At 43.2% G+C, this 72089-nt stretch overlaps 1 protein-coding gene across 9 annotated transcripts; it reads left to right on the top strand.

The window, feature by feature from the left end:
* The first annotated feature begins 30625 nt into the window (after positions 1-30625).
* Positions 30626-60850, top strand: LOC142843130 (lethal(3)malignant brain tumor-like protein 2). Of its 9 annotated transcripts, XR_012909564.1 has the most exons (6): positions 30626-30734; positions 33412-33649; positions 34925-35058; positions 40153-40235; positions 53378-53444; positions 54800-55050. XR_012909564.1 is itself a non-coding variant. In XM_075960025.1 (5 exons), exons 1-4 carry the CDS (start codon positions 30711-30713, stop codon positions 40231-40233), a joined length of 477 nt encoding a protein of 158 aa, XP_075816140.1. In that variant the 5' UTR covers positions 30626-30710; the 3' UTR covers positions 40234-40235; positions 58879-60850. The 9 variants fall into 9 exon arrangements, 7 of the variants coding, with proteins under 7 accessions (XP_075816140.1, XP_075816138.1, XP_075816141.1 ...); XR_012909563.1 differs by lacking the exons at positions 53378-53444; positions 54800-55050 and adding an exon at positions 47432-48194 and having other exon boundaries at positions 40153-40289; XM_075960025.1 differs by lacking the exons at positions 53378-53444; positions 54800-55050 and adding an exon at positions 58879-60850.
* Positions 60851-72089: the final 11239 nt, after the last annotated feature.

The following is a 72089-nucleotide window of genomic DNA, read 5'->3' as shown; positions in this document are numbered from 1 at the left end:
TCTTCAAGACCCTACCAAGCAAAACCTTCTTTTCTCCTGATTCATTTCCAGGTTAGCGCCTCAGGACAGACACTAGCCCTCTCTCTGCAGGTCCTCTCACTTCCTCTTTATCCTCTCCACTTCCCTTTCTCCTGGTCCTCCCCCATTATCTCCTCTTCCCCCACTGTTTTTATGCTTCCTGCAGTTCTTCCTAAAGACAGTCAGAAAGCAGTTTCAGGGTGATGGAGAGATCACAAAGGACTGAAGCCTGAATCCTGTGTGCAAGCCTGTCCTATCGACAGAGGCCGGCTATTAGATGCTGGAGAAGCCTGGTCCGACAGGATCCATGAGACAAGGGAGGGAGGCCTTCAGTGTTGATGCTGCATGTGACTACGCAGAGATGCCCAACAACAGTGCAGGGCAGCAGGGAGGTGGAACTGAGACTCTATAGCGGGAAGATGGACACCAGAACCTGTAGCCATGACATATCATCACAGGACACAGCATCTGACCTGATCCTTCAGTTACACACCAAGACAGTGTTTCAAACAGGTCATCGCACTCCCTCTCAAAAAAAAAAAACCCAAGGGAATAATCAAAGTCCCTCTCTAGTGACTTTGACAGAGAGGAGATTCTCAGCACTAAGGAAGATGGAAATCCACTGACCAATAGGCCTCCCTTTTCTCCTGCCACACCCTAGATCAGTAGAAAAGATCAGACTGAAATTTCCAAGGCAGCATCCTACTTGTGTGCCTTGACAATGCTGGAAACCTCAGAGAAGGCCCTCTGATGCTCATTGCTGGCTGTTCCCTATATGCTCTTCAGGGGAGGTTTCTTCCTGCTCTAGCTTGTCCAGGGTCCCTGTCACAGGTCAGCACACCCAGCTCTTTCATGTCATTTGTTGATAGAAGTTCCTCAGGACAGACTGTATTCCTTACTCTACACCACCTCTCATTTCCCCTTTTCCTGTCTCCATCCTGTCTCCCAATTCATCCCCTTTATCTCCTTTCACCCATCTCCCTCCTCCCCAGACTCACACAGGTCTCGCTGTTCTTTCCAGAACACAGTCACAGATTAAGGTGGAGAGGTTAGAGTTATCGAGATGAGAGCAGCCCAGATTGGTATAAAGGCATGCCTGGTTATAGAGTCAGCTGTTTTACATGCAATGTGAGTGGCCTCACAAGCACAACCAAAGCTAGGGAGGTAGAGGGTCATCGGGAAGCTGTGCCTATGACCAGCTCTTTGTACAGCAGCAGTGCTGGAGCTGGAAGAAGCTGAAGGAGAAGCAAAATCACAGTTGATTCCCAGTAGCTGGAGGATGGATGCAGGAGTCTGTGGCCCTGGGTTGGAGGGACTGGCACTCTGGAGATCTGTCCTGACTTCCTTCATTAGCAGTCACTCCTCACCAGGGCTGGAATTCTATTAGGCCATTTCAATTTCCACACTGCAAAGCAGTAAGAGACAAGAAAGCACCCCTGTTAGTAACTGTGACAGAGAAATGTTGGGTGCCATAGTTCCCCTTCCAATTCCTCCATTCTGAAGCTTTGTCCTCTTTACCCAAAATCCCCTCCCTTCCTTCCCACCCTGTGGTCCACATGCTATGCTATCTGCTTCTGGATCAGCATTGTGGGTATTTACATGAACAGGAAGACATCTTAATCTCTATGCCTTCTATGTGGGTTCAACTTGTCATTTATAAATGATATTGAAACAACACTGTGAAAATACAAGGGAGGAATCCTTCTGGGTGACCAAACCACCTGCACTCCACATAGGTCTCCACTGACCTCTCTTTTCTGTGAAGCCCCTGACACAAGGATCCAGGACTCACCGTGGTGTGGTCAGGCAGCAGCAGCAGCAGCAGCACAGTGCTCTCAGTGCCTTGGAAATTCTCTTCCTCACCAGTTTCCAGCCCCGGAATGGCCTGGATCCAGATGTTGTGGGTGCCGCCTGGGACTGGTCACTGGGGATGCCTTGCCCCGTGGATGGTTCCTCTGTGAAGCCCATGTTCACAAACCCAGTGAATGTTCCATCCAGAGTTGATTCTGGGTAGCAGAGATTGCCAGGCTGACTGTCAGCTGAATTCCTGTTGACTGCAGTGTTCTCTGGAGTAGAGTTGATGACATCAGCCATAAAGGCATCTTTTTCTAGGTCTGCATTACCTGAAGACGTCTTCACCTCAGGGCTGCAGGATTCCTTGAGCATGGTACAGCTTCTGCACCTCCTGACACTTTCTCCCAAACCCTCTTTGTGCAACTGCCTCTCCCCAGCAGAAAGAGCTGGTTCACTAGCTCTCCTCTTCAAGGCGGCTGGGAGGCTAAGGGGAGCTGCATGGGTCACATTTAACCAGGTCTTATCCAGCATATGGCTATCTCCACCTGGTTCAGTAGCTCTCCTCTTCAAGGCGGCTGGGAGGGTAAGGCGAGCTGCATGGGTCACATTTAACCAGGTCTTATTCAGCATATGGCTATCTCCACCTGGTTCAGTAGCTCTCCTCTTCAAGGCGGCTGGGAGGCTAAGGGGAGCTGCATGGGTCACATTTAACCAGGTCTTATTCAGCATATGGCTATCTCCACCTGGTTCAGTAGCTCTCCTCATCAAGGCGGCTGGGAGGCTAAGGGGAGCTGCATGGGTCACATTTAACCAGGTCTTATTCAGCATATGGCTATCTCCACCTGGTTCAGTAGCTCTCCTCATCATGGCGGCTGGGAGGCTAAGGGGAGCTCCATGGGTCACATTTAACCAGGTCTTATTCAGCATATGGCTATCTCCACAGCTCAGTTGGTATTTGATGATATTCATGGTGGCTATTACATTATTTGGCTCCCTGTGCTTTAGGGAAGAAACAATCTCTTCACAGGTATAGCCGATAGTACACATAGTCTCCACGACCCTGGGAAGGAGTTCCTTAGTGCCAGGTGGTACATGCTCTTGAATGGGGCCCAGCCATGGTCGTTCCACAAGCTGGCATATTGTTATTCTACACAAGGTGGGGACCATGAGTAATCTCGCAATTATAATATGGCAGGGTTTTGATAAATGGTAAGGAATGGGACACATTGTGGTGGTGATGAGCCTGTGCATAGCTTCCATGGTGGTTTCTACGTATGGAAAATGCCCTGTGACCAGGGTGTATAGGACGATGCCCAGGCTCCACATGTCACCTGCCAGTCCATCGTACGGTTTCCTTGCCAAGATCTCTGGGGCCCAATAGTGCAAGGAGCCACAGATCTCCTCCAACATCTGCCCCTCTGTGACTTCAATTGCCATACCAAAGTCACAGAGCTTTGCATTTCCTGCTGCATCGACTAGGATGTTTTCTAATTTAATGTCTCGATGTGCGATGCGTCTCTGGTGGAGGAAGTGCACTGCTGACACAACCTGCCGGAAAATCGCTCTAGCCTCCTCCTCCTTTAGACAGCCCAGCGCCCTGAGGCAGCTTGTCAGATCTTCTCCTGCCACATACTCCATGATCAGGTAAGTGGTTGTCAGTGTGTCGATCATGTGGAAAAATCGAACAATGTTCCTGTGTTCTACAGACTGAAGGATGTTCACTTCAGTGCTGATGTCAGCCACACTGTTGGTGTTTTTCTCGAGGACCTTGACAGCCACTCGTGTTTGAGTGGGCAGGTGGCAGGCCAGCTTCACCTCCCCGAACGCACCACAACCTAGGGATAGTAAGATCTTGAAATCCTCTTCAAGAGTGTCCTCTTCCATGTTGGTGGCCATGGTGTTTTGACCAATTTCAACCACTTTTTCTTGTGGGAAATTTCAGAGTCACACAATGCTATAAACAAACAAATAAACAAACAAACAAAATAATCCATTCAGTTTTAGGATGGATGTTTATAACTTTCAGTTCTCTCTTGTGAAATCTAGATATTCTAAGCCACCTAGTGATGCTATTTAGTGATATAAACATACGAGGAGCTCAAACCCAAAGCAGTAGATGAAGAATCAATGGAAAGTTCAGAGTTGGAATCAGTGAAGTGGGCACAGGAAAATCCTGAGATTGCTGAAGGAATGAGCTGGTTGTTTTCAAAACTGTGCCACAATGCAAACCCCTCACAACAACTGATCAGGAGAGAGCAGATACAAATTACATTAAAAAAAATCGATGTTGTAAGTGATAGAACTATAGTCCAGAGGGCCTTTCAGTGATTTTACCGTTTTATACACCTGGAATTTAGAACATATGTAAGGAAATTTTAGACGTGTGAATATTGAATTAAGATACCATGAAAGCTCGTAAACACATCAGGCATAATGAACAGGTTTGGAGTGTCAGCAAAACAGCTCCAAACACAGCAGAGACCAATCTCTTGGAATCCCTGAATCATTCAGAACTTTTCAGAAGAATGAAGACCACGGTTATAGAATATACTTCCAGAAAGTGAAAGCAAAGGAAGACATGGAACTCACCCCATGCCAGTGTTACCCTGATTCTACAATCAAATAAACTCAATGAACAGAGCAAGTGGAGGCTCCTCTCCTTGATGAACACAGATCTGGACTGTTTTTTAAAAAATATTTATTTATTTATTATGTGTACAATGTTCTGTCTGTGTGTATCCCTGCAGGCCAGAATAGGACACCAGACCTCATTACAGATGGTTGTGAGCCACCATGTGGTTGCTGGGAATTGAACTCAGGACCTTTGGAAGAGCAGGCAATGCTCTTAACCGCTGAGCCCTCTCTCCAGCCCAGATGTGGACTCTTTAATGAGATTCCTTGATACTGCACATCCATCTCAGCAACACACTAAAGGGTCAGAATGGCCTCACCCAGGAGCTGAAGTAACATTTGTAACAAACTAATTGATCAACACCACAGCATAGACGGAAACTCTGGGGTCCACACTCAGCACAGGGAATAGTGAACGGTTGTGTTATAAGCAAAGAGCTAACGCTAGGTATAGTTTTCCCTGAAACAAAGCTGGTCCACAAACAGATGTAGGATCTCCTTTGTCTCTTCGATCTCTTCTGGGTCATGAGGAAGGTAGGGGTTGAGCTTTTGTAAAGTCATAGTGTATGTCATAAAGATGTAATGGGGAAACCAAAATAGTGCAGGGAAATATGATCAAAGTACAGGTAGGCATGTGTGGAATCTGAATCATTCAATTGCTCATTTGTAAGATATATAAATTATATATATTAGTGAAATATATATTATACTTATTATATAATTGTGATTATAATAAGGTATAATAAATTCTTTAAACTAGTACACTTATATATTATAATATAATTAACATATATTATTATAGACAGTGTTTATGAGTATTATAATATATAGCACATATATTACACCTAACATTGTATACTATATATCATATAATTACAGTACCATAATTATATATTAAATATTATATAACATGTAGCATGCCATATAATTTATGTATATATCATGTAGTATGCAATATGTAGTATATAATTATTCTTTCAAATAAATAGTAAAATGTGTTTTACACAAGAAAAAATAAACCAGAGGGAAATAAAAGACTGACTTTTCAAAAATCAAATTGGGTAATAGTGAATGATGAAAGAGATAATATAAGAATAAAATACCCCTGGAAAAAAGCAAAAAAAAAATAATATAATCTTAATGTTTCTTGTTGTGCCATGTTCAGTTGTTATCCCTAGGGAGCCTGTTCTTTTCTTAAGGGAAACTGAGGAACAGTGAATCAGGCAGAGAAAGAGGGTTGGGGACAACTGGGAGGAGTGAAGAGAGACGATGATACAGTCAGAATGTACTGTAGGAAGGAAGAATAAATGAAATGCAAAAGGGAAAAGCATAAATATAAAGCAACAAACCTAATCCCAGTATATAAATAAACAAACTGGAAATCATCTTCTACAATCTCAACAACAGCAGTGCGCCACATGTGGTTCCATAGTCCAGAAAACCAAGGAAGGGACATTTTCAAACTCTTTTCACATGGAAGGATTATTCTAATTCTCAATCCATATAAGATATTTGAAAAATATTCTAGTATCAGGCAATGTCCTTGACTGACAGTCTGGAAAATCCTAAATGAGAGTAATAGATAGCTCACATCAGTTCAACACCATATTAATAAGTCCGTACTTCATGATCAAGATGTCTTTAATCAGGAACACTAAGGATCAGTCCACAGGTACAAATTGTCAAAGAGCATAGCACACTAAGTCCTGTAATCAGACATCAATAGAATGAAATGCCTAGTTGAGGAAAAAGCTTGGAACTAGAGAAAGTTATTAGAAATATATCAATTCCACAAACAAGTCAATTCTACAAACAAAAGTTTCCCGTAGGTTTTGTTTCCCACAAAACATGAGCAGGAAGGAAAGGAGCCTTTGTATAATGGGAAGTACTTGTCAAATTCAGTGGGTGGGGAAGTGAAATATAGCAGATAAACATGATTAAAATAGAGCACAGACAGATATCAAAATCATTATCAAATTCCTCATCCTATAGAGTTAATGTATATCACTAAATTTATAAAAAAAAACAGAAGAACGTAGACAAAAATGACCAAGAAAAGAAGTTGACAAAAGGAAAATATGTTGAAATGAAGAAAAAGGACTTATAGAAAAAAATTAAAATCCAAACCAATAATGTAAATATATAATTAAATGCCAAATACCAAAAGCCTAAACTGAAAATTGGGAGACAAACTCACTATGTCCAGTTACAACAGGTTGGGGAAAAGACCAAGTATATGAGAACAAATGGAGTCCTACTGCTCTCCCACCAACCAACTGATTCTCTGAAGTACAAACAAAACCAGTACAGGAAGTGCCTTTTATTGGCTAATATCAAGAACTCCTTGTGATGTCACATGCAATAGACCAATCAAAGCTCAGTTAAAAAAAAAACACAGTTGTTTTTAAAAAAGTATTTCAGTTTACATTCTTGCCCCGAAGGACAAATGCCCTTAGCAGAGATGGCTGCTATCCATCCCCAACCCACCCGTTACTCTCCCAGGAGTCAAGATAGAGTCATTGCTGTCACAGTCACACATTGACCATATTGCTCTCACCCACCCCTGAATAAAATCAATGAGCTTTTCAAGTAGCCTAAATTCCAGATCCCATTCTCTGACATATAGCTTAGGTCTCATATTAACCAAGTCTGTTTCCTGATATTGCAGCAACTCCCTTTCTCATAGAAACCTTGAAATTCATGGAGACATACTTTGTTGGGTTGGAAAAGAACTTCAGATACCCACTGAGTGTCAATCATTACAACGTTTTGTCTCAAGGGAAGATATGCCCTAGCTACACTGTCTTTCTATAACCTCTGGCCATTTTCTCTCTGACCTGCTGAAAACAGAAAATACATCCAGAAAGGAGTGAAATAATAAATCAAAACAAAAATAAGTCTAGGAAATAAAGCTAGACAAAACACTATGAAATAATTGAGCATTATGAAAGACTTTTCAGTGACCAAGACAATTCACTGGTGGATTCTATAATCTTAACTTAAATAGCAATGTTCTCCAAATATTTCAGTAGCCTATCAACATGAGGGAAGGAATATTTTCAAATTTTTTCATAAAAGATGCATTACCCTTATTTTCAAACCAAGTAAATAAAACTTAAAAAGAGCACAGTATCATAATGTAATTGAATAACACAGATTAGAAAATACTTAATGAGAGATAATTCTTAATGAGAATTAAGAATTATCTCTCATTATCACACCAAGTTTAATACCACATTAAGAAGACCATACTTTATGTTCAAGATGTCTTCACACACACCTGACACATGGTATAGAATACATACAACATTATAGGTAATTCCAATAATCAGACATCAAATGAATGAAATGCCTTTTGAGGGAAAACTTGGGACTAGAGAAAGTGTTACCTCAAATATTCCAGTTCTACAAACACAAGGGTCACATTTTGTTTCCTAGGGGTTATGAAGAAGCAGGGGGAACAACCTTTCTCCATTTGGAAGTTCTTGTCACACTCAAAGGGTGGGTAAGTGAAATAGAGCAGGTAAATATGATCAAAATGCAATACAGGCAGATACAGGAAGTCATGGTCAAATTCCTCATCAAAACCAGTTAATATGTACACTAAATATGTAAATCACACAAAACATGAGGAAAATGATAAAGAAAAGACGTTAATAAAGAGAAAATTGGGTGAAATGAGAAAAAAAGAACTTCAAGTAAAACCAAAGCGAAAACCATTGAGGTAAATAAATGAATAAATAGATACCAAATGAATGAATCCTGGGAGATAGTCTCACTACGTTGAGATCCTCCAGGTTTTGAAAAGTCCAAATCTAGGAGAAACAACTGAATCCAACTGCTCACCCCGCAGACCCAACTGCTTCTCTGAAGAACAGGGACAAATCCCAATCTTAGGTGGTGCCCTTCTATTGGCTGATGTCTAACTTACCTCACATAGAATCCATGTGATGTCACATGCAGCGTCCAATCAGGGCTTGGCAAAAGTCCAAAGTGACTTTTAAATATTTTATCTCATATATTCATGTCTCCAGCCACGACATTGTGAGTTTGAGGCCAGACTGGTCTACAAGAGGGAGTTCCAGGACAGGTTCTAAAACTACAGCGAAACCCTGTCTTGAAAAATCAAAAAACAACAAAAAAAGGAGGTAGAGATTATGTAACCTCAGATTTATAGAAACGTGTGTCAACGTAATGAGAGCACTAATGGCCTGGACATGAGCAGGGAAGTACAGTTAGTTCTATGGCGTTGTCATCTCAATGTCCTCCTGACATGTCCTTGCCTCTCCAAGGAGCATCAGTGCAATCTTAAGCGTGTTTCTATAGTTAGCCAGTGTCCACTCACATTTTAGGGGACAGAGAGAGGTAAAAAGTGGTTCAACCTAGTTCCACAACCCAAGCCCATCTCAATCCATAACAATTTTGTTGTGAGTTCTCTGTGGATTTCAGCATGAAAGACCTGACATGACAGATTGTGGGAACTTCCATAGATCACCCTCTAAATGACCCTGCCCTGTCCAATTACTCTCTCCAGCAGAACATTTCCTCCTCCTCTTCCTCCATGTCTGCACAGCCCTCATCCTGGAGTCTGTATATGCAGACAGCCGTGCTGCTGCATTCACCAAGTCTGGCATCTGGGTATCTACCTGCATGGGTTTCTTATGCCTCCAGCTCCTGTGATGCAACCTAGAACCATCATTATTGCTTTCTCTCAGAAGCACCAGCATTCTCCACAGCAGACTCCCCTGTTCTCTTCTTGGCTTCCACAGTACTTGGGGTCAAAGTCCACTGCCTGGACAAATCTCTTGTCTCTAAGCCCAATGACTGTCGAATAGTTCTCCTTTTCTCCTAACAGAAAGAACAGCAAGCAAGGCTGGACTCCAGGGACCAACTGACCATAACATCCAGATTGGCACCATCCCACATGTATGTCTTTGGCACTTGATGGCATCCCTGTTACATGCCGCAACATTATACAATAGCTAAGTGCTCAGCCATCGTTCTCGAGTGACTTATCAGAACCAAGGGCTCTGATAAAGGTTAAACCAAAAGGCAAGGCCTTTTATTGTTATTGCTGTGTGAATAAAGTGGCTGTCTTCTTCTGTAGATTTTCTCTGTACCTGACTCCTTTTCTGTTATATATTTGGGAATTAATTCCCATGATTCAGAACTGTTTCATGAAAACAGTTTCCCACTGCCAGGTCTTCATTCCTCTCTCCTAGGTAAACGCGGATCTGCCTTCCTACAGTTATCTTTATCAGCAGGCACTTGGTCAGTGCTTAGGGTTCAGGAGAGCATTCCATTTAAGATATCCACACATCTCCAACAAAACAGAATCACTGCCTGTCCAAGCTGCTGCTCTTCTTTTTCACCACTCAAAAGATTCCTAACTCTTGATGCTCACTTTCACCTCAGATTACTGGTGATTTTAATTCATGAAATTTACTGCTTTAAGTGTTTTACTCTTAAGCCCAATTCATAATTTTACTGAAAAATAAAACTTTTAGCTCTTTACTAACCACTTAAAAATATCCTTCCCTGATGGAGGAAGGTCATTGGTTAATTAATAAAGAAACTGCTTGGCTTGATAGGTTAGAATATAGGTCAGAATGCTGGGAGGAAGAGGAAGTGAGCTCAGATGCCATGCCGCTGCTCTCCATGGCAGACACAATGAAGCTCAGACCCAGGATGGATGTAGGCTAGAATCTTCCTGGTAAGCGCACCTCGTGGTGCTACACACATTAATAGAAATGGGCCAAGCAGTGTTTATATGAATACAGTTTGTGTGTCATTATTTTGGGGCATAAGCTTGCCAGGTGGACGTGAGCTGGGTGGCAGGAACGCAGCCTGCAGCTCCTTCTACACTTCCCCTCTAGAATTCCCTGATGATTTAATTCCTTTCTAACTAACATTCTCCATTTCTAACTAACATGTCCAAGTTCACTGGACATATACTAGCCACTCCCACCTTTGAGCTGCCAGCCACAGATCTATCTCTCTCCCTCTGTCTCTCTCTGTCTCTCTGTGTATATGTGTGTGTGTGTATGTGTGTGCGTGTGTTTGTGTGTCTGTGTGAGAGAAAACTCTTCTCTGATTTTTATGGGCAACAGAATTCCAGTCCTGGAGCCTGATAAGCCTGAGAAATTGTTTTTTTATAAGGGTACATGTGACTGGGAATGTTTGTAACGATTAGAACAAGGAGGAAGAGGGATGAAAAAAGAAAAGAATAAAAAAACATGGACAGACATCCTATTGTAAGTAAATTTCTTACCCTTTATAATTCTAGACACCTTTTAGCTTATTGTGGTATCTTTATTGAACCCTCAGAGGTATCCCAGGAGCTGGACTTGTAGGGACCCCATTACATCCCAATCCACAGTCCCACAGAAGGACACCAGGTGACACTAGATCTTCATACTACTGTGGAAACTCGAAAATCCTATACTTATGGAATTTTAGAATCATTTCTGAACATCTAAATATCTCAGTGTCTTATCAAATGGCAATGGGGGCAGCTGTGATGTTTTTCCTGGAAGGAACAGGTGTGTTGGGAGGTAAAGGCTTTCACACTACAGTCAGGGACTAGTTAAGACTCAAGACAAAGTTCACATCCAGAGAGGTGACACTTGGGAGCACACTTTCCTTTTCAAAGTTATTTTTTCTGTAGCCTTTCCTTTCTCATTCTTCCCTCTTTCATCTGTATGACTCTACTCAACAGTCAGAGGACACCACAGTGAGATACAGAACCATGAAAATGTCCACGAAAGCTGTGGGCAGCCATGATGGAGACCCACTGATCAGGGCCCAGAGAGAACTGGAGCATTAATACACAACTGAACAGAGTCAGGGTGGGGCCACAGAACCCGGCTGCAGGTTCAGCTGAAAGAGACAAAAAGGGTTTCAACCCCCAGCTATATAAGCAGAGCCCATCCTGAAGATTAACTAAAGAATGACTCAGTTGACCATTGACATGGCAAGAAATGTTGCCCAGGAAGGCTGCCACATAAGGGATTGGGATGTTGAAAAGACTTTTGGTTCAGAGACAATTGCACCTGAGGGTGTTGTGATTATTATTATTATTAATCACCTTATTTTTCATAGATGTAAACTGTCTATGTGTTGTACGATGTTTTACAGTCTTGGCTTTTTGAGGGGTCTACCACCCGGTCCCCAAATAAACCATACACTGTGGCTTATTCTTACTAATGACTGCCCGACCTTAGCTTGACTTGTTTCTTGTCAACTTTTCTTTGAAACAATGAAGAAAACAATCTTTTTTTCACTATACATAGCAATCCAAGTTTCCACTCCCTCACTTTCTCTCATTCCCTTCTCTTACTCTCTGACCTCATCCCCCATCCACTCATCAGAAGTCACATTGCTTTGGGGAAGGTCCAAGTCCCTCCCTACCATATCGAGGCTGAGAAAGGTATCCATCCAAAGAGAATAGGTTCCCAAAATGCCAGTACAAGCAGTAGGGATAAATCCTGGTGCCACTGCCAGTTGCCCCTCAGTCTGCCCCAGCCATGCAACTGTCAAGAACATTCAGAGGGATTAGTTTGTCCTATGCTTGTCCTTTCCCATCCAGCTGGTGTTGGTGAGCTGCCATTAGCTCAGGTAGACTGTTTCAGTGGGTGAACCCGTCATGGTCTTGACATCTTTGCTCATATTCTCACTCGTCCCACTCGTCAACTGGACTTTGGGAGCTCAGTCCAGTGCTCCGATGCTGGTCTCTGCCTCTGTTTCCTTCAGTTGCTGGGTGAAGGTTCTATGGTGATATTTAAGATATTCATCAGTCTGACTATAGGACAAAGCCAATGTGGGCACCCTCTCTCTGTTGTTATGATCTTAGCTGGGTTCATCCTTGTGTATTCTTCAGAATTTTCCTAGAGCCAGTTTTCTTACTAGCCTCATAATGGCTATCACATGTATAAAAATCTCTTTCCTTGCTCTCATCTCTGTCCTTCCTCCATCTTGACTTTCCCGTTCCCTCAAGTTCTCCTTTTCCCTCCTCTTTCGCCCTCTTCTCCCACTTCTCCTGTCCGTTCTTTCCCCACCCCTATGTTCTCATTATGTCAGGCAATCCTGTCTGTTTCAACTTTCAAATTGAATCTATGTATGTTTTTCTTAAGGTTCATCTTGTTTCTTAGCTTCTCTAGGATCGTGAACTATAGGCTCAATACCATTTGTTTATAGCTACTATCCACTTATTAGTGAAAACATACCATATTCATCTTTTATGATCTGGGTGCCCTCACTTGGGATAGTGTCTTCTAGTTCCATTCATTTGCTTACAAATTTCAAGATGTCATTGTTTTTTACCACTGAGTAGTAAATGTATAAATATGTCACATTTTTTATCCATTCTTCCATTAAAATTGCCCACTTTTCTAAGTTAAATTATCCTATCTACTTTTTGCCTCTGGGCTTTTATCTTTCTCTATTTCTCTATACTTTACTATCCTTCTTACTCCATGGCTGGCGGGGTGGCTGGGTGGTTGGGCCCTGGTGTACTCCTCTCCTTGTTCTCTCTTCCTCCTTCATCTCTCTATAGTCTTCTCATATTGTTCCTGCATGCTAACCCTGCCTACCTTTGCTCCTGCCTCACTATTGGTCATTCATCTCTATTAGGATCATCAGGTGTTTGGGGTAGGCAAGGTAACACAGCTTCCCAGCATTAAACAAGTGCAGCATAAATAAAAGACACACACCTGAAAATAATATTCTCCAACAGCCACCCATCTCCATCCATACCACACTGCCTAGAAGTCACTTAGCTCTATGAATTACTGCACCAGTTTCTTGTCCCCTTCTGAGCTCTGGTGCCTAGTTCTTTCATTATGTTTCTCTTTCACTGCCTGAATTCAGAGGCCATAGCACCAGTGTGCTATTATCATGTAGCAATTATACTTCTCTTTTCATTTATGTTATAGATGTGAAGCTTGGACCTCTGATGTGACTCTCAACAGCTGGAATAGGTGCTGTCTCCAACACCGTTACTGGATTTGGGGACCCTATTTGTTATACTGGGTTACCATGCCCATTTGTTGTAAGGGGTTTATCATCACTGTTATAGGGTTGGATTTGGGGTGTAAATTTTATAGGCTCGGAGATCTACTTTCGAAAAAAGAAAAAGATAAAAGGGGATATAAATATGATAAATTATAAAGGTAGATTACTGAATCGATTTTTAAAAGGAACTATTAGTTTTAAAAGTTTTACATTGGTTTTACTTTTTAATATTATATACAAATTTTGTATATTGAAACAAATTTGAGATTAATTTCGTTAAAGCATATTGTACATACATTTCTAAGTTTTTTCAAGGTATTGTACCTATACAGCTCATTTAACAATTTAATTCAAATTTCTAGTCCTTGAAAATTATTTTTACCAACTGTTTAGGATAATAAAGAAATAAAGGTTAATAGTTAATCACTTAGTATAAACGAACTTGTAGTCACGTTAGGTATGTTTTCAAGGTAAAACAAAAATACAATTTAGATAGATAGGTCATCTTCAAACACTTCAGAGATCTAAAGAATATGCATTGAAGATGTTTTAATAACCTACGTATTTTTTATGACAATGAGACGTGTCTGGTCCCCGAAGCACCAATCTACTTCAGAGAAGACAATGGGCATCAAAGACACTCCACATGGAGTTTACTTTCTTTGTGGAAAAATAAACCACTGGGCAAGAAAATGCCCATGCCTCAACTGCTGACATTATGTTATCCTAATCAGACAAGCAGGACACAAAATATCCTGCTTCACAGAAAAGTCTTGTCAAATATGCTAGGCCTGTAAGCTGAAGATAGATAGCCCAACGTTGCAGAGGAACTTTGGGTGACTGTCCAGGCAGTGAGCTGTTTCTGTCATTACATTTTTTGGAAGGCACTTGCTTGCACTTTCTGCTTACTCAGTTAATATTATTTCTTTCTTGGTTCTCTGAGGGGTTGAAGATTAGATAGCTATACTTACAGCTTACCAGACACAGAAAGCAAGTTATGATAGAAAGTAAATTGGGTATAAGACTTTGGACTCACCAAGATAGGATAGATATGAAATGTTTTCTCTGAATTTGTCAAATGCAAATGGCCTAGACATTGTTTACGTATGTCTTGCCTGTATATATTGTACATAATTATTGTACTTATTGTATTATAGTTTTCTTATATTAGTTATAGCCTTTTTATTTTTTCGACAATGTAGTGGCATTTCAAATGTATTTTAATAAATAAAGACTGACTAAAGATCTGAGAGTAAAACAGCCTCACTGGTCAGCCTTACAGACCAGATTATGGTAACACACAGCTTTAATCCCAGTAGCCATAATGGCACACACCTTTAATCCCACCCTAGGTAAGGCCACCCTAGTTGCCTTAGAAATTGGGTGGTGCGTGCCTTTAATCCCAGCCCTAGAGAGGAATATAAGACAGGGGAGACAGCTCTCAGAGACAGTCTCATTCTGAGATTCTGAGAGGCAGGATCACCATTTTGGTCTGAGGTTGAGGTAAAAGCCAGTGGCTGACTGTTACTTTCCGAATTTTTAGGTTGAACCCAATTTCTCTCTCTGAGTTTTTATTATTCTTGCTTCATCTTGTCAGGTACTGGAGTGGGTTTTGTTCTTTTCCGTTGTCTGAATGTCCTAGTTCCCGTCACTGGTGCTCTTTCTGTCCATGTCAGCCAGGGTTCACTTCTGTTGCTTCCCACCCAAAGAATCTCTGCTCACGCAGTGCCACAGCAGAATTGTGTCAAGTGCAGAATCATGGAGGAAGTTCAGTCATCAGCTGCAGGGGACCTTCAGCCCTTGGTGCCTGAGGCACTTGGTGCTCGGGGGACATCTAGGAAAGGATGTGAAGCTGGAAATAGATGACAGTTGACCAAATTTGGTACATGCTACTCAGGTGAGAGGTGAGAAGATGAGCATGACTTCAGGAGAAATGGAAGAGGCATCTAACAGTAAATAAGCTCTTTACGTTATCTAGATTTCAGGTCTGGGTAATCCCGGTGTGTGTTGTCTTTATTTATTTTCAAGATGTTTATAAAGAAGTTTATTTTTATGAAATTCAAAGCATGTTTTTAATACTCAAAAAAAGATATGGATGCGCCAGCTGCAGGCCATGGGGCTCAGTCTGATGAGCAAGCAGTGAGAAGTCTTCAGCAGGGCTGTAGGCACAAGAGGACTCCCTGGGCCCCACAGGCTCTGAGGAGTCACAGGACATATTGCTCTATAATGACATGACATCAGATGGTCAGAATGGATGGCTGTCAACTCCAACAGACTAGATCCTCTCTGTGCACAGGTTTGCACAAACTCACTTTCTCGTTATTCTTCAGCAAGACAAGGCAATGATATCTTTCCCTCTGTGGAAGGAAAACTGGCACAAGCCAAGTGATGAGTTATTTTCTGCACTTGGGATGGTGCTACAGTAAGGTCAGGCTTCAGAATCGACTCCTTTACAGCAGAGCGATACTTCATAGATTCACATTTACCATCAAGTCCATAATGTCACAAAATGGGGTGGAGGAAGTGAAATAGAGTCAGACACTATCACCAAAATGCTGTCTGTATAGGCTTGTGGGAATGTTATCATGAAATTGCTAGTATAGTATACAATAACATATGTAAAATCACACAAAAGAAAATTAAGCCAATTTACAAAAAGACTAAATGAGTTTTCAAATAGGAAAACGGGTAATAATGAAGAACTAGAGAAGATTTCATAAACCAAACCTATAATGTAAACCAATGACATAAATGTAGATATTTAACAGCCAACCTTAACCCCTGGAAGCGATACCACATACTGGAACTGAACTCACTCCTGCAAGGTCCAGTATACTGGAGATTCCTAGTCTGTCAGAGCCAATTTTAAGTCCAACTTCTCTGTAGGCAGCCAACAGCTACTCCAAGATTCAAGGACAGAAGCCCAATGCAGGCACTGCCTAACATGGATTAGTTGCTAGGATGCTTTGTAATGCCTCCTTGTGATGTCACCACAGCAACCGACCAATCATGGCTTGTCAGACCTGACAGTGGTTTTGATCAGGTTCTGTAGCACAACCACTGCCTTGAATATTATTCTCATTTCTGGGACCAAATCTCAGACCAGAATCAACTCTAGGGAAGAAGGTTTATTTGTGCACAGGCTTTCAAGCGACACTGAAGCCACGGTGGTGGGAGCAGCTTGTTCCCTATAGAGCTGCGTGTTAGGTGGCTAGTGAGCCTGCATTAGAAATTCTCTATCCCCAAGTGGAGAGTTCCTCTAGCTGGCTCCACAACCATGTGACAGAAATTCCCAAACTAGAAACCCAATGCTCAACACATTGACATACATTATAATAAATCCCTGTGTCACTTTGAATTAAAAGTGCCTCATACACATGGGGCATTTGAACACATGGACACACAGGAGAGCTGGTGGTACATTTTGGGGAACTTTATATGGTGCAGCGTTGGTGTCAGAGTCCATTCCTGGGGCTGTCCTTGAGATGAGCAATCCTCGTCTTTATTTGCTGCTTCTGCCTCCTGCTTAAGTTTGAGGCTGTGACACTCAGTCTCTTGTTTTGCCTTCAAGCTTCCAACTGGCTGCTAGGCCTGTGTACACCACCACGGGCTCCTTCCCTCCAAAAGTCAGTCAGAGATGCGCGTTCTTTCTTCAGATTCCCTGTTGATGAACTTTTTTGTAGCTTTTGGAGTTTTCTTATTATTTCTTAAAAAGAAAACAACTATCTTTTTTCATTTTACATACCAATCCCAGTTCCAACTCCCTTCCTTCCTCCCATTCCCTTCACCTACCTCCCCATCCAACCCCCTATCCACTCCTCAGAGAGGGTAAGGCACATTGCTTTGGGAAAAGTCCAAGGCCCTCCGTGCTATATCTAGGCTGAGCAAGGTATCCATCCAAAGAGAACAGGTTCCCTGAAAGCCAATACAAGCAGTAAGGTAAAATACTGGCACCACTGCCAGTGGCCCCTCAGTCTGTCCCAGCCATGCAACTGTAACTCACATTTTGAGGGTCAGTTTGGTCCTATGCTAGTTGCTTCCCTGCCAGGCTGGAGTTGGTGAGCCTCCATTAGTTCAGGTAGACTGTTTCAGTGGGTGTACCCATCATGGTCTTAACCTCTTTGCTGATCACTCCTCCCACTCCTCGACTGAACTCTGGGAGCTCAGTCCAGTGCTCCGTTGCAAGTCTATGCCTCTGTTTCCATCAGTTGCAGAATGAAGTTTCTATGGTGGTATGAAGATATTCATTAGTCTGACTACAGGGCAAGGCCAGTTTTGGCACCCTCTCCTCTATTGCTTAGGGTCTTAACTGGAGTCATCCTTGTGGATTCCTGGAAATTTCTCTAGAGCCAGGTTTCTTGCTAGCCCCACAGTGGCTCTCTCAATCAAAATATCTCTTTCCTTGCTCTCATCTCTGTCCTTCCTCCATCTCAACTACCCTGTTCTCCTCCCCCCTTCCCTTCTCCCCTCATCTTCCCCTTCCACCCTCCCTACTTCCCCGCTGCCATGCTCCCAATTTTGTTAGGTGATCTTGTCTATTTCCCCTTTTTAAGTGGATCTATGTATGCTTACCTTAGGGTTCACCTTGTTACTTAGCTTCTCTAGGATCACGAACTCTGGGCTCATTATCCTTTACTTTGCAGCTGGTATCCACTTATAGTGAGTACATACCATATTCTTCTTTCTGGGTCTGAGTTACCTTACTCAAGACGGTATCATCTAGTTCCATCCATCTGCATGCAAATTTCAAGATGCCATTGGTTTTTACCGAGTATTACTATAATATATAAGTGTGCCTCATCTTCTTTATTGATTCTTTGTTTGAGGGGCATCTAGGCTGTTTCCAAGTTCTGGCTATTACAAATAATGCTGCCATGAGCATAGTTGAACAAATGCTTTTGTGGTATTTTTGAGCATCTTTTGAGTATGCCCAAAAGTGGTATTGCTGGGTCCTGAGGTAGGTTGATTCCCAATTTTCTGAGAAACCATCATACCAATTTTCAAAGTGGTTGTGCAAGTTTGTATTCCCACCCACAATGGAGGAGTGTTCCCTTAACTCCACATCCTCTCCAACATAAGATTTCTTTGATCTTTTCGATCTTAACCATTCTTACATGTCTAAGATGGTATCACAGAGTTATTTTGATTTGCATTTCCCTGATGACTAAGGATGTTGAACATTTTCTTAAGTGTCTTTCAGCTATTTGAGATTCTTCTGTTGAGAATTCTCTGTTTAGTTCTGCACCCCAATTTTAATTGGGTTATTTGGAATTTTAATGTCTAATTTCTTGAGCTCTTTATATATCTTGGAGATCAGTCCTTTGACTGATGTGGTGTTGATAAAGATCTTTTCTCATTCAGTAGGGTGCCTTTTTGTCTTATTGACTATGTCCTTTGCTTTGCAGAGGCTTCTCAGTTTCAGGAGGTCCCATTTATTTATTGTTGCTTTCAGTGTCTGTGTTACTGGGGTTATATTTAGGAAGTGGTCTCCTGTGCCCATGCATTGAAGGCTACTTCCCACTTTCTCTTCTGTCAGATTCAGTGTGGTCGGATCTATATTTAGGTTTTAATCCATTTGGACTTGAGTTTTGTGCGTGGTAATAGGTATGGATCTATTTTTATTCTTCTACATGTTGACATCCAGTTATGAAAGCACCATTTCTTGATGATGCTTCTTTTTTCCATTGTATAATTTTAGCTTCTTTGTCAAAAATCAGGTGTTCATAGGTGTGTGGATTAATATCCTGGTCTTCAATTCGACTCCATTCATCAACCCTCTGTTTATGCCAATACCAATCTGTTTTCATTGCTGTAACTCTATAATAGAGCTTGATGTTAAGGATTGTGATGCCTCCCTAAGTTACTTTATTGTACAGTATCGTTTTGGCTATCCTCAGTTTCTTTTTTTCTTTCTTTCTTTCTTTTTTTTTTTTTTTTTTGGTTTTCTCAAGACAGGGTTTCTCTGTAGCTTTGGTGCCTATCCCAGAACTAGCTCTTGTAGACCAGGCTGGCCTCGAACTCCCAGAGATCCACCTGCCTCTGCCTCCCAAGTGCTGGGATTAAAGGCGTGCACCACCACCGCCCGGCTTTATCCTCAGTTTCTTGTGTTTTCAGATGAAGTTGATTATTGTTCTTTCAAGGTCTGTGAAGAATTGTGTTTAGATTTTGATAGGGATTGCATTGACTCTATATATTGCTTTTGGTAGAATTGCCGTTTTTATTATATTGATCCTACCTATCCAAGAGCATGGGAGATCTTTCCTTTTTTTTTTTTTTTTTTTGCTGTCTTCTTCAATTTCTTTCTTCAAAGACTTAAAGTTCTTGTTAAATAGGTCTTTCATTTCTTTGGTTAGTATAACCCCAAGATATTTTATATTATTTCTGGCTATTGTGTAGGGTGATGCTTCTCTGATTTCTTTCTCAGCTTACTTATCAGGGCTACTGATTCTTTTTTGAGTTAATCTTGTCTCCTGCTAAATTGCTGAATGTATTTATCAGTTGTAGAAGTTCTCTAGTAGAGCTTTGGTCACTTATATATACTGTCATACCATCTGCAAATAATGAAAGTTTGACTTCTTTCTTTCCAATTTGAATCCTTTTGATCTTCTTTTGTTGTCTTATTGCTCAAACCAGAACTTCAAGAACTATTTTGAATAGATATGGAGAGAGTGTGCAGCTCTCTCTTGTTCCTGATTTTAGTGGGATTGCTTTGTGTTTCTCTTTATTTAATTTGATGTTGGCTGTTGGTTTGATATATATTGCTTTTATTATATTTAAATATCTTCCTCGTATCCCTGATTTCTTCAAGACCTTTATCATGAAGGGGTGTTGGATATTGTCAAATGCTTTTTCAGCATCTAATTAGATGATCATGTGGCTTTTTTTCCAATTTTTTTATATGGTGGATTACATTGATAGACTTTCATATGTTAAACCATTCCTTAATCTCTGGGATGAAGCATCCTTGATCATGGTGGATGACTTTTTTAACGTGTTCTTGGATTCAGTTTGCCCGTATTTTATTGGGTACTTTTGCATCGATGTTCATGAGTGACACTGGTTTGTAATTCTCTTTCTTGGTTGAGTCTTTGTGTTGTTCGGGTATCAGGGTAACTGTAGCCTCATAAAAAAGAGTTCGACAATGTTCTTTCTATGTCTATTATGTGGAACACTTTGAGGAGTATAGGTATTAGCTCTTCTTGAAAATTCTGGTAGAATTCTGCACTGGGACCATAGGGCCCTGATATTTTGTTTGTTTGTTTGGGCAGCTTTTGATGATAGCGTCTTTTTTTTTTTTGCAGGTTATAGGTCTATTTAAATTGTCCACCTTTTGTTGATTTAATTTTGGTGGTACCTATCAAGAAAATTGTTCATTTATTTTACATTTTCAATTTTGTAAAATTATTGTAGTATGACCTAATGATTCTCTAGATTTCCTCAGTGTCTGTTGTTATGTCCCCTTTACATTTCTGATTTAATTAATTTGGATGTTCTCTCTCTGCCCTTTGATTAGCTTGGATAAGCGTTTGTCTATCTTGTTGATTTTCTCAAAGAACCAGCTCTTTGTTTTATCAATTCTTTATATTGTTTTCTTCATTTCTATTTTATTGATTTCTGCTCTCAATTTGATTATTTCTTGTCTCTTACTCCTCCCGGGTGAGTCTGCTTCTTTTTATTCTAGAGCTTTCAGGTATGCTGTTAAGTCACTAGTGTGAACTTTCTCCACTTTCTTTATGTGGGCACTTAGTGCTATGAACTTTTCTCTTAGCACTGATTTCATAGTGTCCCATAGGTTTGGGTGGGTTGTGCCTTCATTTTCATTGAATTCTAGGAAGTCTTTAAATTCTTTATTTCTTCCTTGATGTAGGAGTGGTTCATAGAGCATTTTAATATCCATGAGTTTGTTGGCTTTCTGCGAGTGTTGTAGTTGTTAAATTCTTACTTTAAATCATGGTGATCCAATAAGACACAGGGGGTTACTCCAAATTTTGTATCTGTTATGATTTTCTTTTTCTTGGGTTTCTTTGAGGTATTTATTAATTTCTTCCAATTTTTGTTTGTTTGTTCCTCCATTTCTTTAAGGGGGTTTTTCATTTCTTCTTTTAAGGTCTCCATTGTCTTCATAAGGTTACATTTAAAATCATTTTGTTCTGCTTCTTCTGGATCAGGATGATCAAGTCTTCCTGGTGTATGACCACTGGGTTATGGTGTTACCAATTTGCTTTTTACATTGTTGGATGAATTCTTACATTGGAGCCTACCCATCTCTTCCTTCAATTGATGCCGCCAGTGTCTTTCTTTGCTTATTGGTCCATTCCTTGCAGGGTCTGTTTGCATATTTGGAAACTGTTCTTGGTCTGCTTAGTACTATCACTGTCTGTGTCTCAGGAGTTTTGGAGCAGCCTACCTGCAGGAAACTCACCTGCTGGCTGACTATAGAAGCTGATGCATGTGGGGGAGGGGCCTGAGGTTTTGCTCCAGCATGGAGGGCTTAGAGAGTGGGGGTGTCTTGCCAGGTGGCATTTCACTCATCTCTTGGTCCTCTCTGTGTAGTAGCAGGCTGTGTTTTAGAGTTCCATTATGATTGCAGGGGTTAGGATGGGGGTAATGGAGCAACCTACCTGCAGGCTGTTTATGAACTCTTATGAAAACAGAATAGCAACCAATAAACATGGGCATTGAAAAAAATGTTCGCATCCATCCACATCCATCCGTGTTCCCCAGAAGTCAAGGCAGATTCATTGCTATCATAAGTCACACTGCCTGAGTCTCCCCCACCCACCTCCACCAGAGTAACAATGACCCCTGCAAGTAGCCTCAATTCCAACTTCCTTCCCCTGCCATGTAACATAGGCCTCCTATTAAATAAACTTACTTCCTGATGGTGCAGGACCTCACCTTCACTCAGAAACCTTGAAGTCCATGGTGACTTTGTCTGATGGGAATGAAACTGCTTCTGACTCCCAATGAGTGGCCACCATTACTAGAGTCCTTGTGCCTGGGTGGAGGATCCCTCCTAACACTGGAGTCCCGCCACAGCCCCCCATCTTTCCCTGCCCCACTAAAGAAGCAAACTCATATATAACAAGGAGAGACACAAGACTGTTGAAAACTTCAAAGTCTAAATAATAACCTAGGCAACACCATCTGAAATAACCAATTGGTTGACAATGTCTTGTATTGTTACCATGAAAATTCACTGATGAATCCAACAATCTAAAGACATAACTCTAATGATCCACAAATATTCTAGTAGTCTATAAAACATGGGAAGAGTTACTCTCCAATCTTTCCATAAAATGAACTCTTTTCATAAAGCCTTTACTCTCTAATTAAGTAAAGACACACTGAAAAGAGAAAAGTATCTGACAGGGTCATTTACTAAAAACATGGGGATAGCCTTAAGGAGAGTAAGCGATCCTTTACTGTCAATGATATTGAAAAAACCATTCTTCGTGATCAAGATGCCTTCACTGGGAACACAAGAATCAACCCACATACAAAAAATTACAAAGAGCTGAGCATAGTCACAACATCCAGTGAACACAGCCACCCATGAAAAGGAATGAAATGCCACAGCCAGGGACAAATGTGGAATTAGAGAAATTTTTAATATTACTAATCCAACTCTATAAACACTAAAATCATCATTTGTGTACCTTTTGTTCATATTGAGAATATGAATTTTGTATGATAAAAGTGTTGGTCACTTGACTTGGACGGGGAGGTGACACACAGCTGTTGAATATTCAGCACAGTTCCCTAAATTCCTCACTGTACGTACAAACCAACAAAGTTTAAAACAAACCAGACCACATCTAACAATGACAAAGAAATGAGATTTGAAAAAAATGAAAATTCTCAGTCAGTGTAGAAATAGAAATCACAGCCACATTTGAAACAATAACCAATATGGTAAAAAAAAATCAATCAATAAATGCCAAACACCAAAAGTCAAACAGAAAACCAGGGAAACTCACTTCTTCAAGCTCCAGCCAGTTTGGAAAGTTCAAGCCTAGAAGAAATGACTGAATCTAAATGCTCAGCCAGCAAACAACTCCTCCTCTGCTGTACAAGGACAAAACCCAGCTCCAGGTAACACCTTATATGCACTGGTATCTAGCTTACCTCATAATAAATCCTTGTGATGTCACTTGGCTTGGGCCAATCACACTTCAGCAAAACCCACAGTATTCAATTGTTGCTGTTCCCCCTCCCACTTTCTATTCTGAACAACCATACTAATCCTTCTCATGGCTGTGATCAAATAGCTTTAAACAATAGGCTTATGAGGGGCTGGAGAGATGGCTCAGAGGTTAAGAGCATTGCCTGCTCTTCCAAACGTCCTGAGTTCAATTCCCAGCAACCACATGGTGCCTCATAACCATCTGCAATGGGGTCTGGTGCCCTCTTCTGGCCTGCAGGCATACACACAGACAGAATATTGTATACATAATAAATAAATAAATAAATATTTTTTAAAAACAATAGGCTTATGAAAGGAGAGCTTCTTTAACCTCAGATTCACAAGGGCATAAGACACAGAATGGGGAAATTGTGGGATGGACATCAGGATGTGATGCAGTTGGTTGCATGGCATTTTCATCCCCCATTCGTCCAATCATCTAAGATGATCTGGTAGGTCCTAGTGCAGAGATTGCACAGTGTCCCCAACTGCACAGCCTCATGAGACCAATAATACAAACCTATGTGACAGTGGTGACATTCCACATCAATTCCCATTCACGGACCCTTGGCACTTCAATAGTGTTCATAAATGTAACAGACAACCTTCCTCACAGTGATAGACTTGGGAAACTTTGAGCTTCCCATGGAAATGGACACAGGTATATTATCTGCTTCCAGCTGAACAGGTGTTGGTTTTTCGTGGAATTTCACTTCAGCCAACAATTTTTCAAGTAGTTTCTCTTTTCTAGACTGACATAACTACTTCCAGGGTCAAGGCTTTGATGTTCACTCTTAGAGTGGCTAATTTGCAGGAGAGCCACCCACTGTAGGCCTAGATGGCCCTCATTAGGCATTAGGAAAGAAATGGGTCTGTTAAGATGAATGCATCAGCAATCACAGACCTATTTCAGACACATCAATCACCTTCTTTGGTTTTGAGCCATCTTTCAGTGTAAATGGATGGATGCAAAAGATTATATTGAGTGAGAGCACCCAGAAAGTCAAATGTCAGAGGTCCTCTCCATCAGTCATTTCTGGTTCCAGACTTCTGTAGTGAGTCTAGCCCATGGAGGAACAGAGAGGGGAGGGGGTACCAACACGACCTGACACCTAGCTGTTTGTGGCAAGCTTTGGCTGTGTGTCTATTCCTCTTCCATGGCTAGTTATCTTATCCCCTGGAGATCCTCCCAAGATCCTCCTAGAGAAATCGTACCTAGCAGGAGTTGAAACCTAGGCCTGTGTGTGTATGTGGGGTTTCTTTGGGGGAGGAAATGTCTAGACACATGGTTTTATGTGTGTGTGAGGGATTGGCTAGAGCGGGGCCTGCACATAAATTGTGTGTGAGAGAGAGGGAGACAGAGAGATAGAGAGAGAAAGAGAGAGGGAGAGAGAGAGAGCGCGCATGAGAGAGGTTAAGAGCGTCTTCGAGTGTAAATTTCTAGAATAAATCTCTAGAAAGTAAAATAGGCCGGGCAGTGGTGGCTCACGCCTTTAATCCCAGCACTCAGGAGGCAGAGGCAGGCAGATCTCTGTGAGGTCAAGGCCAGCCTGGTCTACAAGAGCTAGTGCCAGGACAGGCTCCAAAAGCTACGGAGAAACTCAGTCTTTAAAAACCAAAAAAAAAAAAAAAAAAAGTAAAATGATACAGTAGCCAATTTTCAGAATATAAAATTACATGAAAATCCATCATTTTCTGAAAGAAGAAATAAGTGCTTAAATATAAAATTAACATAATAATATACTATAGACGGTACTTGATTAAAAAAAACAAAACTAAAAATTAACATCCTCTTTTAAACAAAAACCACAGAACTCTAATGAAAACAGCAATCCGAGAAGTCCCTGGCCAGACTCACACTCTGCACTCTAGTGATCTGTTCTAAATTTGGAGAAGTTTGCTCAGAGTTCTCTGATGTTTCAACTTTGCAGATAATCATTTTTTACTGCCCTCCCTTTCTCTCCCTCCCTTTTAACCCTCTCCCATGGTCCCCAGGCTCCCAATTTATTCAGGAGATCTTGTCTTTTTCTACTTCCTATGTAGAGTAGATACATATATGTTTCTCTTAGGGTCCTCATTGTTGTCTAGGTTGTCTGGGATTGTGATTTGTAGGCCGGCTTTCGTTGTTTTAATTAAAACCCACTGCTGAGGGAGTACATGTGATAATTGTCTTTCTGGGTCTGGGTCACCTCACTCAATATGATGTTTTCTAGCTCCATCCATTTTCCTGCAAAATTCAAGCTGTCGTTATTTTTTTTCTGCTGTGTATACTCCATTGTGTAAATGTACCACATTTTCTTTATCAATTCTTCACTTGAGGGGCATTTAGGTTGTTTCCTGGTTCTGACTATGACAGAAAAATGCTGCTATGAACATATTCGAGCACATGTCCATGTAGCACAGTTGAGCATCCTTTGGATATATACCCACAAGTGGTATTGCTGGGTCTTGAGGAAAGTTGTTTCCTAATTTTCTGAGAAATCGCCATACTGATATCCAATGGGGCTGTACCAGCTTGTACCCCTACCAGCAATGAAGAAGTATTCCCTTTACCTAACAACCTCTCCAACATAAGTTGTCATCAGTGTTTTTGATCATGGCCATTCTTACAAGTGTAAGATGGACTCTCAGAGTTGTTTAGATTTGCATTTCTCTGACGACTAAGGATGTTGAACATTTCCTTAAGTGTCTTTCAGCCATTTTGATTTCTCTGTTGAGAGTTCTCTCTTTAGGTCTATACCCCATTTTATTTGCTGAATTATGTGTTCTTTTGATGACCAATTTCTTGAGTTCTTTATGTATTTTGGAGATCAGACCTCTGTCTGTTGTGGGGTTAGTGAAGAGCTTTTTCCATTCTACAGGCTGCTGTTTTGTCTTGTTGACCATGTCCTTCCTTTACAGAAGCTTTTCAGTGTTAGGAGGTCCAACTTATTAATTGAATCTCTCAGTGTCTGTGCTACTGGGTTAAATTTAGAAAGTGGTCTCCTGTACCTATGCTTTGAAGGTTACTTCCCACTTTCTCTTCTATGAGGTTCAGTGTGGCTGGCTTTATGTAGAGGTTGACATCCAGTTCTGCTAGCACCATTTGTTAAATATGCTTTCTTTATTCCATTTGATAGTTTTTGCTTCTTTGTCAAAAATCAGGTGTTTGTAGGTGTGTGGATTAATATCTGTGTCTTCTACTCGGTTCCATTGGTCCTCCTGTCTATTTTTATGCCAGTACTAGGCTGTTTTCAGTATTGTAGCTCTGTAGTAAGTTTGAAGTCAGGGATTGTGATGCCTTCAGAAGTTCCTTTACTGTACAGGATTGTTTTGGCTATCCTGGGTTTTTTGTTTTTCAGTATGAAGTTGAGTAGTTCATATACAAGCTGCACAATCCCTAAGGAGCAGGACCAAGAAACCAAGAAGACAAAGGTGTCACAGTTTAGAGCCCCTTTTCCATCCCCCTGGATGGGAAGGTTTTTCCTAACTCCTCTTTCCACGAACCCAAGCCCACAGAATAAAAATGAACCTGAGTGGTCTCTGGTCGTGACTAATCTCCTTACCTCAGTTTCCCAATCCTGCAACTCTCCCCCTGCAAGTCATCCCTAAAAGGGTGTTGCAGTGCACTTCTGAATGAGGCCTTTTCCTCTTACCTCACTTGCCTGCGATTTCTCCATGATGCCAGATTCAGTATCCTCAATCATCACCAGGTGCTGCAAAGTCTCACAGCCCAGATAGAAAGGGATCCTGGCAGTCGGGAGCCAAGGCTAATGAAGTGCTCCACCTGGCATGGGAAAGTATTCTGGCATTCGGGGGCCAGGAAATACCGAAGGCTACAGCTCAGTGGAAGAGTATTCAGGGAGTAGCATAGGTCACAGTAAGCTTAGCAGCTTACAGCCCTGCTCCAGGGAAATGTTTCCCGGATGTAACAGCTCTGCTCCAGCAGGAGAGGCTTCCCCAGTGAAAATCTTACACTTTGGGTCCAGTGCTCCTGGGTGTAACAGCTCCGCTCTGCTAGGGGAAGGTTTCCCAGACAAAGTGTTAGAGCCCAGCTCCAGTCCTCTGTCTCCGGCTCCTCTCCTCTGGAGAAAGAAGGTCTTCACCCAAACCTCGTTCAAGAGATTTACTGGGAGGGAAGAATCCAGGAGAGCGGCTGTCCCTGCCAGGATGAATGAAGAGCAGCTGAAAACTCAAGTGCTAACTAGGGACAAGCACCAGCATGGTCTGCAGTCTTTCTTTCCACAGGGGATCGAAAACAAGAGGAGACGGAGAGTGCCTGGGGGAGGAGAACAAACCCAGGACCCTAGATTTCAAAGAAACACTGCACAAACTCACAGCCCTCCAACCAGTGAACAGTCCACCCTTCCTGCCCCAGAGGAAGTCAACCTGCGTGCACAGCCAGCTTGCTCAAGGACCTGGAAGCTTGTTTGTTGTATACTTGGTGTGACCTAAGCCAGAAACAGGTGCTGTGTCTGCTGGCTGAGTTAATCTGATCCAAGGTTGTCCTTGATGAATGCTAACACCTTCATCTTTTTTGTCGGGGCGGGGGAACTGAGTCCCTGTCAAGCAAGCAGTCTGCCAGCTTCATCTCCTGTCCTGACCTGGTGTTCGCTAAGACTAAGATGAGCCTTGAAGAAGTGAAACAAGCCAAGGCGTCTGTCTCACACAGTTTATTTAACAAGCAATAATAAGAAAACAGATTTAACATTCTATACTGTGACCCAAAGTTCCTATTGGTAAGTAATCAACATTAACTGCACGATTTACAACAGTTGAGGGTTTTTCCTTTCTATTTTCAAGTTTGACAGAAAGTGTGTTTAGGGGGAAGAGTAAGGAAGAGCGCACAAGCAAGAAACCTCAGACATTTGCAGGTTAAAATCAGCCCACTGGAGTTTTCTTACAATAACTATTAGTAATACATATTTTCATTAATTTTTAAAAATAATAAAACCTATTGGAGGTGCAAGGCAGGAGCATATGGTTGGCTTCAGGCCTCAGTCGTCTCCCAGTGCACATGAACCACACACACAAGGGGGAAAACGACTGCGGTGACCGACCAGCCGTAACAAAAATAGATTCTTTGTAATCTATCATCCCTCAGGCTCACCTGGCATGTTTGCTTAAACCACACACGGCACTGCACAGTTTTTACACGTTCCAAGAAAAACTGTCTTTTAGGCTGAGAAAGATTTTTTAAAAATTGCATATCATCATAGAACCTTCATCTGGTGAGGGATGGAGATAGAGACAGAGACCCACACTGGAGCACTGGACTGAGCTCCCAAGGTCCCAATGAGGAGCAGAAGGAGGGAGAACATGAGCAAAGAAGTCAGGACCACGAGGGGTGTACCCACCCACCGAGACAGTGGAGCTGATCTATTGGGAGCTCACCAAGGCCAGCTGGACTGTTACCGAAAAAGCATGGGATAAAACTGGACTCTCTGAACATGGCGAACAATGAGGGCTAATGAGACGCCAAGGACAATGGCACGGGGTTTTGATCCTACTTAATGTGCTGGCTTTGTGGGAGCCTAGCCAGTTTGGATGTTCACCTTCCTAGATATGGACGGAGGGGGGAGGACCTAGGACTTACCACAGGGCAGGGAACCCTGACTGCTCTTTGGACTGGAGAGGGAGAGGGAGAGGAGTGGGGGGAGGGGGAGAAGGGTGGGAGGATGGGGAGAAGAGTGGGAGGAGGGGAAGGGAAATGGGAGGCTGGGAGGAGGTGGAAATTTTTTTTTCTATTCTCCTTTTATCAATAAAAAAAAAGAAAAAAATTTGTTTTCAGTACAAAAAGTCTTGTTAAGAGAAAATAACCTCTTTGTTCCCAAAATGCTACAAGGTGTCTCTAGTATATGTCTAGTGTACTCTATGAGAGGTTTCTCCTGGAATTCCGTCTGAAGACCAGGCTGGCCTTGAATTCATGGATCCACCTTCTTCCCAGTAATTTTTTTTTGGTTTTGGTTTTGGTTTTGGTTTTGGTTTGCCACAGGGCAACTCACGCATTTCAGTAACTGCAGTTGTAGTGGTTCCTACTCTGTCTTCTGAGGATGCCAGACGCTGCTATGGAGCAGAGTAGCAGGATACACACACACACACACACACACACACACACACACACACACACACACCTATACACCCCTGGCTAGTGTTGCACGCCTTTAATCTCTGCATTTGGGAGGCAGAGGCAGGCGGATCTCAGTAAGTTTGAGGCCAGCCTGGTCTACAGTATGAGTTCCAGGACAGCAAAAAGTGTTTCACGGAGAAACCCTGTCCCAAAAAGCAAACAAATAATCAAAACTGAAAAATAAAGAAAAGTCAGTATGAATATGGATCTGTGGGAACTGGGAATCAAACCCTGCTCCTCTGAAAAATAGCCACTAACCACTGAACCATTTCTCCAGTCCTTGCCTCTTTTATTACATTTGTTTATTTAGTGCGTGTGTGTTTGCTTGATATGGGGGGCGGAGTGCATGCGGAGGTCAGGACAACTTCATGGAGTCGGTTCTCTCCTTCCATGTTTGCGAGTGGGATTGAAGAGTTGAACTCAGGTAGTTCGTGTGTCAAGCTCCTTTTCATGCTAAACCATCTCACCAGCCCCAGTCTGAGAATTCTGAGTGAATACAGCATTTATAGGATACATAGTGATTAAGAATATTCCAGTTTCTGACTGAGCTGAAAGAGAGTAGGCATTTCTTCTAGGCATCCAAGTAGAAAAGCACCTTTACTTCCTCCCTAGGGACGATGCGAAGTGTTGCCTGGCGCCTGGACGCGTCCATCCTAGGTGCTGGGAAGGGTTTAAAGTTGGCAGACACAGAAAGACAGAGAAGCAGCCTCCGGAGTTTGATGCTTTGCGTTGCTAAGGCAGCGCCCCTTCTAGTGCACGCCGAATAAAACTACAACTCCCATCACCGCCCGGACTACCCAACCCCTCCATGGTGAAGGCGGGGTGAGAGCGAGCGCGGAACCGGCTTTTCCTATTTCCTATGGTGTGATTGGTCCACAGCTCAGGCGCAGTAGCCAGTGAGCACACTCTTGGTCAGCAGCGAGGGCAATATGGCTTCCTGCACCTGGTGAATTTGGCACCATGGAGAAATCGCGGGGCACTGAGGTAAGAGGGAGAGGGCTCAGCCCCTCCGGGAAAGGGAACCCCGAAGGCCTCACTCGGCAGTGAGTCGTTTTAGCGATCCCTTGGGGGCGAAGAGGTGCAGGGTTAGTAAACTGAGGTAAGAAATTTAGTCCCGACCGGAGACCACTCGGGTTCGTCTTTGCTCCTGTTAAGCTGTGGGCTCGGTCCGTGGAAGAAGGTAGGAAGGAAACGCCTCCCCATCCAGGGGCAAGGAAACGGGGCTCGAAACTGCGACGCTACCTCTTTGACTTCTTGGTTTCGTGGTCCCGTGCTTTAGGGATTGTGCGGCCTGTCGCTTCCACGAGGGAAGTAAAGGGAAATATAAGTTGACTTTTACTCCACGCTTGGGCGTTCATGTGCCTGTCTGCCACTTTAGGCACAACCATCTCCATTAGGGAAGGCTTAAAAGAGCCTGTTGGTTCCCCCCGGAAGTGGACACAGCTGCAAAGGGCAAGAGGTTGCCACCAAGTGTGTCAGTTTTCAAAACTTTGTCATGTGTTCCGTGACACGGTAGCCGGTTGCCCACCGCCCCTTCCATTTGAAGTCTCTTCCCTTTTCCACGCAGTAATAATGGCCAACGTTTATGGAGCGCTCTTCTCGTGGTTTACTTTTGTCATCCTTTCTTCCCAAAATATTTTTATAAAGTGTTATTGTCCTCGTTTAGTGGAAGCTGAGACAATGGGAGTTGACTTGCTGTGGATTGTACAGCTAGGAAGCAGTAGAGGTGGTATTTGAACCCTGGGTTTTTTTTTATAATTTATTATGATTTATTTAACTTTATTTTATGTGCATTGGTGTGAAGTTGTCAGATCCCCTGGAACAGGAGTTATAGACCGTTGTAAGCTGCCATGTGGGTGCTGGGAATTGAACCTGGGTCCTCTGGAAGAGCAGTCAGTGCTCCTAACCGCTGAGCCATCTCTCCAGCCCCGGACCCTTGGTTTTTAAGTAGTATCACATCTGTACCCCACGTTCTGTGAGCCAACACGTTCTGTCACAGGTGAGAAGACTGAGGTTCTCAGAAGGTAAATGACCCGAGGATCAGTGGTTGATTAAGATCCGAGCTTAAGAGTAAGCTGTGGTCCATACCACCATGCAATTACTGCCTGTGGCATCCTGCTCAGATCCTCCTTGAGACAGTCTGGGTCTCAATTTTTATCTGCCTTTGCCTCCCCCTCTGTTAGGAAGAAAATAGGTTTACTGACTAGACTTGCAGTGTGCTAGGCAGTAACAGGATTACCACAGCTGCTGACCTTAAATGTGTCTTTGAGCCAGGTGCTGGTAGCACACACCTTTAATCCCAGCACTGTGGAGGCAGAGGCAGGTAAATCTCTGTGAGTTCAAGGCCAGTCTGATCTACCAGACTGTGTGAGTTCCTGCACAACCAGGGCTCCATTTTGGTGTGCCTATACTGAACAGGGAAGAATGGGTTTCAAATGCTGTCTGCCCAGGAAGTTCCTTTGAGGTGTTTAGGAAAATTCCACTTTTTTTTTAATTTAAAGTCCTCCTGATTCAAGTTAATTTAAATAATGTATTGTTGTTTTGGTTTTTAAGATTTATCATTTATTTTATGTACATTGGTGTTTTGCCTACATGCATGTCTGTGTGAGGGTGTCGGGTTCCCTGGAACTGGAGGAGTTACAGACAGTTGTGAGCTGTCATATGGTTGCTGGAATTGAACTGAGTCTCCTGGAAGAGCCGCCAGTGCTCCTAACCACTGAGCCATCTCTCCAGTCCTCTCCCCACGGTGTTATTATATAGAGCTCTGATCCCTGGCATAATTTTTTGACTTTATAGTGGTGTGAGAACAATATTGATTCAGGGACATTGTTCTCTGAAGTTTGCTCTGTGCCCAAGCTCCCCATGTGAGAGGTCGTGGTGAGCAGAGGCATACACAAACCACAGCTTGCAGTTAGCTATGCTAAGGTAGACTAGGTGTCATCTTTTCCCTTCTTAATTTTCTTTTCGAGGCAGGGTTTGTCTGTGTATCTTTGGAGCCTATCCTGGAACTTGGTCTGTAGACCAGGCTGGCCTCGAAGAAGATCCACCTGCCTCTGCCTCCTGAGTATTGAGATTAGAGGGCCATGCCGCTACACCTGACTTCTTTAAGATTTATTAAGTAAATAAATCTTACAGTGTACAGTGTTCTGTCTGTATGTCTGCATACAGGTCAGAAGAAGGCTCCAAATCTCACTACATATGGCTGTGAGCTACCAGGTGATTGCTGGGAATTGAACTCAGGACACCTGGAAGAACAGCAAGTGCTCTTAACCGCTGAGCCATCTCTCCAGCGCCCCCATCCGTATTCTGTTTTGTCCATATTAAAATATCCTGTAGAGGGCTGGAGAGATGGCTCAGCGGTTAAGAGCATTGCCTGCTCCTCCAAAGGTCCTGAGTTCAATTCCCAGCAACGACATGGTGGATCAACCATCTGTAATGAGATCTGGTGGCCTCTTCAGGCATACATATAGACAGAATATTGTATACATAATAAATAAATTTTAAAAAAATATCCTGTAGGGAGCTGAAGAGATGGCTCAGCAATTAAAAACTCTTACTGCTCTTTCAGAAGACCAAAGTTCAAATTCCCAGCCCACACGAGGTGGATTAGCAGGTCTGCAGATTCTCTTCCCAGGCCAAGCACATGTCCATCTTCCTCTAGGAGACGCCGTCTTCAGAGCCAATGGAAGAAGAGGAGGAGGATGACTTGGAACTCTTCGGGGGCTACGACAGCTTCCGAAGTTACAACAGCAGCGCGGGCAGTGAGAGCAGCTCCTATCTGGAGGAGTCGAGTGAGGCAGAGAATGAAGACCGGGAAGCCGGGGAGCTTCCCACCTCACCTCTGCATTTGCTCAGCCCTGGGAACACTCGCTCCCTGGATGGAAGTGGTTCTGAGCCAGGTGACTTCTTCACAGTGCCCTTAAAGATGGAGGGGAGTCGGGAGCTTGTGGGCGAACGCAGGTGATGTGGGCAGAGCCATGCAGATATCTAAGGGACTGTCCTCGAGGGTCATTCCCTGTCCTGCAGTCACCTCATGTCTATTGTATCTATTCAGCACTTGGTAGGTGCCATTGCCTTAGTGTGAGTCGCCTGGGCGTGAAGGCGGTGAGACCCACATAGCTTTTTTTAAGTATAGTATGTATGCAGGGTTCTGCCTCCATGTATGCCTGCAGGCCAAAAGTGGGCACCAGATCTCATTATAGATGGCTGTGAGCCACCATGTGGTGGCTGGGAATTGAACTCAGGACCTCAGGAAGAGCAGCCGGTGCTCTGAGCTTCTGAGCCATCTCTCCAGCCCTGCAAACAGCTTATGGACTACAAGTTAGCACACATTGTAGGGAGACATGCAGGATAGTGACCTTCGGGTCAGGACGGACAGACGGACAGACGTGGAGGTGGGCAGAAGGGAGTGGTCAAAGATCATCTGAAAGCCAGTTGGCTTCGAAGAGGTGGATCTTGATGGTTGCCAGTCCCTGTGTCAGGACTCCAGAGTGTGAGCAGTGTGTCCTGGGAAAGAGGCAGGCTCCCATCTGCAGACGGCCCCTCCTGTTTCTTCATGCTTGCACTCCTGGGCAGTGGGGTCCGGTTTCCTTCCAACCATTTGACTTCTCCCCCCATTTTTTCATCTTTCGCCCTTCTCAAAATCTGAGCATTTCAATACTAGCAGGAATCACTAGGGAGAGCCACTGGGCCAGGGGCTGGTTCATGACCCTGGCTGCAGATGGGTCCCCTGGGAAGCTGGTTAAGCACTTCAGATGCCCATGTCACTGGGGCCCAGGCCACAGCACCGTTTGACCTACGGTGAAGTCAAGGGAAACACAGCTTGTCCACTTGGCCCTGAGAACACAGAGCTACAAATACTAAGTGACTTCAGCACCTCTCTCTTGTCCCTGTCCTCTCTCTAAAACTTGTCACCAGGTTCTGCAGGTGTTCGTGTGGGTTTTCAGCCCCTTAGCACTGGCTCTTGCTGCAGGCCCAGGAGGAACCGCTTGCCATCTTAGGTGGATAGATGGAGTGGCAGCATGTTGCGAGACTCACTCCTGACAGAACGACAGGCGCTGTCCTCCTCCTCTCACTCACATGGTTGACACAGTGCTCTGGACTCTGAGGAGCCCATGGGTTGGTCTGACTTGAAGTACTTATGTCTGGAGTCACGTGCCAGCTTCTCTTTCTAGCGGTCTGTGAGATGTGTGGTATCGTGGGCACAAGAGACGCTTTCTTCTCAAAGACCAAGAGGTTCTACAGTGTCTCGTGTTCTAGGAGCTACTCCTCCAACTCCAAGAAAGCCAGTATCTTGGCCAGACTGCAGGTGAGAGCAGCCACTCTTGCCCTTCTTGGGGTCCTAGATGCTGAGCTGAGCCATCACGTTATTGGAGGCAGACACATAGTCAGTTTGGGGAACTCATCTCTAGTGGTCATTCGAGGTACGTGAGACCTTGCCTCAGAAAGCGCCACCCACTCCTTTCTTTTCTTTATTCTTTCTTTCTTTTTTTTTTTTTAAGATCAAAAGAGGGTGTCAGGTACCCTGGGACCTCAAGACTTTGAGGCAGTGGAGGCAGCTGTGAGCCATATAGGTGCTAGGGACTAAACCTGGGTCCTCTTAACCAATGAGCCATCTTACCAGACCCCTATTTAATTTAATTTTGTTTGTTTGGGTTTTCTGGGGGTTTTTGTTTGTTTTTTGTTTTTGAGACAGGGCTTCTCTGTGTAATGGCCCTAGCTGTTTTGGAACTAGCTTTGTAGACCAGGCTGATCTTGAACTCACAGAGATCTGTCTGACTTTGGGAGTGCTGGAATTAAAGGCATGCGCCACCACACTTGGCTCCTTTATTTTATTTTTGAGACAGGGTCGCACTATATAGCTCCGGCTGAACTAAAACTCACTATGTAGACCAGGCTGATCTCAAACTCACAAAGATCTGCCTACCTTTTTCTCACCTGCCTCCCTATTGCTGGGATTAAAGGCATGCCCTACCATGCCCAGTAATTCCTATTTTAAAAGGCTCAAAAACTTTAAGGTAATGGTTCTCAACCCTCCTAATGCTTCAATTTAATGCAGTTCTTTCGGGGGTTTTTTAGTTTTGTTCTGGTTTTGTTTTTAGCTTTTCAAGACAGGGTTTCTCTTGCTTTGGGGAATGTCTTGGAACGCTCTTGCAGACCAGGCTGGCCTCAAATTCACAGAGAGTGCTGGGATTAAAGGCGTGCGCCACCACCACCCAGCATTTTTTTGGGAGGGTTGGGGTGTTGAGACAGGATTTCTCTGTGTATTCCTGACTGTCCTGGAACTAGCTCTGTAGACCAGACTGGCTTAGAACTCACAGAGATCTGCCTGCCTTTGTCTCCCAAGTGCTGGTATTAAAGGTATGTGCCACCACGGCCCAGACAGTTCTTCATGTTGTGGTGACCCCCCCCCACCATAAAATTATTTTTATTGCTACTTCATAACTGTAATTTTGCTACTGTTATGAATCATAATGTAAATGTCTGATATGCAAGAGATCTGATATGTGACCCATGTGACAGAGTTGTTTGGCGCTCCCTTCCCGCAGAAGGGTTGAGAACTGCTCAGTGCATGTGTGCCTCTGCTTAGCTGGGTGTTGAATGGACTCCCAGCCTTTGTCATGTTGCTTAGTTATCCTGTGTAAGTGAGCTTTCCCTGAGCCCTAATGAAAGCTCCCCAGCATGCTCTGGAGTAGACATATGAACAGAGGTTGCCTGTGGGTTTGGAGAGTTTCTGGCTTCTCTGCAGCCACTCAGCTGTAGCTCTCCAAGGAGCTGGGAGCATGGAGAGAACTGCAGGGGAAATGTTAGCGAGAGGCTGGAGAAGTCAAAGGATGACCGCAGCCTTCTGTAGCCCTCCCCTGGGTGTTCTCGCTCATCATCAGTTTTGTTTTGTTTTTGTATTTTCTGTGTATGTATCCCTGGCTGTCCTGGAACTGTCTGTGTACACCAGGCTGGTCTCGAACTCACAGAGATCCGCCTGCCTCTGCCTCCCGAGTGCTGGGATTAAAGGCATGCACCACCATCACCCGGCTTTCTCTTTTAGACAAATTCAATCTTGTGTAGCCCGGGGTGGTCTTGACATCACACAGGTCCTTCTGCTTCTGTCTCCTGACTCCTGGGACTAAAGGTGTGGGCCACCACTGCCTGGCTTATATGGCTGACTAGTGTGGTGCTTTGCCCTCTAATCTTCAGGCAAGCTTTGTTTATTAAACACAAATAATATACCGCTATAGTAACTATCTATTTCTGATAGAAACCATGGCACAACCCACTGGTGGAGAAAGTTTTATTTGGCGCTCATGTCCTGCTCAAAGTCCATCATCAGGGAAGTGAGGGTAGGAACTCACTCAAGAGCAGGAGACAGATGTTTAGTGGTTCATTCTTCATGGCTGTCTGTCTGCTTTCTTACACAATTCAAGACAGCTTACAGGGGTGGAGACACCCACAGTGGGCCTAGATCTCCCATATTAGTCAGCACTAAGAAATGGGTCCTGTAACCTGCCAGCAGCTGCAAAACCCCAAGCCAGTATCAGATGTTCAGCAATTAACCCTCTGTGTTTTAAAGACATCTTTCTGTGTAAATGGATGTCTGTGGGAAATCTCAAGAGACAGGTCCTAGATTTGAGAGACTTATGGCAGGAAATTTCACCGTCTGGTTTTCTGTCTCCCAAACTTCTAAGGTGAGAATAAAACGTGGAGGAACAAAGAGCAGCGGGGAAGGAAGGGAGGCCAACAGGAAGCGACATCTATCCTTCCATGTGTAGCTTTGGCTGTAGGGAAGATCATAATCAGCAGGAGTTGAAACATAGCCCTGTGTGTGCATTAGGGCCTTTGCCGTGGGGAGGCAATGTCTAGAAGAACCAGACATTTGGTTGTTCATGTATGAGATGGTTTGGCTAGAGGGTGTGTGTCACCTAGTAGGGCTTTATATGTAAGAGGTGTTTGCCTTTGGGTATATGGTACAGAATTAACAAAGATACCAGTGTCCTAGCATGAGAGAGAGAGAGAGTGGGGGAGGAGAAGAAAAGAATGAAAGAAGGTAGAGAGAGTTGGTTTTGAATACAAGGCCAGGAACAGCCATCACAACCTATGTGTATCTGTGACAGTGGATGTAGGGGCAGAGACACCTAGCATGATGAGACTCCTAGTGTTACATGCATGTTTGGAGATTTGCTTTACAGGAGGAATAAATGAGGTGGACACAAGACCTAGGCATGTACGGAAGCCATTGACTGTAGGGAGCATACCAAGGTGTGCCACTCCAAGGGAGAGTTTTCAAGCAATGACTCTTAGACATAATGGTGTGTGCATGGGTGTGTGTGTGTGTGTATGTGTGTGTGTGTGTGTGTATGGGGATTTGGCTGTGGAGGAGTGGATATGTGGAAAGCCTACATGAAAAGCTGAGTGTGTGGATTTGGCTGGAGGGACTAGAAGGACTTGAGTTATAGCCATGAGTGGATTGGTGAGGCTTCATCTGTTCCTGAGAGAACAGGAGGGACAACATAGCCAAGCACACATGTGTGCGTGTATGTCTGTTTGTGTGTCTGTCTCTCTGAATTTTGGTTTTAAGTTAGTGCACATCTAGCATGCTCTAAGACCAATGTGCAGGCAGAGCAAAGGCTGTGACAGAAGGAACAGCTGACATGACATGACACCCACCCTGTGTTCTGTCATTGACTGTAGACGCCAGCATTACTCTCAGGACCAGAAACCTATGCATGTATGTTGGTGGGGCTTTTGAGGTAAGTGTGGGGATACCATGTAGGACATGAGCCGTAGTTTTGTTCCTATCTCTGTCTCTCTCACTCTCCTCCCCTTACTTTTCTCTCGCCTCTCCTCTCTCCTTCTCTCTAAATATCTCTATTTGTGTGTGTGTGTGTGTGTGTGTGTGTGTGTGTGTGTGTGCCAGAGAGAGAGAGAGAGACAGAGAGAGAAAGAGACAGAGAGAGAGTAGGGTTAACATGTAAGGTAGGTGCCTGCAAGCTTACACCATCCTTATGTATATGGGTGTAACTGGCTATAGGGGAGGAGACTCTTAGCATGACAGGACACCTTGCCATGCATGTGTATTTGAAGTTTTCCTCTAGCGGAGGTATTTCAGAGAAGGACCTGACACATAGTCATGTACCTGAGACTCTATTAGGAGGTAGACCTAGCAGACACTGGCACTAACTGTACATCCAGGGACTTTGATGTTAACGGAGGGAATCAAAGAACGTGATCCCTAGTCCTATGTGTATCTGTTTATATGTAGGGTATTTGACTATTCTTAAGGGCGTCCCTGGCAGGAGCTAACACGTAATACCCATTGGATGGGGTTAACTGAAGGTGGGGGATTCGTAGGGAGACCTGATATCCAGTGTATAAGAAGAATGTGGCTGTCAGGTAGGGTTTACCTAGCAGGATCTGAAACCTTGCCCTATGTCTTTGACATTGTGGTGGTAGGGTGTCCAAGAGACATAAAGAATAAGAATGTGTTGCCATGAGGATCAGTAAAAGGGGGTGTCCTGCAGCATCCCATACCAAATGGGTAGAATTAGTGTCCATCCAGGCCTGTTAATATACTGGATTGGGAGTGGTTGGTCTGATATCCACGGGTACCACTAGGGATGTATACCTAGAAATATATGTGAGGCTGCCTAGGGGAATGTGTGTGTTTCAAGGGCCTTCAGCTACCATTCTAGGAGTTATCATGGCCTGAGTGTTTGGATACCAAGGTTTGATATCCTAAAATTTATATGAGTTGATGTCATGAGGTATCACAGGGTCTGGTAATTAACACTGGAGAACGTCACTTGTGTGGTAGGATAGTTTCCTGTGGGTACCAAATAATAGCAGTATGTTTAGGGTAGACTGGCAGATCATTGGCCATGGCCCGGTAACTAGCCACTTAGTGGGGTTAAATGAGTGTCATTCAAGGTCCATGCCTTGGTAGACATACAAGGTGTAGGGACTCGATTGCTCAGTAGGGCCTGATACCTAGCAGCTAGTATGTGGTTGAGTGGACCTTCTTCATGAACCAATATTTAGGAATGTATTTGAGGTTGTGTGTGGGGGAGGCAGGGGTTGTTCAGCAGGGTCTGACAGCTGGCAGAGCTCCCTTCTTGGGAGATCCAGTCAGAAAGAGAAACACATTCATTACTCAAGGCCCTTCTGAGATCCTTTCTTAGCCTGCTCACACAGGGTTTCTGGGTTATCTGAGAGGACAAAGAGGCACAGGTCATGTTTTGCAGTGTCAAAATACAGAGGGGTCTAAGTTGGGCAGAGATACAACAGTATCTAACCACTGGGAGGCTTTCCCAAGAGGCCCTTTTGGTAGATTCTCCAAATCCTGTCAGTAATTCAGGTGGTTGTCAGTAGTTGGAAGTTGGAAGAGCAACCATTTCTTTGTCCTCCACAGAGTGTCCTCATGACGTCCAGTGGAGCCTCTGAGATCCTCAAGAGCTCAGGCAATGGCATGCCAATCTTCCAGGAGACGTAGAGGTGAGGACAGACTCCACATTCAAGGTCACTAATGCTCAGTGTGCTCATCCTCAGGTGAGGAATTTCAGGGTCCATGATTCAGTTTGTGGCCCAGCACCTACAAGAGAAGCCTTATTTTAACTAAGGATGAGGCTGGCAGAAAGATTCATTCACCAGTCCTTATCCTGTGGACTTTGGAGAAGGGCAGCTTTCTTTTTGGTGGGATTTGGGGCCTAATGAGGCAGGGTCAATGTCGATTTTCTTATGTGACCTTCCTAAAAGGAGATCTGATTGCAAGGATTGGTTTGTCCTGACTTCCCTGCTCCTGTCCTGTGAAAGGGCTCTAGGGTCAGGGAGGAAAAGCAGGTTCCCAGCAACATGTCTATATCTGGGCACTGTGCTTCCTGCACCCCATCTCATTCAACACTTGCCTAGACGACACAGGATGCACATACGGTGACAATGAGCTTTGTCCCAGAGCATGTCCAACAGATCCTGGAGATCTGAGGAGAGAAGGGCGGTCAATGAGAGGTCTGGGGTTGACCTCTGAGGCTGCAAGGGACCCAGGCTGCTACCACAATGGTCACCGTATCTGGGGCCAAGGAATTAAAACAGGGATCCAACCAGTCACACACTGTCCAAAGAGCAAGTTTTCCCCACTGCAAGCGAAACAGTACTGAGCAACGTTGGGATTGTGTGTGCAGAGATCTGGGTACAAATAGCTGGTATTGACTGCACCTCTTCCTGTTGCCTCCATCAGGGAGACAGTGAGGAAGGGGGATGTTAAATGTGTGAGCCTGATCATAAGCTGACTGAGCTCAGGTAACAGTCTAAAGACCACAATGGGTCCCTCTAGTGGCCAGCGATATAAAAAGTGCACATTACACCCACTGGGCCTCTTGGATATCATGTCTGCATTTTGAGATTCACATTGTTAGAGACCATCACATGGGCTTGGGGCCCCTGGTCCACTTGGGCTGTCTCTTCTGAGATTCCATAACCTGGTCACAGTCCTCAAGTGTCTCTGCCCAGGCAATGGTGACAGTAAAGTACATCAGGACTGACTTGCCTTAGTGGTCACTCACTGATCAACAGATCAGCCAACTGCCAAGGAGGAAGCAGGTCAACTTCTCTGGGCTGGTTTTCCTGCTCGATGTGTGAACCATCCTGCTCCCGGCGGTGGAAATCAACATAGACTATGTCACTGTGGCGTGAATGCCATCTATATCGTGTGCTGTGGTTATTATAATCCCCTTGTGTGAGATGTTCATCTTCTTTGTTTCAAACTGTACCTCCCCAGTGATTTAAGATCAGAGGAGAGAGATGTGCTACCTACACCAAGTTTTCTCAACATCCCTCTGAAGCCATGGCTTGCGTGTTGTTTCTCATTCTCTTTCTTGTCCTCTGTAACACAACCTCAATGACCACTTTCCCTTGGGATTGAGGGAAGCATTTCTGGCCAGCTTTAAGCTTCCTAATGCATTAAGTAGAGTCAACTTTAGACCAGAAACCAAACACATCTCAACTACCATAGGCTGGTCTATAGTGGTCTTGTGATGCCTTCAGCCATGTGCTGCCCACAGATGAGCCTTGGCCTTCAACCCCTTCAGAGTGGCCTTCCTTCTTTGCACGGAACAGCGATCTGCGGTCAGGTGCACCTGACAACACTTTAGACAATTAGCCCAGCAGGACAACCAAGCAGACAGCTGAGCTGAAAGTCCTAGCTCTACGATCAACAAGACTGCCTAGGCCTGACCCCTGTGACCAGTGGGACCTGGGTATTAAGTAGGTGTGAGAGTGCTGGCCTCTGTGTCCTAGTCTAGGTAAGCCCAACTCACTTCCAAAGTGGAGCAAAGTCCCGGCATTCCAAAGTGATGCCCATTTTCCTCCAGTTGGCTGTCACTTGCCTGTCAGGGGAAAAATACAGTTCTCATAAAACTCCCTACAGTAAGGCTTCTTCAGAAACACAGTAACCAGAGCTGCACACAGTGTGACTGTGTCTTTTCTGATGGCCAGGACACAAGGATAAAAATCCAGCCAACAAAAACGCAGGGAGCAGAGGCAGATGGAGGAGGGGAAGGAGCTCCCTTGTCTTCATGTGGGGAAACATTTCACTAGAACCAGAAACCTGAAGAAGCACACAAATTAATGAGTTCTGCTGAGATATTCCCTTGCAGACTAGACCACAGGGTCTGCACATTCATGGGCAGCTTGGACATGGTATTGGCTCAAGTTTCCCTCTGTCAAGGATGCTGTGATGGGCCAGCCCTGGACATTTTCCCTTGAAAATTATGGTGTCCTGGGGAGAAATCTGTGGCAGATGGCTTACCTCCTCCTCTGTTGGACAAAGACCATTTATACTGGGTACGTGGGCACCCTGCCATCTGGAATTCCTCCAATGCTCCTACTTCTGAGTCTCAGGCCACGCTTGCAGTCTCCTTCCGGTGTCTCCTGATGTCCAGAGCTCATGACTTTAAACAGGAAGGACCCGTGAGAGGGGCTCTAAGGGAACTGAAACATGCAGCTCTCAGTCTCCACTCTCCTTACCCACTGAGCTTCCCTCTCCCCATGGCTCCTCCCCTCTGTCTCTTCCATCCCGTCCACATTCCTCCCTCTGCAAACTCTTTCCTGCTGCCTCTGCAGCCTCTGTCTCTCACCCTCTGGTTCCATCTCCAGCTCAACTATGTCACTTTACTTAGAAGCAGAGAGAGCTGTGGGACTGGAGATTCTGATGTCAGATTTGGAAATTTACACCCATACAGGGAAACAAGTTAATGGGACAATTGCAAAAGACACATGACTGTTTCAAATATGAAAAACTGGTGAAAAAATTGATGACATAACTATCTGAAGATATGGGGAAAGGGCACATGCTCAGCAGCAAAAGTCAAATTTTGACTTTTTGAGAATGCATGCTTCTTAATAAGGTTCCATTATGTGAGACAAGCAAGTCCCAAAAGCAAAAGAGATCTCTCTTCTGTCATATGGAAAATCTGGAGGTCTGTAGGAGATGGAACATGAATGACAGAACACTGAGGACACAGAATTGGACAGTGGTCCCCCAGGGATCGCACACATTGGGGGGGGGGGAATGATCACCTCTGCCCTCACAGAGTCCCGCATGTGCTGCAGAGTCCTAGTTGTTCAGTATCAGGGCTCTGGCAGCTCTGAGATCCCCACTAGACAGCAAGAAAGAAGAAGGTTCAATGGTCGAAAAACCAACCCAAACCCAGTAAAGAAATCTTGGGGCATCCATGACCAAGTCCAGCCGTGAAAGCCAGCAGCCAAGTGGACTCTATCTGTGTTGGATGAGGAGGACTGGAAGCTTCTTTCTAGGATTTGTGGCTTCTTGCACTGCCTGGTGTCCATAGAGTTAAATCTCTGACTTCAAAATCCCAAGACAGGAGCCCAGTGTCACACTGACAAAAGTTGAGACTTGTTCTCAGAGCCCAAATAGAGAGAACTCAATCACACCAGGAAACCAATCTGGACCCTGCTGATTGGTCAGTTTGAAGTCATATGACTTGTGCCAAGATTCAGGTGGAGATTCTGTAAAAACACGGTTGATGCATAGACTTAATACTCTATGCCTTGTTCCCAAGGATGTATCAGCAATGGCACATGTCCCCAGCCCACGGCCTTGTGTCCACAGAAGAACTCCTGATGGCACTTCTTACCTCCAGGTGTCTGTTCATGCTGGACATAGACTTGTATTCCGAAGGTTATGTTAGATCTTTGCCCCCTGTTCCTAGTCCATCGTGGATGAAAAAACCTTCAGTTCAGTCCTGACCCTGTCAAGACGAAAAAAGCACAGAACTGGTACGATTCTGCATCAGCTGTTTCAAGGAACTTACCATTGACACCACACAGCTGTTTGGAGGAACTTACCATTGATGCCATACAGCTGTTTGGAGGAACTTACCATAGACGCCATACAGCTGTTTGGAGGAACTTACCATAGACACCATACAGCTGTTGAAGCCAGGCATGGCAGTGTGCATCTGTAGTGCTGCCCTCAGGAGGCAGGGGACATGGTCGATCTCTACGAGTTTGAGATCTGTGTGCTCTTCATAGAGAGTCTCAGGACATCCAGGACTATATTGTGAGATCCAGTCTCAAAACATAAAATATAAAATATGGATTCAGGAAATTTCCCTATCTCATTTCCAGAATTCAACAGAACCCTCAACCATTTCACAGCCCTGGCTTCACTGATAAGCAACAGAAACAAGACCTGATCCCAGCTGATGCCCATTAATTAAAGTTGCTCTTACCTCCTAAGCCTCTGCCTCTTGTTACCTGTATGTGAGACTCACCAGATGGTCAGGGTTCTAGAACGTACGTGACATCACAAGCTGGCTGCTGTCCTGCTGGGCTAAAGATCAGGCCAAGTCTTCACTATGCACCAGTGTTAGCTAAAAGGTCAGATGGTCAGGATGGAAGCCGGATGCCAAGTACCACAGAGAGATGGTTCCTCCCTTGCCACACCTCCACAGTCTCTCCGCCTCCCATTGCTCTTCAGTCAAGCGAGTCAATGGTAAGTTTCCCTCTGTGTTAGGGGTGCTGGCAGAGGCCACCTCATGGGATCCTTTTCTTCATGACATCAGGACCAGGCTTCAGAAACTCATCTTCTACCATAAACAGATACTTACTGCAATCAATCTTACCTTCAGGGGATGATGTGCATAGATATGGCCCTGGATTACCCGTTGAGTTCAGTTCCCCTTGGCAGCTCAGCGAGCTGCTCCCTACCTGGAAGGTGTCCTGGAAAACAGTTGAGACCCCACACTCACCAGTGTTCACACTGCACCATCGGCTGTCATCAGGGGCTCCATGATGACCAAGATCTCCTTGTGCACATGCCCCTATGGCGGGCATTGGTCATAGAGACGTCCCCTGGCTGCTGGCCTTGTGAAGACAGAACTCACGTCAGACCTGGCATGACGTACTTACGTTCCCACGATGGAGCAGAACAATGGTAATGTGAGGTCTAATGTAGGTTATAAATCCCTCCATGAGAAGGGAAAATGATGCCAGATTCCTGGATCAGGCAATGGGAGGCAACATGGAAAGCCTGGATGAAGGAGCCTGTGAGGACAAAGACACAGAAGTCATCAGACCTGCCATAGGCCATGTCAGACAAGACCAGGGGAGGACTCCAATTATGATGGAGCACCGTTCTGTCCTACCTTCATCAGTAGCCCCAGTCAAGAAGGCCTTTCCAAGACCGCCTTACACTTTTCTACCTTGACACATGCCAAAACCTTCAGAGCAGAGACTTTCCTCCTCAAGGAGGCAAGAAACCAGAGTTCCTACTCTGTGCTGCAGGAGACATTTGTTCCTGGTCTTACTTCTTCAAGACCCTACCCAGCAAAACCTTCTTTTCTCCTGATTCATTTCCAGGTTAGCGCCTCGGGACAGACACTAGCCCTCTCTCTGCAAGTCCTCTCACTTCCTCTTTATCCTCTCCACCTCCTTTTCCCCTGGTCCTCCCCCATTATCTCCTCTTCCCCCACTGCTTTTATGCTTCCTGCAGTTCTTCCTAAAGACAGTCAGAAAGCAGTTTGAGGGTGATGGAGAGATCACAAAGGACTGAAGCCTGAATCCTGTGTGCAAGCCTGTCCTATCGACAGAGGCCGGCTATTAGATGCTGGAGAAGCCTGGTCCGACAGGATCCATGAGACAAGGGAGGGAGGCCTTCAGTGTTGATGCTGCATGTGACTACGCAGAGATGCCCAACAACAGTGCAGGGCAGCACGGATGCCCAGCAACAGTGCAGGGCAGCAGAGATGCCCACCAACAGTGCAGGGCAGCAGGGATGCCCACCAACAGTGCAGGGCAGCAGGGAGGTGGAACTGAGACTCTATAGCGGGAAGATGGACACCAGAACCTGTAGCCCTGACATATCATCACAGGACACATCATCTGACCTGATCCTTCAGTTACACACCAAGACAGTGTTTCAAACAGGTCATCGCACTCCCTCTCAAAAAAAAAAACCCAAGGGAATAATCAAAGTCCCTCTCTAGTGACTTTGACAGAGAGGAGATTCTCAGCACTGAGGAAGATGGAAATCCACTGACCAATAGGCCTCCCTTTTCTCCTGCCACACCCTAGCTCAGTAGAAAAGATCAGACTGAAATTTCCCAGGCAGCATCCTACTTGTGTGCCTTGACAATGCTGGAATTACAGAAGGCCCTCTGATGCTCATGGCTGGCTGTTCCCTATATGCTCTTCAGGGGAGGTTTCTTCCTGCTCTAGCTTGTCCAGGGTCCCTGTCACAGGTCAGCACACCCATCTCTTTCATGTCATTTGTTGATAGAAGTTCCTCAGGACAGACTGTATTCCTTACTCTACACCACCTCTCATTTTCCCTTTTCCTGTCTCCATCCTGTCTCCCAATTCGTCCCTTTTATCTCCTTTCACCCATCTCCCTCCTCCCCAGACTCACACAGGTCTCGCTGTCCTTTCCAGAACACAGTCACAGATTAAGGTGGAGAGGTTAGAGTTATCGAGATGAGAGCAGCCCAGATTGGTATAAAGGCATGCCTGGTTATAGAGTCAGCTGTTTTACATGCAATGTGAGTGGCCTCACAAGCACAACCAAAGCTATGGAGGTAGAGGGTCATCGGGAAGCTGTGCCTATGACCAGCTCTTTGTACAGCAGCAGTGCTGGAGCTGGAAGAAGCTGAAGGAGAAGCAAAATCACAGTTGATTCCCAGTAGCTGGAGGATGGATGAGGGGTCTGTGGCCCTGGGTTGGAGGGACTGGCACTCTGGAGATCTGTCCTGACTTCCTTCATTAGCAGTCACTCCTCACCAGGGCTGGAATTCTATTAGACCATTTCAATTTCCACACTGCAAAGCAGAAAGAGACAAGAAAGCACCCCTGTTAGTAACTGTGACAGAGAAATGTTGGGTGCCATAGTTCCCCTTCCAATTCCTCCATTCTGAAGCTTTGTCCTCTTTACCCAAAATCCCCTCCCTTCCTTCCCACCCTGTGGTCCACATGCTATGCTATCTGCTTCAGGCTCAGCATTGTGGGTATTTACATGAACAGGAAGACATCTTAATTTCTGTGCCTTCTATGTGGGTTCAACTTGTCATTTATAAATGATATTGAAACAACACTGTGAAAATACAAGGGAGGAATCCTTCTGGGTGACCAAACCACCTGCACTCCACGTAGGTCTCCACTGTCCTCTCTTTTCTTTGAAGCCCCTGACACAAGGATCCAGGACTCACCGTGGTGTGGTCAGGCAGCAGCAGCAGCAGCAGCACAATGCTCTCAGTGCCTGGGAAATTCTCTTCCTCACCAGTTTCCAGCCCCGGAATGGCCTGGATCCAGATGTTGTGGGTGCCGCCTGAGACTGGTCACTGGAGATGCCTTGCCCCGTGGATGGTTCCTCTGTGAAGCCCATGTTCACAAACCCAGTGAATGTTCCATCCAGAGTTGATTCTGGGTAGCAGAGATTGCCAGGCTGACTGTCAGCTGAATTCCTGTTGACTGCAGTGTTCTCTGGAGTAGAGTTGATGACATCAGCCATAAAGGCATCTTTTTCTGGGTCTGCATTACCTGAACACGGCATCACCTCCATGCTGCAGGATCCCTTGAGCATGGTACAGCTTCTGCACCTCCTGACACTTTCTCCCAAACCCTCTTTGTGCAACTGCCTCTCCCCAGCAGAAAGAGCTGGTTCACTAGCTCTCCTCTTCAAGGCGGCTGGGAGGCTAAGGGGAGCTGCATGGGTCACATTTAACCAGGTCTTATTCAGCATATGGCTATTTCCACCTGGTTCAGTAGCTCTCCTCATCAAGGCGGCTGGGAGGCTAAGGGGAGCTGCATGGGTCACATTTAACCAGGTCTTATTCAGCATATGGCTATCTCCACCTGGTTCAGTAGCTCTCCTCTTCAAGGCGGCTTGGAGGGTAAGGCGAGCTGCATGGGTCACATTTAACCAGGTCTTATTCAGCATATGGCTATCTCCACCTGGTTCAGTAGCTCTCCTCTTCAAGGCGGCTGGGAGGGTAAGGCGAGCTGCATGGGTCACATTTAACCAGGTCTTATTCAGCATATGGCTATCTCCACCTGGTTCAGTAGCTCTCCTCTTCAAGGCGGCTGGGAGGCTAAGGGGAGCTGCATGGGTCACATTTAACCAGGTCTTATTCAGCATATGGCTATCTCCACCTGGTTCAGTAGCTCTCCTCATCATGGTGGCTGGGAGGCTAAGGGGAGCTGCATGGGTCACATTTAACCAGGTCTTATTCAGCATATGGCTATCTCCACAGCTCAGTTGGTATTTGATGATATTCATGGTGGCTATTACATTATTTGGCTCCCTGTGCTTTAGGGAAGAAACAATCTCTTCACAGGTATAGCCGATAGTACACATAGTCTCCACGACCCTGGGAAGGAGTTCCTTAGTGGCAGGTGGTACATACTCTTGAATGGGGCCCAGCCATGGTCGTTCCACAAGCTGGCATATTGTTATTCTACACAAGGTGGGGACCATGAGTAATCTCGCAATTATAATATGGCAGGGTTTTGATAAATGGTAAGGAATGGGACACATTGTGGTGGTGATGAGCCTGTGCATAGCTTCCATGGTGGTTTCTACGTATGGAAAATGCCCTGTGACCAGGGTGTATAGGACGATGCCCAGGCTCCACATGTCACCTGCCAGTCCATCGTACGGTTTCCTTGCCAAGATCTCTGGGGCCCAATAGTGCAAGGAGCCACAGATCTCCTCCAACATCTGCCCCTCTGTGACTTCAATTGCCATACCAAAGTCACAGAGCTTTGCATTTCCTGCTGCATCGACTAGGATGTTTTCTAATTTAATGTCTCGATGTGCGATGCGTCTCTGGTGGAGGAAGTGCACTGCTGACACAACCTGCCGGAAAATCGCTCTAGCCTCCTCCTCCTTTAGACAGCCCAGCGCCCTGAGGCAGCTTGTCAGATCTTCTCCTGCCACATACTCCATGATCAGGTAAGTGGTTGTCAGTGTGTCGATCATGTGGAAAAATCGAACAATGTTCCTGTGTTCTACAGACTGAAGGATGTTCACTTCAGTGCTGATGTCAGCCACACTGTTGGTGTTTTTCTCGAGGACCTTGACAGCCACTCGTGTTTGAGTGGGCAGGTGGCAGGCCAGCTTCACCTCCCCGAACGCACCACAACCTAGGGATAGTAAGATCTTGAAATCCTCTTCAAGAGTGTCCTCTTCCATGTTGCTGGCCATGGTGTTTTGACCAATTTCAACCACTTTATCTTGTGGGAAATTTCAGAATCATACAATGCTAAAAACAAACAAACAAAATAATCCATTTAGTTTTATTAAAGATGTTTATAAGTTTCGGTTCTCTCTTGTGAAATCTAGATATTCTAAGCCACCTAGTGATGCTATTCAGTGATATAAACATACGAGGAGCTCAAACCCAAAGCAGTAGATGAAGAATCAACGGAAAGTTCCGAGTTGGAATCAGTGAAGTGGGCACAGGAAAATCCTGAGATTGCTGAAGGAATGAGCTGGTTGTTTTCATATGTGCCACAATGCAAAGCCCTCACAACTACTGATCAGGAGAGAGCAGATACAAATTACATTATAAAAAAAATCGATGTTGTAAATAATAGAACTAGTCTAGAGGGTCTTTCAGTGATTTTACCGTTTTATACACCTGGAATTTAGAAAATATGTAAGGAAATTTTAGACGTGTGAATATTGAATTAAGATAAAATAAAAACAAGTGAACACATCAGGCATAATGAACAGGTTTGGAGTGTCAGCAAAACAGCTCCAAACAAAGCAGAGACCAATCTCATGGAATCCCAGAATCATTCACAACTTTCCAGATGAATGAAGACCAGGGTTATAGAACATACTTCCAGAAAGAGAAAGCAAAGGAAGACATGGAATTCACCCCTTGCCAGTGTTACCCTGATCCTACAATCAAATAAACTCAATGAACAGAGCAAGTGGAGGCTCCTCTCCTTGATGAACATAGATGTGGACTCTTAATGAGACTCCTTGATACTGCACATCCATCTCAGCAACACACTAAAGGGTCAGAATGGCCTCACCCAGGAGCTGAAGTAACATTTGTAACAAACTAATTGATCAACGACACCGCATAGACGGAAACTCTGGGGTTCACACTCAACCCAGGGAATAGTGAACGGTTGTGTTATAAGGAAAGAGCTAACACTAGGAATAGTTTTCCCTGAAACAAAGCTGGTCCACAAACAGAAGTAGGATCTCCTTTGTCTCTTCAATCCCTTCTGGGTCATGAGGTAGGCAGGTGCTGAGCTTTTGTAAAGTCATAGTATATGTAACAAAGATGTGGTGGGGACACCAAAATAATGCAGGGAAATATGATCAAAGTACAGGTAGGCATGTGTGGAATCTGTATCATGCAATTGCTCATTTGTAATATATATAAATTATATATTAGTGAAATGTATATTATACTTATATAATTGTGATTATAATAAGGTATAATAAATTTTTTAAACTAGTACACTTATATATTATAGTATAATGGACATATATTATTATAGACAGTGTTTATAAGTGTTATAATATATAGCACATATATTACACCTAACATATTGTATACTATATATCATATAATTACAGTGCCATAATTATATATTAAATATTATATAACATGTAGCATTCCGTATAATTTATGTATATAGCATATAGTATGCAATATGTAGTATATAGTTATTATCTCTAATACATAGGAAAATATGTTTTATACAAGACAAAAGAAACCAGAGGGAAATAAAAGACTGACTTTTCAAAAATCAAATTGGGTAATAGTGAATGATGAAAGAGATAATATAAGAATAAAATACCCCTGGGAAAAAAGCAAAAAAAGATAATATAATCTTAATGTTTCTTGTTGTGCCATGTTCAGCTGCTATCCCTAGGGAGCCTGCTCTTTTCTTAAGGGAAACTGAGGAACAGTGAATCAGGCAGAGAAAGAGGGTTGGGGACAACTGGGAGGAGTGAAGAGAGACGATGATACAGTCAGAATGTACTGTAGGAAGGAAGAATAAATAAAATGCAAAAGGAAAAAGCATAAATATAAATATAAAGCAACAAACATAACCCCAGGATATAAACCCACAAACTGGAAATCATCTTCTACAATCTCAACAACAGCTGTGCGCCGCATGTAGTTCCGTAGTCCAGAAAACCAAAGAAGGGACACTTTCAAACTCTATTCATAAAGGAAGGATTACTCTAATTTTCAACAAATATAAGATATTTTAAAAAGATTCTAGTATCAGGCAATGTCCTTGACTGACAAACTGGAAAATCCTGAATGAGAGTAATAGATAGCTCACATCAGTTCAACACCATATTAATAAGTCCGTACTTCATGATCAAGATGTCTTTAACCAGGAACACTAAGGGTTAGTCCACAGGTACAAATTGTCAAAGAGCATAGCACACTAAGTCCTGTAATCAGACATCAATGGAATGAAATGCCTAGTTGAGGAAAAAGCTGGGAACTAGAGAAAGTTATTACAAATATATTAATTCCACAAAGAAGTCAATTCTACAAACAAAAGTTTCCCATAGATTTTGTTTCCCACAGAACATGAGCAGGCAGGGAGAGAGCCTTTGTATAATGGGGAATACTTGTCAAATTCAGTGGGTGGGGAAGTGAAATATAGCAGATAAACATGATTAAAATAGAGCACAGACAGATATCAAAATCATTATCAAATTCCCCATCCTACATTTAATGTATATCACTAAATTTATTTAAAAAAAGAACGTAGACAAAAATGACCAAGAAAAGAAGTTGATAAAAGAAAAATAAGTTGAAAGGAAGAAAAAGAACTTATAGAAAAAAATTAAAATCCAAACCAATAATGTAAATATATAAATAAATGCCAAATACCAAAAGCCCAAACTGAAAATTGGAAGAGAAACTCACTATGTCCAGTTACAACAGGTTGGGGAAAAGACCAAGTATATGAGAACAAATGGAGTCCAACTGCTCTCCCATCAACCAACTGATTCTCTGAAGTACAGACACAACCAGTACAGGAAGTGCCTTTTATTGGCTAATATCAAGAACTCCTTGTGATGTCACATGCAATGGACCAATCAAAGCTCAGTTAAAAATAAAAACACAGTTGTTTTTTGAAAAAATATTTCAGTTTACATTCTTGCCCCTAAAGACAAATGCCCTTAGCAGAGAGGGCTGCTATCCATCCCCAACCCACCCGTTACTCTCCCAGGAGTCAAGATAGACTCATTGCTGTCACAGTCACACATTGACCATATTGCTCTCACCCACCCCTGAATAAAATCAATGAGCTTTTCAAGTAGCCTAAATTTCAGATCCCATTCTCTGACATATAGCTTAGGTCTCATATTAACCAAGTCTGTTTCCTGATATTGCAGCAACTCCCTTTGTCATAGAAACCTTGAAATTCATGGAGACATACTTTGTTGGGTTGGAAAAGAACTTCAGATACCCACTGAGTGTCAATCATTACAACGTTTTGTCTCAAGGGAAGATATGCCCTAGCTACACTGTCTTTCTATAACCTCTGGCCATTTTCTCTCTGACCTGCTGAAAAAAGAAAATACATCCAGAAAGGAGTGAAATAATAAATCAAAACAAAAATAAGTCTAGGAAATAAAGCTAGACAACACTATGAAATAATTGAGCATCATAAAAGACTTTTAAGTGACCAAGACAATTCACTGGTGGATTCTATAATCTTAACTTAAATAGCAATGTTCTCCAAATATTTCAGTACCCTATCATCATGAGGGAAGGAATATTTTCACATTTTTTCATAAAAGATGCATTACCCTTATTTTCAAAACAAGTAAATAAAACTTAAAAAGAGCACAGTATCATAATGTAATTGAATAACACAGATTAGAAAATACTTAATGAGAGATAGCTCACACCAAGTTTAATACCACATTAAGAAGACCATACTTTATGATCAAGATGTCTTCACACACACCTGACACATGGTATAGAATACATACAACATTATAGGTAATTCCTATAATCAGGCATCAAATAAATAAAATGCCTTTTGAGGGAAAACTTGGGACTAGAGAAAGTGTTACCTCAAATATTCCAGTTCCACAAACACAAGAGTCACATTTTGTTTCCTAGGGGTTATGAAGAAGCAGGGGGAACAACCTTTCTCCATTTGGAAGTTCTTGTCACACTCAAAGGGTGGGTAAGTGAAATAGAGCAGGTAAATATGATCAAAATGCAATACAGGCACATACAGGAAGTCATGGTCAAATTCCTCATCAAAATCAGTTAATATGTACACTAAATATGTAAATCACACAAAACATGAGGAAAATGATAAAGAAAAGACGTTAATAAAGAGAAAATTGGGTGAAATGAGAAAAAAAGAACTTCAAGGCAAAACCAAAGCGAAAACCATTGAGGTAAATAAATGAATAAATAGATACCAAATGAATGAATCCTGGGAAATAGTCTCACTACGTTGAGATCCTCCAGGTTTTGAAAAGTCCAAATCTAGGAGAAACAACTGAATCCAACTGCTCACCCCGCAGACCCAACTGCTTCTCTGAAGAACAGGGACAAATCCCAATCTTAGGTGGTGCCCTTCTATTGGCTGATGTCTAGCTTACCTCACATAGAATCCATGTGATGTCACATGCAGCGGTCCAATCAGGGCTTGGACAAAGTCCAAAGTGACTTTTAAATATTTTTTCTCATATATTCTTGTCTCCAGCCACTACATTGTGAGTTTGAGGCCAGACTGGTCTACAAGAGGGAGTTCCAGGACAGGTTCTAAAACTACAACGAAACCCTGTCTTGAAAAATCAAAAAACAACAAAAAAAAAGGAGGTAGAGATTATGTAACCTCAGATTTATAGAAACATGTGTCAATGTAATGGGAGCACTAACGGCCTGGACATGAGCAGGGAAGTACAATTAGTTCTATGGCGTTGTCATCTCAATGTCCTCCTGACATGTCCCTGTCCTCTCCAAGGAGCATCAGTGCAATCTTAAGCGTGTTTCTATAGTCAGCCAGTGTCCACTCACATTTTAGGGGACAGAGAGAGGTAAAAAGTGGTTCAACCTAGTTCCACAACCCAAGCCCATCTCAATCCATAACAATTTTGTTGTGAGTTCTCTGTGGATTTCAGCATGAAAGACCTGACATGACAGATTGTGGGAACTTCCATAGATCACCCTCTAAATGACGCTGCCCTGTCCACTTACTCTCTCCAGCAGAACATTTCCTCCTCCTCTTCCTCCATGTCTGCACAGCCCTCATCCTGGAGTCTGTTTATGCAGACAGCTGTGCTGCTGCATTCACCAAGTCTGGCATCTGGGTATCTACCTGCATGAGTTTCTTATGCCTCCAGCTCCTGTGATGCAACCTAGAACCATCATTATTGCTTTCTCTCAGAAGCACCAGCATTCTCCACAGCAGACTCCCCTGTTCTCTTCTTGGCTTCCACAGTACTTGGGGTCAAAGTCCAATGCCTGGACAAATCTCTTGTCTCTAAGCCCAATGACTGTCGAATAGTTCTCCTTTTCTCCTAACAGAAAGAACAGCAAGCAAGGCTGGACTCCAGGGACCAACTGACCATAACATCCAGATTGGCACCATCCCACATGTATGTCTTTGGGACTCGATGGCATCCCTGTTACATGCCGCAACATTGTACAATAGCTAAGTGCTCAACCATCATTCTCGAGTGACTTATCAGAACCAAGGGCTCTGATAAAGGTTAAACCAAAAGGCAAGGCCTTTTATTGTTATTGCTTTGTGAATAAAGTGGCTGTCTTCTTCTGTAGATTTTCTCTGTACCTAACTCCTTTTCTGTTATATATTTGGGAATTAATTCCCATGATTCAGAACTGTTTCATGAAAACAGTTTCCCACTGCCAGGCCTTCATTTCTCTCCTAGGTAAACGCGGATCTGCCTTCCTACAGTTATCTTTATCAGCAGGCACTTGGTCAGTGCTTAGGGTTCAGGAGAGCATTCCGTTTAAGATATCCACACATCTCCAACAAAACAGAATCACTGCCTATCCAAGCTGCTGCTCTTCTTTTCACCACTTAAAAGATTCCTAACTCTTGATGCTCAATTTCACCTCAGTTTACTGGTGACTATAATTCATGAAATTTACTGCTTTAAGTGTTTTACTCTTAAGCCCAATTCATAATTTTACTGAAAATAAAACTTTTAGCTCTTTACTAACCACTTAAAAATATCCTTCCCTGATGGAGGAAGGTCCTTGGTTAATTAATAAAGAAACTGCTTGGCTTGATAGGTTAGAATATAGGTGGGTGGAGTAAACAGAACAGAATGCTGGGAGGAAGAGGAAGTGAGCTCAGATGCCATGCCGCTGCTCTCCATGGCAGACACAATGAAGCTCAGACCCAGGATGGACGTAGGCTAGAATCTTCCCAGTAAGCACACCTCGTGGTGCTACACACATTATTAGAAATGGGCCAAGCAATGTTTATATGAATACAGTTTGTGTGTCGTTATTTTGGGGCATAAGCTAGCCAGGTGGACGTGAGCTGGGTGGCAGGAACGCAGCCTGCAGCTCCTTCTACACTTCCCCTCTAGAATTCCCTGATGATTTAATTCCTTTCTAACTAACATTCTCCACTTCTAACTAACATGTCCAAGTTCACTGGACATATACTAGCCACTCCCACCATAGAGCTGCCAGCCACAGATCTATCTCTCTCCCTCTGTCTCTCTCTATCTCTCTGTGTATGTGTGTGCGTGTGTTTATGTGTATGTATGAGAGAAAACTCTTCTCTGATTTTTATGGGCAACAGAATTCCAGTCCTGGAGCCTGATAAGCCTGGGAAATTGTTTTTTATAAGGGTACATGTGACTGGGAATGTTTCTAACGATTAGAACAAGGAGGAAGGGGGATGAAAAAAGAAAAGAATAAAAAAACATGGACAGACATCCTATTGTAAGTAAATTTCTTACCGTTTATACTTCTAGACACCTTTTAGCTTATTGTGGTATCTTTATTGAACCCTCAGAGGGATCCCAGGAGCTGGACTTGTAGGGACCCCATTACATCCCAATCCACAGTCCCACAGAAGGACACCAGGTGACACTAGATCTTCATACTACTGTGGAAACTCGAAAATCCTATACTCATGGAATTTTAGAATCATTTCTGAAAATCTAAATATCTCAGTGTCTTATCAAATGGCAATGGGGGCAGCTGTGATGTTTTTCCTGGTGGGAACAGGTGTGTTGGGAGGTAAAGGCTTTCACACTACAGTCAGAGACTAGTTAAGACTCAAGACAAAGTTCACATCCAGAGAGGTGACACTTGGGAGCACACTTTCCTTTTCAAAGTTATTTTTTCTGTAGACTTTCCTTTCTCATTCTTCCCTCTTTCATCTGTATGACTTTACTCAACAGTCAGAGGACACCACAGTGAGATACAGAACCATGAAAATGTCCACGAAAGCTGTGGGCAGCCATGATGGAGACCCACTGATCAGGGCCCAGAGAGAACTGGAGCATTAATACACAACTGAACAGAGTCAGGGTGGGGCCACAGAACCCGGCTGCAGGTTCAGCTGAAAGAGACAAAAAGGGTTTCAACCCCCAGCTATATAAGCAGAGCCCATCCTGAAGATTAACTAAAGAATGACTCAGTTGACCATTGACATGGCAAGAAATGTTGCCCAGGGAGGCTGCCACATAAGGGATTGGGATGTTGAAAAGACCTTTGGTTCAGAGACAATTGCACCTGAGGGGGTTGTGATTATTATTATTATTAATCACTTTATTTTTCATAGATGTAAGCTGTCTTTGTGTTGTACGATGTTTTACAGTCTTGGCTTTTTGAGGGGTCTACCACCCGGTCCCCAAATAAACCATACACTGTGGCTTATTCTTACTAATGACTGCCCGACCTTAGCTTGACTTGATTCTTGTCAACTTTTCTTTGAAACAATGAAGAAAACAATCTTTTTTTTTACTATACATACCAATCCAAGTTTCCACTCCCTCCCTTTCTCTCATTCCCTTCTCTTACTCTCTGACCTCATCCCCCATCCACTCATCAGAAGTCACATTGCTTTGGGGAAGGTCCAAGTCCCTCCCTACCATATCGAGGCTGAGCAAGGTATCCATCCAAAGAGAATAGGTTCCCAAAATGCCAGTACAAGCAGTAGGGATAAATCCTGGTGCCACTGCCAGTTGCCCCTCAGTCTGCCCCAGCCATGCAACTGTCAAGAACATTCAGAGGGATTAGTTTGTCCTATGCTTGTCCTTTCCCATCCAGCTGGTGTTGGTGAGCTGCCATTAGCTCAGCTAGACTGTTTCAGTGGGTGAACCCGTCATGGTCTTGACATCTTTGCTCATATTCTCACTCGTCCCACTCGTCAACTGGACTTTGGGAGCTCAGTCCAGTGCTCCGATGCTGGTCTCTGCCTCTGTTTCCATCAGTTGCTGGGTGAAGGTTCTATGGTGATATTTAAGATATTCATCAGTCTGACTACAGGACAAAGCCAATGTGGGCACCCTCTCTCTGTTGTTATGATCTTAGCTGGGTTCATCCTTGTGTATTCTTCAGAATTTTCCTAGAGCCAGTATTCTTACTAGCCTCATAATGGCTATCACATGTATAAAAATCTCTTTCCTTGCTCTCATCTCTGTCCTTCCTCCATCTTGACTTTCCCGTTCCCTCAAGTTCTCCTTTTCCCTCCTCTTTCGCCCTCTTCTCCCACTTCTCCTGTCCGTTCTTTCCCCACCCCTATGTTCTCATTATGTCAGGCAATCCTGTCTGTTTCAACTTTCAAATTGAATCTATATATGTTTTTCTTAAGGTTCATCTTGTTTCTTAGCTTCTCTAGGATCGTGAACTATAGGCTCGACACCATTTGTTTATAGCTACTATCCACTTATTTGTGAAAACATACCATATTCATCTTTTATGATCTGGGTGCCCTAACTCAGGATGGTGTTTTCTAGTTCCATTCATTTGCCTACAAATTTCAAGATGTCATTTTTTTTTTTACCACTGAGTGGTAAATGTATAAATGTGTCAATTTTTTTTTATCCGTTCTTCCATTGAAATTGCCCACTTTTCTAAGTTAAATTATCCCATCTACTTTTTGCCTCTGGGCTTTTATCTTTCTCTATTTCTCTATACTTTACTATCCTTCTTACTCCATGGCTGGCGGGGTGGCTGGGTGGTTGGGCCCTGGTGTTCTCCTCTCCTTCTTCTCTCTTCCTCCTTCATCTCTCTATAGTCTTCTCATATTGTTCCTGCATGCTAACCCTGCCTACCTTTGCTCCTGCCTCACTATTGGTCATTCATCTCTATTAGGATGATCAGGTGTTTGGGATAGGCACGGTAACACAGCTTCACAGCATTAAACAAGTGCAGCATAAATAAAAGACACACACCTGAAAATAATATTCTCCAACAGCCACCCATCTCCATCCATACCACACTGCCTAGAAGTCACTTAGCTCTATGAATTACTGCACCAGTTTCTTGTCCCCTTCTGAGCTCTGGTGCCTAGTTCTTTCATTATGTTTCTCTTTCACTGCCTGAATTCAGAGGCCATAGCACCAGTGTGCTATTATCATGTAGCAATTATACTTCTCTTTTCATTTATGTTATAGATGTGAAGCTTGGACCTCTGATGTGACTCTCAACAGCTGGAATAGGTGCTGTCTCCAACACCGTTACTGGATTTGGGGACCCTATTTGTTATACTGGGTTACCTTGCCAATTTGTTGTAAGGGGTTTATCATCACTGTTATAGGGTTGGGTTTGGGGTGTAAATTTTATAGGCTCGGAGATCTACTTTCGAAAAAAGAAAAAGATAAAAGGGGATATAAATATGATAAATTATAAAGGTAGATTACTGAATCGATTTTTAAAAGGAACTATTAGTTTTAAAAGTTTTACATTGGTTTTACTTTTTAATATTATATACAAATTTTGTATATTGAAACAAATTTGAGATTAATTTCGTTAAAGCATATTGTACATACATTTCTAAATTTTTTTCAAGGTATTATACCTATACAGCTCATTTAACAATTTAATTCAAATTTCTAGTCCTTGAAAATTATTTTTACCAACTGTTTAGGATAATAAAGAAATAAAGGTTAATAGTTAATCACTTAGTATAAACAAACTTGTAGTCACGTTAGGTATCTTTTCAAGGTAAAACAAAAATATAATTTAGATAGATAGGTCATCTTCAAACACTTCAGAGATCTAAAGAATATGCATTGAAGATGTTTTAATAACCTACGTATTTTTTATGACAATGAGACGTGTCTGCTCCCCGAAGCACCAATCTACTTCAGAGAAGACAATGGGCATCAAAGACACTCCACATGGAGTTTACTTTCTTTGTGGAAAAAATAAACCACTGGGCAAGAAAATGCCCATGCCTCAACTGCTGACATTATGTTATCCTAATCAGACAAGCAGGACACAAAATATCCTGCTTCACAGAAAAGTCTTGTCAAATATGCTAGGCCTGTAAGCTGAAGATAGATAGCCCAACGTTGCAGAGGAACTTTGGGTGACTGTCCAGGCAGTGAGCTGTTTCTGTCATTACATTTTTTGGAAGGCACTTGCTTGCACTTTCTGCTTACTCAGTTAATATTATTTCTTTCTTGGTTCTCTGAGGGGTTGAAGATTAGATAGCTATAGTTACAGCTTACCAGACACAGAAAGCAAGTTATGATAGAAAGTAAATTGGGTATAAGACTTTGGACTCACCAAGATAGGATAGATATGAAATGTTTTCTCTGAATTTGTCAAATGCAAATGGCCTAGACATTGTTTACGTATGTTTTGCCTGTATATATTGTACATAATTATTGTACTTATTGTATATAGTTTTCTTATATTAGTTATAGCCTTTTAATTTTTTCGACAATGTAGTGGCATTTCAAATGTATTTTAATAAATAAAGACTGACTAAAGATCTGAGAGTAAAACAGCCTCACTGGTCAGCCTTACAGACCAGATTATGGTAACACACAGCTTTAATCCCAGTAGCCATAATGGCACACACCTTTAATCCCACCCTAGGTAAGGCCACCCTAGTTGCCTTAGCAATTGGGTGGTGCGTGCCTTTAATCCCAGCCCTAGAGAGGAATATAAGACAGGGGAGACAGCTCTCAGAGACAGTCTCATTCTGAGATTCTGAGAGGCAGGATCACCATTTTGGTCTGAGGTTGAGGTAAAAGCCAGTGGCTGACTGTTACTTTCCGAATTTTTAGGTTGAACCCAATTTCTCTCTCTGAGTTTTTATTATTCTTGCTTCATCTTGTCAGGTACTGGAGTGGGTTTTGTTTTTTTCCGTTGTCTGAATGTCCTAGTTCCCGTCACTGGTGCTCTTTCTGTCCATGTCAGCCAGGGTTCACTTCTGTTGCTTCCCACCCAAAGAATCTCTGCTCACGCAGTGCTACAGCAGAATTGTGTCAAGTGCAGAATCATGGAGGAAGTTCAGTCATCAGCTGCAGGGGACCTTCAGCCCTTGGTGCCTGAGGCACTTGGTGCTCGGGGGACATCTAGGAAAGGATGTGAAGCTGGAAATAGATGACAGTTGACCAAATTTGGTACATGCTACTCAGGTGAGAGGTGAGAAGATGAGCATGACTTGAGGAGAAATGGAAGAGGCATCTAACAGTAAATAAGCTCTTTATGTTATCTAGATTTCAGGTCTGGGTAATCCCGGTGTGTGTTGTCTTTATTTATTTTCAAGATGTTTACAAAGAAGTTTATTTTTATGAAATTCAAAGCATGTTTTTAATACTCAAAAAAAGATATGGATGCGCCAGCTGCAGGCCATGGGGCTCAGTCTGATGAGCAAGCAGTGAGAAGTCTTCAGCAGGGCTGTAGGCACAAGAGGACTCCCTGGGCCCCACAGGCTCTGAGGAGTCACAGGACATATTGCTCTATAATGACGTGACATCAGATGGTCAGAATGGATGGTGTCAACTCCAACAGACTAGATCCTCTCTGTGCACAGGTTTGCACAAACTCACTTTCTCGTTATTCTTCAGCAAGACAAGGCAATGATATCTTTCCCTCTGTGGAAGGAAAACTGGCACAAGCCAAGTGATGAGTTATTTTCTGCACTTGGGATGGTGCTACAGTAAGGTCAGGCTTCAGAATCGACTCCTTTACAGCAGAGCGATACTTCATAGATTCACATTTACCATCAAGTCCATAATGTCACAGAATGGGGTGGAGGAAGTGAAATAGAGTCAGACACTATCACCAAAATGCTGTATAGGCTTGTGGGAATGTTATCATGAAATTGCTAGTATAGTATACAATAACATATGTAAAATCACACAAAAGAAAATTAAGCCAATTTACAAAAAGACTAAATGAGTTTTCAAATAGGAAAACGGGTAATAATGAAGAACTAGAGAAGATTTCATAAACCAAATCTATAATGTAAACCAATGACATAAATGTAGATATTTAACAGCCAACCTTAACCCCTGGAAGCGATACCACATACTGGAACTGAACTCACTCCTGCAAGGTCCAGTATACTGGAGATTCCTAGTCTGTCAGAGCCAATTTTAAGTCCAACTTCTCTGTAGGCAGCCAACAGCTACTCCAAGATTCAAGGACAGAAGCCCAATGCAGGCACTGCCTAACATGGATTAGTTGCTAGGATGCTTTGTAATGCCTCCTTGTGATGTCACCACAGCAACCGACCAATCATGGCTTGTCAGACCTGACAGTGGTTTTGATCAGGTTCTGTAGCACAACCACTGCCTTGAATATTATTCTCATTTCTGGGACCAAATCTCAGACCAGAATCAACTCTAGGGAAGAAGGTTTATTTGTGCACAGGCTTTCAAGCGACACTGAAGCCACGGTGGTGGGAGCAGCTTGTTCCCTATAGAGCTGCGTGTTAGGTGGCTAGTGAGCCTGCATTAGAAATTCTCTATCCCCAAGTGGAGAGTTCCTCTAGCTGGCTCCACAACCATGTGACAGAAATTCCCAAACTAGAAACCCAATGCTCAACACATTGACATACATTATAATAAATCCCTGTGTCACTTTGAATTAAAAGTGCCTCATCCACATGGGGCATTTGAACACATGGACACACAGGAGAGCTGGTGGTACATTTTGGGGAACTTTATATGGTGCAGCCTTGGTGTCAGAGTCCATTCCTGGAGCTGTCCTTGAGATGAGCAATCCTAGTCTTTATTTGCTGCTTCTGCCTCCTGCTTAAGTTTGAGGCTGTGACACTCAGTCTCTTGTTTTGCCTTCAAGCTTCCAACTGGCTGCCAGGCCTGTGCCACACCACCACGGGCTCCTTCCCTCCAAAAATAAGTCAGAGATGCGCGTTCTTTCTTCAGATTCCCTGTTGATGAACTTTTTTGTAGCTTTTGGAGTTTTTTATTATTTCTTAAAAAGAAAACAACTATCTTTTTTCATTTTACATACCAATCCCAGTTCCAACTCCCTTCCTTCCTCCCATTCCCTTCACCTACCTCCCCATCCAACCCCCTATCCACTCCTCAGAGAGGGTAAGGCACATTGCTTTGGGAAAAGTCCAAGGCCCTCCGTGCTATATCTAGGCTGAGCAAGGTATCCATCCGAAGAGAACAGGTTCCCTGAAAGCCAATACAAGCAGTAAGGTAAAATACTGGCACCACTGCCAGTGGCCCCTCAGTCTGTCCCAGCCATGCAACTGTAACTCACATTTTGAGGGTCAGTTTGGTCCTATGCTAGTTGCTTCCCTGCCAGGCTGGAGTTGGTGAGCCTCCATTAGTTCAGGTAGACTGTTTCAGTGGGTGTACCCATCATGGTCTTAACCTCTTTGCTGATCACTCCTCCCACTCCTCGACTGAACTCTGGGAGCTCAGTCCAGTGCTCCGTTGCAAGTCTATGCCTCTGTTTCCATCAGTTGCAGAATGAAGTTTCTATGGTGGTATGAAGATATTCATTAGTCTGACTACAGGGCAAGGCCAGTTTTGGCACCCTCTCCTCTATTGCTTAGGGTCTTAACTGGAGTCATCCTTGTGGATTCCTGGAAATTTCTCTAGAGCCAGGTTTCTTGCTAGCCCCACAGTGGCTCTCTCAATCAAAATATCTCTTTCCTTGCTCTCATCTCTGTCCTTCCTCCATCTCAACTACCCTGTTTCCTCAAGTTCTCCTCCCCCCTTCCCTTCTCCCCTCATCTTCCCCTTCCACCCTCCCTACTTCCCCGCTGCCATGCTCCCAATTTTGTTAGGTGATCTTGTCTATTTCCCCTTTTTAAGTGGATCTATGTATGCTTACCTTAGGGTTCACCTTGTTACTTAGCTTCTCTAGGATCACGAACTCTGGGCTCATTATCCTTTACTTTGCAGCTGGTATCCACTTATAGTGAGTACATACCATATTCTTCTTTCTGGGTCTGAGTTACCTTACTCAAGACGGTGTCATCTAGTTCCATCCATCTGCATGCAAATTTCAAGATGCCATTGGTTTTTACTGAGTATTACTATAATATATAAGTGTGCCTCGTCTTCTTTATTGATTCTTTGTTTGAGGGGCATCTAGGCTGTTTCCAAGTTCTGGCTATTACAAATAATGCTGCCATGAGCATAGTTGAACAAATGCTTTTGTGGTATTTTTGAGCATCTTTTGAGTATGCCCAAAAGTGGTATTGCTGGGTCCTGAGGTAGGTTGATTCCCAATTTTCTGAGAAACCATCATACCAATTTTCAAAGTGGTTGTGCAAGTTTGTATTCCCACCAGCAATGGAGGAGTGTTCCCTTAACTCCACATCCTCTCCAACATAAGGTTTCTTTGATCTTTTCGATCTTAACCATTCTTACAGGTGTAAGATGGTATCTCAGAGTTATTTTGATTTGCATTTCCCTGATGACTAAGGATGTTGAACATTTTCTTAAGTGTCTTTCAGCTATTTGAGATTCTTCTGTTGAGAATTCTCTGTTTAGTTCTGCACCCCAATTTTAATTGGGTTATTTGGAATTTTAATGTCTAATTTCTTGAGTTCTTTATATATCTTGGAGATCAGTCCTTTGACTGATGTGGTGTTGATAAAGATCTTTTCTCATTCAGTAGGGTGCCTTTTTGTCTTATTGACTATGTCCTTTGCTTTGCAGAGGCTTCTCAGTTTCAGGAGGTCCCATTTATTTATTGTTGCTTTCAGTGTCTGTGTTACTGGGGTTATATTTAGGAAGTGGTCTCCTGTGCCCATGCATTGAAGGCTACTTCCCACTTTCTCTTCTGTCAGATTCAGTGTGGTCGGATCTATATTTAGGTTTTAATCCATTTGGACTTGAGTTTTGTGCATGGTAATAGGTATGGATCTATTTTCATTCTTCTACATGTTGACATCCAGTTATGAAAGCACCATTTCTTGATGATGCTTCTTTTTTCCATTGTATAATTTTAGCTTCTTTGTCAAAAATCAGGTGTTCATAGGTGTGTGGATTAATATCCTGGTCTTCAATTCGACTCCATTCATCAACCCTCTGTTTATGCCAATACCAATCTGTTTTCATTGCTGTAACTCTATAATAGAGCTTGATGTTAAGGATTGTGATGCCTCCCTAAGTTACTTTATTGCACAGTATTGTTTTGGCTATCCTCAGGTTCTTTTTTTTTTTTTTTTTTTTTTTTTTTTTTTGGTTTTCTCAAGACAGGGTTTCTCTGTAGCTTTGGTGCCTATCCCGGAACTATCTCTTCTAGACCAGGCTGGCCTCGAACTCCCAGAGATCCACCTGCCTCCGCCTCCCGAGTGCTGGGATTAAAGGCGTGCACCACCACCGCCCAGCTTTATCCTCAGTTTCTTGTGTTTTCAGATGAAGTTGATTATTGTTCTTTCAAGGTCTGTGAAGAATTGTGTTTAGATTTTGATAGGGATTGCATTGACTCTATATATTGCTTTTGGTAGAATTGCCATTTTTATTATATTGATCCTACCTATCCAAGAGCATGGGAGATCTTTTGTTTTTTTTTTTTTTGCTGTCTTCTTCAATTTCTTTCTTCAAAGACTTAAAGTTCTTGTCAAATAGGTCTTTCACTTCTTTGATTAGTATAACCCCAAGATATTTTATATTATTTCTGGCTATTGTGTAGGGTGATGCTTCTCTGATTTCTTTCTCAGCTTACTTACCAGGGCTACTGATTCTTTTTTGAGTTAATCTTGTATCCTGCTAAACCGCTGAATGTATTTATCAGTTGTAGAAGTTCTCTAGTAGAGCTTTGGTCACTTATATATACTGTCATACCATCTGCAAATAATGAAAGTTTGACTTCTTTCTTTCCAATTTGAATCCTTTTGATCTTCTTTTGTTGTCTTATTGCTCAAACCAGAACTTCTTGTGCCTTCATTTTCATTGAATTCTAGGAAGTCTTTTAATTCTTTATTTCTTCCTTGATGCAGGAGTGGTTCATAGAGCATTTTAATATCCATGAGTTTGTTGGCTTTCTGCGAGTGTTGTAGTTGTTAAATTCTTACTTTAAATCATGGTGATCCAATAAGACACAGGGGGTTACTCCAAATTTTGTATCTGTTATGATTTTCTTTTTCTTGATTTTCTTGGGTTTCTTTGAGATATTTATTAATTTCTTCCAATTTTTGTTTGTTTGTTCCTCCATTTCTTTAAGGGAGTTTTTCATTTCTTCTTTTAAGGTCTCCATTGTCTTCATAAAGTTACATTTAAAATCATTTTGTTCTGCTTCTTCTGGATCAGGATGATCAAGTCTTCCTGGTGTGTGACCACTGGGTTATGGTGTTACCAATTTGCTTTTTACATTGTTGGATGAATTCTTACATTGGAGCCTACCCATCTCTTCCTTCAATTGATGCCGCCAGTGTCTTTCTTTGCTTATTGGTCCATTCCTTGCAGGGTCTGTTTGCATATTTGGAAACTGTTCTTGGTCTGCTTAGTACTATCACTGTCTGTGTCTCAGGAGTTTTGGAGCAGCCTACCTGCAGGAAACTCACCTGCTGGCTGACTATAGAAGCTGATGCATGTGGGGGAGGGGCCTGAGGTTTTGCTCCAGTATGGAGGGCTTAGAGAGTGGGGGTGTCCTGCCAGGTGGCATTTCACTCATCTCTTGGTCCTCTCTGTGTAGTAGCAGGCTGTGTTTTAGAGTTCCATTATGATTGCAGGGGTTAGGATGGGGGTAATGGAGCAACCTACCTGCAGGCTGTTTATGAACTCTTATGAAAACAGAATAGCAACCAATAAACATGGGCATTGAAAAAAATGTTCGCATCCATCCACATCCATCCGTGTTCCCCAGAAGTCAAGGCAGATTCATTGCTATCATGAGTCACACTGCCTGAGTCTCCCCCACCCACCTCCACCAGAGTAACAATGACCCCTGCAAGCAGCCTCAATTCCAACTTCCTTCCCCTGCCATGTAACATAGACCTCCTATTAAATAAACCTACTTCCTGATGGTGCAGTACCTCACCTTCACTCAGAAACCTTGAAGTCCATGGTGACTTTGTCTGATGGGAATGAAACTGCTTCTGACTCCCAATGAGTGGCCACCATTACTAGAGTCCTTGTGCCTGGGTGGAGGATCCCTCCTAACACTGGAGTCCCGCCACAGCCCCCCATCTTTCCCTGCCCCACTAAAGAAGCAAACTCATATATAACAAGGAGAGACACAAGACTGTGGAAAACTTCAAAGTCTAAATAATAACCTAGGCAACACCATCTGAAATAACCAATTGGTTGGCAATGTCTTGTATTGTTACCATGAAAATTCACTGATGAATCCAACTGTTGAAATAATGGCGGCGGGCTGTGTCCCCGGCACCCGGCTGCCCCCACGGCTTTCTCCCAGCCTTCCGTTCTGTTTACTCCACCCACCTAAGGGTGGGCCTAACAAATGGGCCTAGCAGTTTCTTTATTGTTTAACCAATGAAATCAACAGATTGATATATGACACTCCCACATCACTTCCCCTTTTTCTGTTTAAACAAAAAAAAAGGGAAAGAAGCTGAGTCAGAGAGTCGCCATGATTCTCCCACTCCAGACAGATGCAGGTTAAGATCATTCCTGGTAAGCCAGCTCATGGGCTACAGCAGATTATTAGAAATGGGCTAGTCCAGGTGCGAGAGCTAGCCTAGAAGAGGCTAGCTAGAAATGGGCCAAGCGATGTTTAAAAGAATACAGTTTCCGTGTAATTATTTCGAGTAAAGCTAGCCGTGGGGGCAGCCGGGTGCCGGGGACACAGCCCGCCGCCATTATTTCAACAGAGTGGCACCCAACGTGCCAATGAACTCCACGTAAAACCTGAGAGGGCTTAAAAAGGAGAGAGAGAGAATTTAAGACAGCTTTTTGCTGTTTGTGGGTTGCGTGCCGCAAAGAAATTGTCCTGACTCAGCAGCAGGAAAAAACTGGCTGTTTTAAAATGCCGGCTTTCTGGGCTGTGCCGCCATTGCGATCTCTGTCTGGCTTCTGCAGCAGACAGAGCTTTTGAATGGAGCATTTGGAATAATGTGCTACGGCTTGGTTGATGGCAATGTGGACTGCTGTGTGCCTGGAACTGTTTGTGGCTCAGGGACACCAAAAGGCTCTGAGGCAGGAGCTGCTCAGCTCCACCATGATGAACTGTGCTGGTCTCAGGCAGGAACTACCGTAATTACGGTAAAAACAGCGCAGTAAAGGTTTAGACTTGGCAGTAAACAGGCAGTACCGTATTACCCCTATATGGTGCAACTTAGGTTTTTAAGAACTGCTTAACATTTTAAAAAATGCTCCTGGATAGTAAAAAATGTTACAGATTCACAATAAAACAGATTCAGACATAAAAGACCACACTGTTGGATGAATGTACGTAGGCTTGAGAGAGAGAAGAAAAAGAATATAGAGAATAAAGTTAATGGTTTAAAAAAAAAGGTAAAGTCTTTAAAGAGACAGAGTACAGATAGTTAAGAGATTAAAAGAAATAAAGAAAAATAAGCCACGTAAAAATGGAAAATTCACAGAGAATCTGGATTATGTACATTGTGTTTTCTTTAAAATTTTTGACTGTGAAGGAGCTAAGTACAGAGAGACATTTCATTATATGGGCTGCCAAGTGGAACCAGAATGGATATCATGAGGGTATGATTTCAGAATTTGGGTCTAAGGATATGATGCTTTGGAGAGGGTCTTCTTTTGTTTTCACAGAGGACCAGACCCTGTGGATTTCTTCTATCCCAATTTGGTATGATAGACCACGCCCTCCTGAAAGGTTGATGTGAACACCCTCAAAAAATTACTTCGCTCAACTGCCAACTGAGATGACCCTGGCACACAGGTTATACCATGAAAGACCTAATTAACTACGCCCCCATTCAGCAGGAAGCAGTTTGGAGAGAAAAAACTGCGCCCATGTTCCCAAAATATTGTTTATAAATGTTCTTTTACATTTAAAGGGGGAAATGATATAGGTATGAATAATTTGCATTGGTATGGATTTTACAGTCAATTTTGTTATATGTATATGTATTTCTGATCTTGAATAAGGTGTTGTGATTGTGTAGTTCATTTTTAAAATGTAATGTATAATAGGAAATAGAGGTTGCTAATGGATAATCATCGATGATAGTAAAGTTTGTAGTCATGTTACTTAGATTTTCTAGCTATATAGAGATATATTTCAGATAGGCATTCTTCATCTCTCAAAGGCTACAGAATATGGCATTTAAAATATTTTAATAACTTAAGACTTTTCATGACAATGAGACACTCTGCTCCTGGCAGCACCAATGTACTTCAAGAGGAAGATGGGCATCGAAGAGGATCCTTATGGAGTTTGATAGCCATTTAGGCAAGAAACTGCTCTTGCTTGGAATATTGCATAAACTGAACACAGAGAACCCACAGAGAGAGGACTACTGAACTTGCCTAAGGTGAGATGATCTTTCGGGGTTCCTGATTCATGAAAGAGTCTGCGAGACATTCTGCAGGACACAACAGATAGTGACTGAACTGACTTTGAATTTTCCTGCTTTATGGAAATGTCTGCTGGATACCGTGAGCCTGAAGGCTGAAGATGGATGCCCCAACGGTACAGAGGAACTTTGGGTGACTGTCCAGGCAGCGAGATGTCTCTGTCATTTCTAGAGTTTTAAAAGTTGCTTTTTTCTTGTTTGCTTATGTAGTATTGTATCTTTCTGGAGACTTTGATGGAGTTAAGAATAGTTAGTTATAGTTATAGTTTTTCTTAGTTATGATAAAGATTATTGTAACTTTTACTTGATAACTGTTTCGTTATATGTAATTTTGCTATGTTAAAGTTAAAGCCTTTTTTTTGTTGTTGTTTAAACCGAAAAAGGGGAAATGATGGAGGAAGGTCATTGGTTAAATTAAAAGAAACTGTTTGGCTCTCATTGGTTAGGAGATAGGTAGGTGGAGTAAACAGAACAGAATGCCGGGAGGAAGAGGAAGTGAGGTCAGACTCGACAGCTCTCCTCTCCGGAGCAGACACCTCAGAGAGAGACGCCATGCTACCTGCTCCAGGGAAGACGCACGCTATGAAGCTCCGACCCAGGATGGACTTAGGCTAGAATCTTCCCGCTAAGACCGGTGCTATACAGATGATAAGAAATGGGCTAGTCCAGGTGGGAGAGTTAGCCTAGAAGATGCTAGGTAGAAATGAGCCAAGCAATGTTTAAATGAATACAGTGTCCGTGTAATTATTTCGGGGCATAAGCTAGCTGGGCAGGCGGCTGGGGTATTGGGGACGCAGCCCTGCCGCTCCATATTACTACATCCAACATTCTAAAGACATAACTCTAATGATCCACAAATATTCCAGTAGTCTATAAAACCTGGAAAGAGTTACTCTCCAATCTTTCCATAAAATGAACTCTTTTCATAAAGCCCTTACTCTCTAAGTAAAGACACACTGAAAAGAGAAAAGTATCTGGCAGGGTCATTTACTAAAAACATGGGGATAACCTTAAGGAGAGTAAGCGATCCTTTACTGTCAATGATATTGAAAAAACCATTCTTCGTGATCAAGATGCCTTCACTGGGAACACAAGAATCAACCCACATACAAAAAATTACAAAGAGCTGAGCATAGTCACAACATCCAGTGAACACAGCCACCCATGAAAAGGAATGAAATGCCACAGCCAGGGACAAATGTGGAATTAGAGAAATTTTTAATATTACTAATCCAACTCTATAAACACTAAAATCATCATTTGTGTACCTTTTGTTCATATTGAGAATATGAATTTTGTATGATAAAAGTGTTGGTCACTTGACTTGGACGGGGAGGTGACACACAGCTGTTGAATATTCAGCACAGTTCCCTAAATTCCTCACTGTACGTACATACCAACAAAGTTTAAAACAAACCAGACCACATCTAACAATGACAAAGAAATGAGATTTGAAAAAAATGAAAATTCTCAGTCAGTGTAGAAATAGAAATAACAGCCACATTTGAAACAATAACCAATATGGTAAAAAAAAATCAATCAATAAATGCCAAACACCAAAAGTCAAACAGAAAACCAGGGAAACTCACTTCTTCAAGCTCCAGCCAGTTTGGAAAGTTCAAGCCTAGAAGAAATGAATGAATCTAAATGCTCAGCCAGCAAACAACTCCTCCTCTGCTGTACAAGGACAAAACCCAGCTCCAGGTAACACCTTATATGCACTGGTATCTAGCTTACCTCATAATAAATCCTTGTGATGTCACTTGGCTTGGGCCAATCACACTTCAGCAAAACCCACAGTATTCAATTGTTGCTGTTCCCCCTCCCACTTTCTATTCTGAACAACCATACTAATCCTTCTCATGGCTGTGATCAAATAGCTTTAAACAATAGGCTTATGAGGGGCTGGAGAGATGGCTCAGAGGTTAAGAGCATTGCCTGCTCTTCCAAACGTCCTGAGTTCAATTCCCAGCAACCACATGGTGCCTCACAACCATCTGTAATGGGGTCTAGTGCCCTCTTCTGGCCTGCAGGCATACACACAGACAGAATATTGTATACATAATAAATAAATAAATATTTTTTAAAAACAATAGGCTTATGAAAGGAGAGCTTCTTTAACCTCCGATTCACAAGGGCATAAGACACAGAATAGGGAAATTGTGGGATGGACATCAGGATGTGATGCAGTTGGTTGCATGGCATTTTCATCCCCCATTCGTCCAATCATCTAAGATGATCTGGTAGGTCCTAGTGCAGAGATTGCACAGTGTCCCCAACTGCACAGCCTCATGAGACCAATAATACAAACCTATATGACAGTGGTGACATTCCACATCAATTCCCATTCACGGACCCTTGGCACTTCAATAGTGTTCATAAATGTAACAGACAACCTTCCGGACTCACAGAGATAGACTTGGGAAACTTTGAGCTTCCCATGGAAATGGACACAGGTATATTATCTGCTTCCAGCTGAACAGGTGTTGGTTTTTCGTGGAATTTCACTTCAGCCAACAATTTTTCAAGTAGTTTCTCTTTTCTAGACTGACATAACTACTTCCAGGGTCAAGGCTTTGATGTTCACTCTTAGAGTGGCTAATTTGCAGGAGAGCCACCCACTGTAGGCCTAGATGGCCCTCATTAGGCATTAGGAAAGAAATGGGTCTGTTAAGATGAATGCATCAGCAATCACAGACCTATTTCAGACACATCAATCACCTTCTTTGGTTTTGTGCCATCTTTCAGTGTAAATGGATGGATGCAAAAGATTATATTGAGTGAGAGCACCCAGAAAGTCAAATGTCAGAGGTCCTCTCCATCAGTCATTTCTGGTTCCAGACTTCTGTAGTGAGTCTAGCCCATGGAGGAACAGAGAGGGGAGGGGATACCAACACGACCTGACACCTAGCTGTTTGT

The sequence above is a fragment of the Microtus pennsylvanicus genome, chromosome 2 (assembly GCF_037038515.1).
Source record: "Microtus pennsylvanicus isolate mMicPen1 chromosome 2, mMicPen1.hap1, whole genome shotgun sequence".
Classification (NCBI taxonomy): domain Eukaryota; kingdom Metazoa; phylum Chordata; class Mammalia; order Rodentia; family Cricetidae; genus Microtus; species Microtus pennsylvanicus.
Note: the sequence above shows the minus strand (reverse complement) of the source record. Positions and strands in the feature narration are given on the sequence as shown.

What these genes read in the sequence shown, in the direction of transcription:
- LOC142843130 (XM_075960025.1), top strand. Translation starts at nt 30,711, where the DNA reads ATGGAGAAATCGCGGGGCACTGAG. An exon ending in AGAAATCGCGGGGCACTGAG is followed by an intron (nt 30,735 to 33,411) that starts GTAAGAGGGAGA and finishes ATCTTCCTCTAG; the next exon opens with GAGACGCCGTCTTCAGAGCC. An exon ending in TGGAAGTGGTTCTGAGCCAG is followed by an intron (nt 33,650 to 34,924) that starts GTGACTTCTTCA and finishes TTCTCTTTCTAG; the next exon opens with CGGTCTGTGAGATGTGTGGT.